The 72,089-nt window shown below is 35.8% G+C and overlaps 1 long non-coding RNA gene across 2 annotated transcripts; it reads right to left on the bottom strand.

The window, feature by feature from the left end:
- Positions 1-25,647: 25,647 nt before the first annotated feature.
- LOC119241778 (uncharacterized) lies at positions 25,648-60,249 on the bottom strand. 2 transcript variants are annotated; one of them, XR_008550470.1, is made up of 4 exons: positions 60,163-60,249; positions 58,250-58,408; positions 46,705-47,047; positions 25,648-25,675 (listed from the first exon to the last, which is right to left on the bottom strand). It is a non-coding gene; the product is annotated as an uncharacterized LOC119241778 (long non-coding RNA). The 2 variants fall into 2 exon arrangements; XR_005124371.2 differs by having other exon boundaries at positions 60,181-60,249.
- Positions 60,250-72,089: the final 11,840 nt, after the last annotated feature.

Genomic DNA, 72,089 nt, shown 5'->3' with positions numbered 1-72,089 from the left:
CATGTCCACAAAAGGACCCGCCAAATACCCATAGTGAACAAACGTAATTGTGGTGTATCTGTGGTGTATCATCCATATATTTATATGGGTGAATGCAAAATAATTATTCAAAATAAAAAAATCCATACAGAGAATTTTACATGTTTTCTTTCTGATTTCACTCATACGACATTCTATAATAGTCACACATGTTCCCTAAGCACATTTCATTTTCTCATATATGAACTACACTTTTTCTCTTCAACTGGAAGATTCTACTCATAATGCATTGTACTATCTCTACCAAATGATATAAATCATTTATTTCCCACAAAATTTTGGAGGAGCTTCAATTATAAGAGTTACTTTGATGAAAATTGTTTTCTTTCCTTTTTTTCATGTAAATTCTTCAAGGACTGGGACCTTTCTCCTTTGTAGCCCTCATGTTTGACAATGACAGATATATGGTAGAATCTCAGTACACACTGCATATTACATTTAGTTTTCTGTGTTCCAGATCCCTGTTTAGCCAGCATCTATAATGAAGAACAATTTAACTGTAATTAAGTTACTTCTATTTTAATTTAGTGATATTATCTAATTATGTAGAGTAAGCCAAAGAAGCAGAGAAGGTCTTGTTGTAAGGATGTATACTAGAGTTTTATTATAAATACATTTTATTTCTTCATATAAAATATTTTTTAATAGATTTTTCTCTTGGACATTTGATAACAGAAATCAAACATCTGTTCTTCCCTTTTCCTCTTCTCTCCATTCATTTTTTTCACATTTCTGGTTAGTATTTCCTTATAAATATTTTATAAGGATATAAAATGAGGTTACATTTAAATCAAGATAGGAAGTATATAGAAATCTACTTAGTTGACACTGAGAAAATTCCAAGACCTACTGTATGATGAGGTTGGTGATAATCATAATTGTACAGTCACATTGTCAATTATTTTTAAGCAAAATATGCTGAGAGGAAAAGCTCAGAAAAACATGGTGTTTTATTTCCATTTTCAAGCAAATTACAAAATCAGAAAGCTTCTTTAGAAAAGACAAGTTTTCATTCATTTTTTAGGTTTTATTGCTCCTGAGAAAATAAGTACAGTTTTCCGGTTGTGTTTGTTTTTATACACACACACACACATATACACATATATACACACACATTTATACACATAATTAAGAAAAGTGTGTCTACTTAAATTGGCTTTTATAGCTTAAAGATTCTTTCAAGGGCCCTCAGCTAGAAGGTAGACATAATATTAAACATAGAGTTAATGATAATATTTGAAATAACCAACAGCAACAAAGAGAAAATTAAAAATTTAGATCAAGCACACACATATATATAGACATAAACATTTATATGTATGTATATATATATATGTGTGCATATATATATATATATATATATATATGCACACACACTTTCAGGGGAATTCAGTTTTAAAGGGGAATTTAATGCTACATAGCTCACATTTAACAAAATAAAATGTTCATGATGAAAATAAGCAAGGAAATCTTAAAATATGTGCTCTCCCCAAAATTGGCTTTGATGAAACTAGTCTTCATGCAATTTAAATGTGGAACATCTTGGACTACAGTCTCATGGGAAGAGTGTGGGGTCATTAAATGGAAGAAAAGAAGATTGAATAACACAAATCTTAGAGTCCAAATCATCCAATAATCTCTTTTCCTTTTCCCATCTGCCCAGGAACATCATCTAAAAGAGCCCTCTCATAGGCTCTCTCTTCTTATATCCATGATATCTGGGAAATTTTCCTGACATTGCTTCTAGAATATCTCCTCTCCAGTCTGACAGTTCAACATTGCTGTCCCTTTGCCTGTGCTCTCCCTTCTCTCAAGTATCTACAGCTTCAATCTTTCCTTTCTTCCTGCTCCACATTCATTGAAGATGCCATTGAATTTTTGCTCTTTGTTCTGCCCTGAGTCAGTTACACCCATACCCTGTAACTTAGCTCAAATTTCGAGAATCTCAGTGTGACAACCCTGACAGGCAGGAAGACATCATTATTGTGATACTTTACTCAACAGCAAGAGGGAGACATTATGTTCTTCTGGGAATTAAGAAAGATCCATCATCTGCTTTTTTTACCCCACCTTCCTCAAAGAAGAATCATGAGAAGTATCAAGAATCAATACAGTGGTGTTCTACAGGAAGGCTGTGGAGGGTAAAATATATGCCAAATATAATTGATAGAAAAATCTAAAGGAAGTAGAATTCAGTAGCAGAGAAGTTCACAGATATCCTTGTGCTTCTGAGAACATTCTCTTTCTTCACCTGAACATGCTATAAAATAAAATATCTGTAGATGTGAAGAAATTTTAAAGAAACTTGGAGGAGCACTTGACATGTTTGGATTCTTGAAAGATTTGAACTGGAAAGGTTTATTTAGGGAATTTCAACTCCTGAGTGCTTTAGGTTTCCTGAGACCATTGGGCTAAAAAGAGGGTATGACTTTCTTTGATACTAAGTGCTAAGGATCATAGGAAACATGCCAGTAAAAGAGAAAATGGAGTTAACTGCTCAGGATTTACTCACTTAAAGGTGTTAGATATTTGAAGTCCTTTTTATATTATTCCTGCTTATTAGGAGATATAGCTTCAAGGCAAAATTAAGACAACCAGATTCTCAGGAGCATTTACCTCAGAAGCTGCATCTCTTGGGGCTCAACACTGTGGAAGGAAGATTGTAGCTGGCAGTAATAGTCTTTAATAGTCTCCATGCACATTTCTAACAGGAAGTTTGCAAAGGGAAAGTATCTCTATCCAGATAGTAAAAAGGCACAATCAGAATCCTTACAAGGCCCAGAGGAGACATAGAAAGATAAACTTACAGTTAATTAAGTCCCCCCAAAATGTCATGAAATTAGGGTTTATAGAAGTCTATACTATAAAACAAAGTCACCTCCATTATAAAACTGAATAAAACTAAAACTGGTTATCAACTTGGTAACTTTTGAACTCTCAGGAAACTGTTCCCAAATTTATAGCTCTTTCTAAAAAAAAAAAAACAATTGACATTAAATTCTTAAAAAGGAGGATGATGATGATAGTCTAAATTTTAAATGAGGTAATGGATGAAAAAATTGTTCTCCTAGATTTTAAATGAGATAATGTGACTGCCTCACATATAGGAATTGCTAAATAAATGGTTTTTGCTCTTAAGTTGATATTTATTCTCCATCATCCTGACTTCTCCTTTTTTTACAGGTTGCCTCAAGGTTTCCAAAATTCCTGTTCCCATCACAAACCAAAGCATAAAAGACCTGGATCATATGATATAATGGCTAAATCATTAGAGATAATGGCTTCTACACGGCCCTTAACATTCTGGATATGGGAAGTGGATCATCTGCAGTTACATTTTAATAGAAATGGAAATTTAGAATACAGATTTAATAGCAAGTCAAGGAATGTCTCCCAGAGCAGCTCACTAATTACATATACCAAACACTATAATAACATAGCATCTATCCATCCAGGAAATGTTCCTTTACTTGCTGTTTGAAAGCAATGATTTCCATAGTTGACTTGTATACAATTATTTCTTCAGTGACTGAATGTCTGATTAAAGTAGTTCAAGAGCTCAGAAAATTCCCTCTAATGTGAATATAAGGCAGGCATAGTACTTAGTATATTATAAAATTGCCTCTAGAATTCAAGTTAGCAAACATTTAACAAGTGTCCTACATAGTGTCAGGTGCTACAGGGTGTTAGGAAAATGAAGAAAAGGTAGGGTAGAGACCACCTTAAGGAGCTAAGATAAACAAACAAGCAGTTGACTTCAGTACCATATGAAAATAGGAGTTATGATTGAGAAGGGACACCAGATCCAATGATAGTGAAAGTGAGAGTTGAAGAGGGGACTGCTTGTAAGAGGTGCTGCATGAGGAAAGTCTTAGTCAGCAAATGACAGACGCCAAGCAAAATAGTTTGGAGAGTATAGTGTCTGAAGTGGGAAGGGGCAGAGGATGAAAATCAGTAGGAGTCATTAGAAGGAAACATGAGGGCATGGGGATTCTTGCTTACATGTTGTATGAAAGAGGTTGAAGGCAAAGGACAACTGAGAGCTGCTAAGAAGCTAAATCAGAGGGACATCATGGTTAAAAGTACCTTTTATTGAGATGACTATGGTGATTCATCTAAACAGATTTGGTGCTTCAGTTAGGAGTTTATTGCAGTGGCCAAACAAATGTTAATTAACAACAAATCTCAGATTATAGCCACAGGTTTGGAGGGAAGAAGAGAGGATGGAAACATTTATGATGCCAAAACTGTGTGTATTATTCATCACATATGGAAGATAAGGTAGAGGGTGAATTCCAGGTTCTTCACTTAAGCAAATAGTGATACCAGGAAGCACAAGAGGAATAGGAGATAGATTAATTCTCTTACCCCATAGTTGCCACATAATTCCAAGGAGAATATCAGCATATTAATGAAAAACAAGAGCTTTGAGCCAGAGTGGCTGAGTTAAATTCTACCTCCATTGTTTAGAACCAAGTTTAACTTGGGCAAGAACCTTGGTCTTTCTATGTCAAATTCCTCATCTGTAGAAAGGTTCTATGATAATGAGGTCACCTATTTCATAGTATTATTATTATGAGGACTAAATAAGTAAATACATCTAAATTTAACCGTAGCTTCTGACACACAGCAAGCAATAATCAACTATAAGTATTAGAAGCACTCTGGGTGAAAAGACAAGAGATAGAAAATCCAAACTTCAGGGAACACCAACACTCAAGGATAGGGAGAGAAAGCAGAACATGTGGTAGATCAAGGAAAGAATACTAGTATGACATCAGAAAGTCAAATGGAGTAGTAGCAGTTCAAGAAGGAATAATGAATATTAGATGCAGTTGAGAAATCAAACAAAAGAACAAAAAAGATGCTTATGATATAGGATGAAATGTAACCTCTTTCTTTTTCAGATGAGGCTCTAATGTAATTTGAAAACAAAAACTATGACTTTTCTCTTAAATGTTAACAGTTTCATTTGACAAAATCAATAAAAGGCTTAAGTATGAATGTTATTTGGGACAAATGACAAACTATTTAGAAAAAATATATCGGGAACCTGTATCACTCCTTATATCAAAATAAATCCTAGATTGGGTCAAAAGTAGTTATGGAAAATTTGAGACCAAAATATTCAAGGATAAATTCATGAACATTTAGTAATCTAGGGTTTAAAATGTGTTATCTTTAAACATGACATGATATTCAGACACTATAAAAAAAGATTCATGATTTCTCTATAGAAACATGAAGAAACTAAAAAAAAAAAAAATAAGCAAACAAGCACTCCCACATAAATATTTGCTAAGATTTATTGAGCAATTAGGACCAATATCCCTAATAAATGGAGACATTAAACAAATTTATAAGAAAAATCCAGTAGAAAAATAGACAAAACACATGCATAGGCAGCTTACAAACAAATAATAAATGTATGAATATTAACGTAAATATAAATTAGATCCATGAAGTAATTCTATTTATCCTCATCCAGGTAGGCAAAGGCCAACAAAAGATAAATATCTTCTATTGTCAGGTGATTAAAAATACATATTCATTAAGTATTAGACTACTATTAAAAGTATAGATTATTTGAACATTTGGGGGGTAAATTAGCAATACCTATTACATTTGATGTGCAAATATCAGTCAATCTATCTTCTTTAAAATAGTCAGCTAGAACTAGTTGGAACTGTCAAGTTCATGGTAAATAAGTGAAGAGTAAGAAATAGTCACAGATCAGAAGTAGGAAACATGATGACTAAATGCAATTTGGTATCCTGGATTAGATTCTTGAACAACAACAAAATGCATTAATAGAAATGTCTCACTGAAATCTGGAGTTTAGTGATAGAAATATACCAATATAAGTTTCTTCTTTTTGACAAGTAACATAGTTTATTCTATTACCATGATAATATAAGATATTAATTTTACAGGAAACTGGGTGAAGGGTATATTATCTTTACAATTTTTCTGCAAATTTAAAACAGCCCCAAAATTAAGTTAGAAATTTCAATTTACTAGCGATTCCATTTCTGAGAAATGTATGCCATAGAAATACCGCAAGTATGAAAAATATGTGTGTAAGGAATTTATTTCACAATAATTGTAACTAGGAAAAAAAAACAAATGTAGAAAAGAAGATGGAATAAGTGAGGCTTTAGCAATAAAACGGAATGTTGTGCAGCATACATCAGGAGATGTGCTAGATTTACAGATATTGACAACAAAGTCGTCTATAGCACATTGTTAAAAGAAAAAAAACAAGTTTTATGCATATAATGATAGAGATATTTAGAAGTAAATAATTATAGCTAAAACATACATGTATATAAGTAAAAACATATAGGAGAGAACTAGAAAAGCACATATAATTGAAAAAATGCATATTTTGATATAATTTTGACTTACAGTTTTTCCCTTGAACATTATTGCTTTGTCATAATTGTATAATAAATGCTTCTTTTAAAATATTATACACATAATGGAAAAATCATAAGCAATTAAGAATCAAAAAATTAGAAAGTTCCAGTCTTCCCCTTGACTTACTTAAGACTTACACGTGGTTTAATTTACCTGACCCCAGGAAGTGAAACTTGATCAGATCTTAATATCTTTCTCACACCTATGGTTCTATTTGCCTATTGTCTTTTTTTTTTTAATTTTTTTTTAATAGAGGCATGTTTTTATTTATTTTTATTTATTTATTTTTTTGTTTGTTTGTTTATACATGCACTGGGTACAGTCAGAAGCGCAGGAAGGTGAGAGAATTCACCAAAGCCAGAGTGGGGAGCAGAGCAGGCAGAAGGACCGAAGTACACTGCTGAGGGAGCAGCGGGCGGCAGGAGAGGTCTGCGCGCCATGTGGGACCCTCCTCCGGTGGCCGGGGAGGAGCCGGGGATCAAACCGGCGCCGCAGAGGCCGCGGGCAGCTTCGCAACCCAGCGCTCAACCGCTGCGCCACCGGGGAGGCCCTATTTGCCTATTGTCTTAAAGACTTGGTGATCTTCTCTAACATCTGTAAAAATTTGTATATTTGGTTTCACGGTATCTCTGGTAGGAGGTAGAAAGAATTACCTTTTACTGATGAAGGAGAAGACATGGAGTAATGATGGGATATATTAACTCATTTGCTCAAGGAAGTGTATGAAGGCAACTTGAGACTCATGTGAAGCTGATAATGAAAGCAGCTGGGTTTTTAGAAATACGTTAGGTTTCTTAGGATATTCATCTTTTAGATGGTGATTTTGGCCAAACGACTGGACGATATCAGTCTGAGAGACCACATGCACACACACTCTTAGAGGTTAACGGACATTTCAAAGGCATCATGATTCAAAACTTCTTTAAACTCTTACGTACTATAATGAGCTTCTTCTAGTCAACCCTGGGCACACACATTACTAAGGAGAATTCAAATGCATTCTTCCCCTTCCTAGCAATTATATATTTTTCTAAAATCTATTCCAGTTATTGTAGGCAATGTAAGTTTATCAATTACCTCTCCAAGCTGTCCATTATCTATTTTGAGAGTATAATTTGTTTCCCGCATAGAGTATGTGTTAACAGCATGATGAGTTTTACATTTGTAATTAATTTTGAACTGACAAAGGTAGGAACAATTCTCCCAGAAATAAAAGTAATGAATGCAAGCATATAAACAAAAGGTCCTACTAATTTCCAGTAACTTAAAAAAAGAAAAAAACTCAACCTGCTCTATCTTCTAAACTGAAAATACCAAGATGTCTTTTGTTCTTTCTTCATGACACTCCAGAGATTTTTGAAATTCTCATACTCAAAAGGATAATAAATGACAGGTAGGCATACAACATTGAAGCTGTGAATGACAAAAATTGTTTACCTCTCAATAAAATTAATACCAGTTTTACTGTACATGACTAATTGTCTAGTTCACACAACATTTTATCAGAAAATCATTTTTGTAGACATAAATGATGAAACTAAATATTTTGCTACTCATAGCACTTTTAAAATGATAGAGAGCTGGAAATTAAATTACACTAAATGCCTTTATATTTATTCGGCATTAAACCTTATTTTCCTTACTGTCATTCTGCCAGCGTGATATCATCCTAGTTGAAGAGGGATGCTAATGCTATTTATATTACACTGCACTGTCCTCTAATTGACCTTGTTTGTGCAATGGAATGGCTGCTTTTCTCAAGCTGCCAGCCCTTTATTGCAGCATTTTGACCATGCACTAGTGGCTCTTTGTGCTGCTGCTGAGTTCAAGAATCAATACTGCATTCCCCACAGCCAATAAAGGCAGCTGACAGCATGAATTAACTGAGTGTGGCCAGTTGCATGGAGGGCCATTGTCTTTAAGGAAAATCTGGACGTGATTACCAGCCTCCATCTCTGGGTGAAGGTTTTAATGCAAAGTGCGAGGTTGCTGTAATTTAATTTTGGCCTGCTGCTCTGACACACTCCCCTTTGCCATGGCTACATGTAATCCAAGCTATTAATGGCTGCAAACCAAAACACATATGGAGACAAAGGCAAATAGTCACAGTCATATGATAGCAGTTTCACCTGACTTAGCCCTTCTTTTCTGATAGTATTTTTATATGAGATCCTACTTCTTCAAGTCAGTCTTCTTGCCATAGTAATAAATCAAGCTAAAGCTTAAAATTAACTTGTTGTGACCTACACACCTAAGTATAATTTTCCTATATATGGCAGGTTTGAAAACCTGCATAAAGACCGCATTACCTTCAACTAGACTGCCAAATTATAAAAATTCTCTACTTCCTCATCTCACACCCATAACAAGATGATTCCCATTCCCTCTTGTCCATAGTACTTTTTTCCTTTGAAATAAAACCAAATCAGATTGTTTCAGTCCCTATCTTCTCAGCAGCATTTAATATTGAACACTTCATATATTTTCACCTCTTACATTCTGGTTCCCTTGAAACTGCTCCCTAGCAACACTGTGAAGCTGTCTGCAGCCTCTGCAGCGCCAATTCGATCCCCACTGGCCTCAGAGCAACCCACATGGCGAGCAGACCTCTCCTGTCGCAACCGCTGCTCCCCTCAGCAGTGTATTTTGTCAGTCTGCCTGTTCTGCACCCTGCTTTCTGTGAATCCTCTCACCCTCCCGCACATCTAGCCTGTACCCCGACTCTTGTATAAATAAATCTTAAAAAAAAAAAAACTCCACATGTCTTAAGCTGAATGCATCATCTCCTGTTGGCTTCTCCAGTTCAGTAAAACAACATCTGTTATATATGCAAGAAGGTGGACCTTACCTCTGAATCCTCTCAGACTTGAACCCTCTCCATCCAATCAGTTATCAAGTCTTCCTCTTCCTTAGTCATTCAATCCAGCCATCCTTTCATCCCTATCATTTCCACTGCATCTAGATTAGTCCACCTTCCTTTAAGGCTCTCCTAACCAGTCTCCCTGACTCCACTTTTGATACTGCCTCATCATTCAAATCTCTACAACTAATCTCATCTTTCTAAGAATCAAATCTTCCCACATTACTTCTCTGTTAAAATATTCTCAATGACTTCACACTCAGAAATTATTCACTTTAGTTTCGAGTTTTACAGTCTTTCATTTTTTGCACTACTTTCATGCCATGTATTTTGATTCCACAGCTACTAACTCAATGATTTTAAACACAAGGAGATGGACCATGGCAGAGACTTTGTTTGTAACAAGAACAAAGAAAAACACCTATTAGACACCTGACTGCAATCATTATGCTCCATGACTACAGTCATTGCCTAAGCGCCACCAGGATGTTAGACAAAGGGAAAATTCACAGAATAACAAAGTGGGATTTATGTAAGCCTTTAAAAGGGGAAATGGCATGTCATTTCTTGCTTTATCAAAAGGCCTCTATTTCTGAGAGAAGTTTGGTATTGAAAGCATCAGTTCTGTTTATAACAGGCAATATTCTCGGTTAAAATTAATTCAAGCAGAGTTATTCAAGGGATAGTGTATTATATACAAACCATTTAACTTGAGCTTTAAAATGATTTTTCATGTCTGAGAATTATCAAGAAGATACAAGTTTGGATGAACACTTTCCATAAGCTGGAATAAAACCTGTGGTTTTAAAGGCTTTTATTTTATTTTTTTTTTATTTTTTTTTTTAAATATTAAATTTTATTTTTATATTCCCCCATACAATTGCAAACGCCCCATTCTGACCCCAATCCTTCCCCTCCCACCCCCACCCCCCAAAAAGTGTCTCTGGTTCATAGTTTTTTGTTGATTTTGATTTTCACTTTCTTATATTCATTTTCCTGGTCCCTTATTTAAGTTTTCTAGATTCCTGCTATGAGTGAGACCATCCGGTATTTTTCTTTTTCTTTTTGGCTTATTTCGCTGAGCATGATCCCTTCCAGTGCCATCCATGTTGCTGCAAATTGCATGTGTTTATCTTTTTTGAATGCTGAGTAATATTCCATGGTATATATGTACCACATCTTCTTGATCCAGTCATCTATTTTTGGGCATTTGGGTTGTTTCCAAAGCTTAGCTATTGTAAACAGTGCTGCTATAAACATAGGAGTGCAGGTGCTCTTTGGAATTGATGTTTCTGTGTCCTTTGGGTAAATACCTAGGAGTGGAATTGCTGGATCATATGGAAGCTCTATGTTTAGTAGGTCCAGAAATCTCCACACAGCTCTCCATAGTGGTTGGACCAGTTTGCACTCCCACCAACAGTGCACAAGAGTTCCTTTTTCTCCACATCCTCGCCAACATTTGTTGTTGCTAGTTTTTTTAATATGTGCCATTCTCACTGGTGTGAGATGGTATCTCATGGTAGTTTTGATTTGCATTTCCCTGATTACAAGTGATGTTGAACATTTTTTCATATGTCTGTTGGCCATTTGCATTTCCTCTTCAGAGAAGTTTCTTTTTAGCTCTTCTGCCCATTTTTTGACTGGATTATTTTCTTTGTTGTTGCTGAGTCTCATCAGCTCTTTGCAGACTTTTATTTTAAATGCAAACATTCGCAAAACTATTAAAGGCATAGTATCTGATCTATTCTTACTCAAAAATTTTGTAGCTATAATTAACTTTTTTAGAAGTGTTTTATGTCCATTGTCCCCAAACATCCTACTCATTTAAAAAACTTAAAATATATGAGTTTTACATTCCAAATTGCAGAAAGACTGAATGTGGTAATGTCACAGCTACCTTAGTTGCCCCATTTTTCTAAGAATGTTAAGAAATAGGTAGATTCAACTTCAAATCAGTCTGGGATACTACTCCCAGTTATGTGTTGAAGAAGAGATGTGTTTTACTTCCTTGCCCTTCTTCCTACCATTTTTTTCCTTTGTCATAGTATATATTTCTCTTGCCAGAGAAACTTCAAGGGTTTATGGCTTGGTGACTAGATAGCATTTGTGTGTTTTGCTGAGAGTATAAGGGTAAGGTAAAAAAGAAAGAAACAAATGCAATGCTGTCCTTCTTTCTTAGCTCTCAAGTTTACAAAGCGGAGACTCAGGCACACCCACACCCCCCCCCGTCCCCCTCCCCTCCCCCCCACCATAGAGACTAGGATGCTGCTCTTTGTGATATGTGATCTAATGTTGGGCAGGGAGTGGGAGGGGCATTTTGCTGTGGCCCACACATTCATTTTGCCATTAGGAGAAGAGGAAACTTGGTCAAGTAGCCCAAGGAGGAATCAACAAGTTTCATTTCTAGCTCATCCTCTCTTATTCTGCTAGGAACTTCCTGGCATGGCATCATGACTACTGGTTTTCTGGAAATGACAGTGGACATGAAGAAGGAGAGAATGTCTCACAAACTCTGTACTTGAGAAGTTATATTTGTGAAGCTGCTCCCTAGATTTAAAAGTGACTCATCGAGTCCATTAAGTGTCTTTTTTTAAGTTATTTTACCCAAAATAATTCTTCTGAGTAGCAAGATGATTTTTACCAAGTTGCCTAAATCAAAGGCAACATTCTCTGGACTCTATCAGCCCCGAAGCATATTCCATATTTAGCATCTTTGCATCTTCCTGAAATAGCCCTACAATTTATCTTTTGTTTATTTATTGATTTTAATGAGGTAGCATTGTTTTACATCTTTATTACTACTTTGACACTATAAGATTTTTCCTTTCAGGTGAGGTCACCATAGATCTCCCACCACCAAAGCACTCATAATGTTCCACCATAATCCATTGTGCTCTCCTTTCCCCTGCAACCACCGTCTTCCCCTCCCCCTCCCCCTGGATGCCTCAGATCTATTTGAAACAACCCTATATTTTTAACAACAATTGCAGTTGCCCAGCTTCTTGGCCAGATAAAAGAATAATAGCAGTTCAGTTCCTTGACACGGTGCTAGTCTGGTTGGGGACTGGGAGAGTGGAGAGCCATTCATCAAAGTCTGCAATAGGATATGCCCACAAGAATTATTGTTTGCCTAACTCTGAAAATATGTAGGCTTTTTCTCTCTTTTTGGTAATGTACAAAAATTTTGTTTGCCAATCTGTTCTCCCCTACCCCTATGCAAAAAATATATTTCCATTTAATAAGAAAATTTGGCTTCTTTTTGTTTTTCAATCTAAGCCTCTGAGTGAATTATCTGGCCAAAGCAAAAGGCCAAGGGGCTTTCTGGATGCTTTTGATGATATACGAGAAGGGTGTATGGCATCAGCTGGGAAAACCGCAGCCAACATTGGAATAATCAAAAGTGACCTGCGTGCAATAATAGCCTGGGTGACAGTGAAGAGGGGACACTGGGAAGCAGGTGGTCTATATGACAGAGGATCAATACTCCTGTAGAGGGAATAAAATAGATTCCAAATGGAAAATAAACTTGTGGAGAATAGGAATAGGAAGATGAGAGAAGGGGAGGGGAAATAAGCTAAACCTTCAGGAAACAACGCAACAAAGAGAATGTAAGGATGTGTGCAGCACCCACAGCGGCCGGGACGTGATGATGAAAACTGTCTGCACCAGGGTCAGGCAGGAGAGAATCGATACGAATTTGCTTTCACAGCAAAGAAAGGGGACGATGCACACATTCAGAATCTCAAGCTACCCAAATTAACCAGGATCTTCCATATTCTAATTTAAACTTCTTTTTTAATTTCATCATTTATAAGAAGCATTGACAGACTCAAAAACTTGATTTTGTTTAGTGAGGCCTATTTTTTAGTAACAGAACAAGGACGAGCCACATTTTATTTCTTTTGAAAACATATTTCAATGAAAAGGAAAGATGGATAGAGGTAAACCTAATTTGCATTGTTTAGTTCAAAAGAAATGTGGCTTTGATGCCACTGTGCATACTTGCGTGCTGCGTGGCTCTCTTGGGAGATGGTGTTTATTAACATTTCATTCCTCTTTTTCATTATTGCCATCACATATATTAAAGCACAAGTGTGAGTGCATTCACGTACACACACACATACACAGCATTAGCTGATAAAGCCAGAACAACCACCTCAAAATGGGAACTTTCTAAAATTCAATGACAAACATAAATAAAGCTAAATACTCAGACCAATGTTAATAAACTTTTGTTACATTAAAAATCAATGTTGAAATTTCAGTGAGTTGTGTGAATCTGCTTTCAGGGTTCCACATTGACCCGGAGAACAGTCCCAATGTCATTCGGTCAGTGGAACAATGCCTTATATATGGCATCATCTTGATTTCTTCCTTTTATTTTTTAAAACAGAATCTCACAATTCTTTGTTCCTACTATACCAGGCATGTAGTGTGGCATCTCACTTCCCAACTCCTTGCTGAAACAAAGGGAGGATTTTGCTGCCCATCCCTAAAAGCCTAGGTGGAAATCAGAAGTCAAGGACTGTGGTCTTCCTAAGAAACAGTTTTAAAAACCTCCAGCTATTCTTGCAATGCAGCAGATGCGCATTGCTGCTGAGCTCGGGCTGCCTTTCAAAAATGCTGACGTGAAGGCTGAGACTCTGCAAGGAACCAAAGTAGTGTTTACACAGAGCTGTTAGGGTTGTTGGGATGCCCTCTGTGACATGCCCTTCAAGCTCACCTTTTGGTTTCTGCACCCCTACATTTCTTCAAACAGTTTTACTTTTTGTCTCTCTGCTCACTCACTTGGCCTTGACTGTGAGCTCCATGAAGGCAGGTCTGTGTGTTTTCTTTTAGCAAGCACAGAGTCTGGCACACAGTAGGGGTTTTACGATTACTGGCTAGAGAATAAATGGAATGAATCACTTTGAAGAAGTGTCCTAAAAGTCAAATCACTTTGACTGAATCTGTCAGGGCACTTGATGTCCCTAAAGAGAGAGAGAGATAAGCCAGCACAGCCTGCTTCTTTTCTGTCTTGAAAGGAAAAAAACCCAAATGTGCCCTTGAGATGGATAATATGCTGCTTTTTTTTTCGCTTCTCTATGAATCACTTGAAGTACTCAGCTTGTGTTCCTCAACCCAGCCCTCAATTATATGTTGCCCTGTGCTGGTCTTTGTTTCTTGACTAAAATTCATTTATCCTAAGACTGAATCTCAGGAGTGCATTCACGTGTCCAACACAGTGAGTGTGATCCGGTTTCCCAAGTCAAAATCACAGTCCAGCTTTTTCCTCCGGACCCTGTATTGTAATGTGATGTGAGCAGTAAAAAAGTTAGATGATGCCTGGATTATTACAGTTCCCCCTCAACTCCAGCTCCAGCTCCAAATTTATGGCAGAACTACCCTCCACACCAGACTCAAAAGACAGGGAGAGATGTGGGTCCCTCCCTCTACTGACTCCTTCCTGATTGCCCAGCCCTGCCAGCCAAGTCGCTCTGCCGAAATGTGACAGTGCTGGATTCATGACCGTCTGCATTCAGCAAGCAGCGCTGCTAGAGTGCACATCTGCTGCATCCTAAGAAGAGCCTCTGTTTTATCAAGTCTCTCCCTTAGAAAGATCACAAACCTCTTTATGCACAATCATCTCTTCCTCCAGCCAGTCACTTGGGGAGTGAAGACTACAGGAAGCCTCAGACAAAGAGGCTACAATAACTTGAACTAAAATTTGGTTGGTATGTTGAGGGTTACTCTGTCCTTTTAACTAAATATGCCATATGTTTTTCTGCAAGCACAAGTGACTGATTCCTTGCGTGTATTCTTTATCTGATAGTTAAAATGAGTTGTCATACACTGTTGGTTTTGTACTATATTTAAGACTTTCTTGGGAAATGCTCTTTGGGTTATAAGGGCATATATATATATATATATATAATAGCTAAAAGGCCTTTATATATATTAGCTAAAAGGTCTTTATATATAGGTATTTATATATATAAAAGGTCTTTATATATATAAAAGGTCTTTATATATATATAAAGACTTTTATATAAAGACATATATATAAAGACTTTATATACATACATATATATATATATATATATATATATATATAAAGACTTTTTAACTATTCTGCCTATCTACTAATTTTTGAATTTAACTGTCAGAGTTAATCAAGGAAGATCAACTAACACAGAAGCTATGACTTCTGTATTATTAAACAATTCATTTATTTTCCCGCACATTTAGATAAATATTTTGGTGTGGGGCAGGTGACAGGGGCAGCCCCCACTCCCACAAACATAAACACGTATGTACATACAGACATGCATGCACACAAACACACTTTTAACTTTCTGAGAGGGATTGCTCCAAACTCTTTTATGCCACAGTTACAGAATATGTGAAAGTGAGAATTAAAGGCCTTTGTGGTTTAATAATGAGTTAAATGAAAAGAATCCATTTCCCTTTTACTTAAACCCCAGTCTCTATTTGTTCACCTTATATAGGTTTAAATGACCCCTCTATGGGTTCTAAAGACTTAATTATGTAATCTCATTCTCTGTGAACCAACTGTGAGGTCCTCAGTGTGAGGACTCAAGACTTTGTGGGAAGTGTCAAATGTATTTTATAAGGAAAACTAGCTTTTACTGTTTTGAAGTTATCAAAGATAGAAAAGGGGGGCTTTGGGTTATTTTCATGTCTGAAGCTAGGGATGATTCACTTAGTTAAATAAGGAGTTTTGGACTAGATTTCCATGCATATTTGATGTTCACTTGATCCATCCATTCACTGTTATATCCAACCAGGTATACCTTGAAAAATGTTTCCTGTTCTTTAATTCCTCAAGCCCCAAGCTGATTTATAAAAAATTAATACTTTAAGGAAAAAAATTGGAAAATGTCTGCTTAACTCTCCTCTTTGAGTCCAGCACAACAAAATCCTTAGCATGAGCAGGGACTTATGCAATACAATGTAGCTTTAGAACATGTCATTCATGATCTGATTAACAAAACTCATCCCAGGTGAAATCTATTCTCTAGAGAAGTGGAAGTTTCCATTTATTCCTGACATCAAATTGTATGAAGATAATGAGGCACTTTGTCTAACCATTTGAATATGCTTTTGGAGTATGTAAAATGTATTATTCTTCATTTCTAAAGCATTATTTATTTTCATTTACATCTTTAAAGAGAAAAGAAACAAATAACAAAAATAAATATTTCTAGAAAGGGAACATAACAAATCAGTCCTTAAACAGGAATGATTATACAAAGCAGCATTCCCATCGAACTTTACTTTTCTGAGTGAAAAACAAGTTGAAGATATTTTTACCTTGAAAGCTGCAAACTCATTTGTCTTCTCAGAATGATCAAAATGATTTCTCAGAAATATCAAACAATCCACGGGAAATGCTAGAACTCTTAAACTATTAGAGGTTGTATCTGAAAAAACAAAGTGGAGACAACTGAGGAAAGAATTTGTCTAAGAATGTCAGAGTAGAAAAGTAGGAGATCAAAATGACCTGTCAATCTGAGAGCAAGATTTTTGAAATAACAGTCTAGCAAGCCTGATCTCTAGAGTTTTGCCTTTTTATGTTAAATATATTGTATCTATTTTCACTTAACCTTCCTTTTTCATAAGGTTTGAGATAAATTCTCGATACTGAACTAATGAATAAGACAAATGACATTTGTCTGAGTAATGGCTCTAATAGCAAGGACTTTATAACCTCTGCATGGTGTCATTTGGGCTACATTTTAACTGGGACTGGGATCAAGGTGAATTAGATGAAGGCTTGACTTCACTGTGCCTTCCTTATTTGCAGACAGTTAGTGAGAAATAATTGCTCATATATTTAGAATGCCACCATAAAAGAGGAAAGAAGGAGCAGTGATAACTCAGAACATATTTTATTTCAAAATTTGAAGGAATAAATTTGAAATAATTTCCCCAAATTGTAAATATCATCCACTCACCTATTTGGCATCTATTTATTGGCATTGACCATATTTTTATTTTACTATTATTACTATGTGATCCATAAGTCATTTTAGGTTGTTGTCGTGAAACACTGAGTTGATACCTTAAATGAGCACAAGTATTATTTTCTTAATGTAATATATTCAGTCACGTTAATTCAAATGTTTACAGTAATATTGTAGTTATAATCTCTCATTTACCTGTTAGGAATATATTTAGCTCAAGTGACAAAGTACCAAACTACAATATGTAGTGACAAAATAGGTGTTTTGTTGTTATTTTTCCTACTAAATGAGAAGAAGACAAAGTCAGGCTGTTTCTGATGTGGATTCAACAGCTCACGGTGCCCAGTGGGACATTTCTGTCCTTTCTTTTATAGACACAAGATGGCTGTACAGTTCCAGACACCACATCTGAATTCAAAACAGGAAAAAAAGGTGAAAAGCAGTAATGCCAATCAGATCTGTTCTTTCTTTACAAGGAAGGGAAATGCCCTTCCAGAAACAATTTTAATATAGACATCTGCTTAACCAATAGATTCCATTGGTAGAACTGAGTTCGTGGCCACCCTTTAATGTCATGGAGATTGAGAAAGCAAAGAAAATGATTGTAATGATTGACTTTGGCCGATTACAATCTGTATCCAATCCAGGGTGGCAAAGTCCATTGCTGTTCTGAACAAATGAGAGCTTCTTTTAGAAAGGAGAATGGATGACAATCAGGCAGTAACATTGTTCTACATGCATAAAGATAAATCAATGGTTCTCTCATTTATTGCCAAAATATGCAACCTATGGTATGTGGGCTTCATCTTCCAACTGAAGGTATTTGGCACACAGACAATAGTCAAGCACATCATCATAATGTGGAAAGAAACGTGCTTCTTACTGATTTCTACAGTGTCCTTAATTACCAGAATGATGCTGCATGACAGCAGAACTTAACTGAAACATCAATAAAAGTTTTATTTTCCCATCACCATTTGTAAATGGCCTCATGTGGGCCTATCGATGTCTTTAGGCTCAACCTTCTCAACATCCAAAACAAAAGGAACAGGTATCTTGACTTGTATGGTGCCCCAGTCACCATCACTGCTTACTGAGTTGACAGAGCTTAGTGGAAAGTTCACAGAGTTCATAAGGCAGAGAGTGGCTTGCATCCAAGTTTATTCTCTTACATGCTGCCTGATCTTTGGCTAATTACTTACCCTCTATTTACTTCATTTTCCTCATTTATACGTACCCATGACTGTCCCTAACTCACAAGCAGCTGTGAAGAGGACATGGGTTATTTAGATGACCACAGGACACACATTGAGATGTGTACCTCTCTCTCTCTCTGCCTTAACTGAAGCCTTGGGAACCAACCAGGTGCTAAGGAGAACCACTTAACTTCACTTAGGATTGCAGTATTGGCTTCAAGTCTCATTCTTAACTGTACTGAGAAAGACTTTGTTTTCCTATACTACAAAATATTTTTTTTAATTTTTTTAAGATTGATTGATTGATTGATTGATTGATTGATTGATTTATACAAGCACTGGTTACAATCAGAAGCACTGGAGGCTGAGAGAATTCACCAGAGCCAGAGTGTGGAACAGAACAGGCAGACTGAGGAAACACACTGCTGAGGGGAGCAATGGGAGGCAGAAGTGATCTGCATGCCATATGGGATCCTCACCTGGCGGCCAGGGATCGAACTGGCACTGCAGAGCCTGCAGGCAGCTTTGCAACCCAGCGCTCAACCACTGCACCACCGGGGATGCCCTACAAAATATTTTTTATATACTGAAGTAAATAATTAATTCAAATCCTTCCAAAGTCAAATTTATAGTCCTAGAAGGTAGAAAGCTGACTTGACAATTGTGGAAGTTGGAGCTTGGAGGCTCATGATAAAAGAAATCCAAGTTGCCAAGGATGAAGAAGGATAACTGAGGTGGGGTGTAGGGTGAACAAGTTCTGAAATTGTAGTCTTTCAAGGCTTATTTAAGAATCTCCTTTTCTGACCTCATCAGTCTTCATTGAAGTAGTTGCTCATTCTCTTCTCTAAGTTCTTTCTTTCTCTGAGTTTAATTTAGATCCAATCTAACGTCTCAGTTTTGCAATTATTTCATGCACATTATCTGTTTCTTCAACTGTCAAATTGGGATGACAATATACTTTTTAGTGAAATTCTATGAGAATTAAATGAAATAACGCAGGTGAAAATGCCTAGCACAACACTTGACTTATTTTTAGTTGTTCAAATACATGCAAATGTGTGTGTGTGTGTGTATGTGTGCATGTGTGTTTTCCTACTACTTACTCATTGGAATTTTCTAAAGTAATTTTCATCATTCTTTGAATAGTTTTGGGGTTTCTATAAATTTCAACTTTCTCCATTTTATTCATTATAGTCTCTTGGAAATCGTCCCAAGGGATATAAGGTACTAACAGATGCTCTGCCTACATTGAATAAACATTTCCCAACCATTACATTTATATTTAAAATCTTTCTTTTATCTATCTTCAAGATTTTGTCTACAGAAAAGACAGCTAATGTTAAATCAAGGAGGAATGGACTTCCCGAAGAATGACTTTCTTCAGTAAATAGTCCCTAACAGTGGCATAGTCACTTCTCTATTGGAAAGTTTTGATGAAGAGACTTATAGGCAGAATTAGTTCTTGTATTAAAAAAAGTTACACCCTGCATGCATCAGTAAATTTTTTCCAAACATACATTTTATGATGGGTAGACGTAGCTGTAATGGCAAGTTAAAACTGTATTTGAGGGATTGTTTTTGAAAATTGGAAGCACATAGGCATGAATCTCATTTATGTAGAACTGGAAGGAGCAGCTATGCTACTTTCAAAGCATTAGAGCAAAATTCTTATCATAAATAAAATAAAAAGTCAGATGCAGAGTTTTCTTGCTAAATTGATTATGGCGAATTTGGTATTCTTCCTTCCTGTTTCCAAAAATATTTAAGTAATAAAGTTTTAATTGCTATCTGTACCAATTAAGAGTCCTTGGCAAAATGTTTTCAAGCCAATAATAAATGATTCAAGCCTATAAATAAAATGAAAATATGCTAAAATAGCAATGATAGACTCTCCATACAAATGAGCATGCGGGAGGTTTCCCTGCAGGAGAAAGGAAAAAACCCCTCCTTTTAGCATTGCCATTTTTTATGTAGCAAGGGAGAAGGCAGCGCTAGCAAACAAAAATTGCTTTTCACTTTGCCAACAAGATAAATAGAATGAAATTTCAATGAAAATGACTGGAAAATGTACATGATTGATGCTAAATTTGCAAAAATTCCAAAGATATGGGTAGAGTTTGTCATAAAAATGATGTAGAAATCTTTTTGTTTTGTCAGAAAAATTATGCAAAGAAAAAATTGCCAATTTTCTTCCTCCAGCTCTTGTCCTGGCCTATTCCAGAATCTGTTTGCTTTTTGAAGAAAAGAGACAGGAATATTTTTACTCTTAAATCTCTTATTTTGCTAATCACTAAGAGTATGTGGCAGACATGTTTCTGTTGGCGCTTTCATGAAGATAATGGGCCTGCCTGTCCCTCACAGCCTCACAGGAGGACCAAAGGGGGAGCAGCACATGAAAGCCCTTTGTGAACTTCAAAATGCCCTGAAAATGTTCATTTTCCTTATTAGCTCAATGCTGCCGTAGATACATTTAAATACTGTTTGTGGAAAAGAAAATGTGATTCTAAATTCTGAATCAAAGGTAAATTAGTTGTCCTTAAAAGTGGGGATGGAAGATAAGAAAAAACAAAACCTGCTTTTACTAAGATTTATAGTTCAGGCCCATACTCAGTCCTTATCTTTTATAACAACAACAACTAACTTTTTTTTTTTTCACAGATCAAACGAGCACAGACTGTTGTCTGTCTGAGGATTGTCTGACACTCTAGCCTTTCAAATGTAGGAGGGTTGTAGTGGAGGTCTAGAAATACAAATTCAATGAGTGAGTGAATGTTCACTAATGAACCAGGTATTGGCCTGGGTATCATTTTCTAACATGTAATAGCTTATTTAATCCTTATATTAAATATATGGAATAGGCTTGATCCTTAATGTTTGACAAGAAAAGGCAAACTTGGGAAGATACTTAATATGTTACAGGTATTATTACAAGCATTTCATATAATTGTATCATTTAACCTTTGCTGTCATCCTCAGGGGTGAACTCTATTAGCCCCGATTTAAAGATAAGAAAACTGACAGAGGAGAAGTAAAATTACCTGCCCAACAAAGGAGACCCACTAAGCAGGATTCTAATACTGGCAGTTTGACCCCAGAGACATCACTCCTAGTGTTAATATTATTCCGCCTCCCCTGATAAAGCACACAGTTAAAATGTAGCACAGACAACATTTTATATCCAACTCTGCTTAACTCCAAGCATGATCTCTTTTCATTCCATCTCTGGAAAAGTGTTTTAAAATTTCCAAAGCAGAAGCTACGTGCAAAAAAGAGCTGGGGGATTGGGGAAGTGGGGGAAGGCAAAATTGAAATTACTAGAGGGTCAGATTTGCCAAAAAAAAAAAAAAGAACCACTAACAAGCCAAAGAACACTACAATGATGTGAAGAAAGCTTACCAGACTCGGAAGAGAGTCTGAATTCCATTACTTATTTATGAACTAATGACATTGAACTCTTTAATGCAATTGATCTAAAACTCAATTCCTTAAACAAGAGGACCAAGTAAAAGAATGAAACAAATGCTTTGTATATTGAGTTTTATACCAATGTAAACTAGACATATGAAATTTTAAAAAATACTGCTGTTAGAGACTGTATACTTTATTTTATAGTAAATATTGGCTGTATTTGGAAAATAGATCATGCCTGACTTGGTAAGAAGAGACTTGTAGTGGTCAATCCTGTTTCATTTGAAGGTGCTTTTGAATATCAACCACAATCTTTAATTGGACCATGGCATAATCTCATATTTTTAAAAATAAATACAGACTGCTGTAAAGATCATTGAAAATTCAATCATTTTGCTTTCAAATCAGATACAAGTTCCTTTTTAAAGGGTGAAAGAATCATAACAATGAAAGAGACTTCAGAAACATATTTAATCCAAGCCTGTGTCTTTAAGTCCTATTTCCTCTAAATATCTTTGAATTGATTCAACCATGAACCCATTCAATCAACCAGAGTCTACAGAACACTCATTGTGTAACAATAACATTTATTGAACAATGCTATGTCTTGTACAGTGCTAAACTTAAACTATCTCATTTACTCCACACAATAACCTTTAGAAAGGGTGCTCTTATCATTGCCATTTTGTGGATAAAGTAACTGATGTATAGAGATTAAGGCAGTATCCAAAGAATAGAGGTCATAAGTAGTCAGACCAAGATTGGAACCAGGTGTGTCTAACTCCAGCGCCCACAAGTTAAGTCTCAAGTCACAGAGGGAAACTGTGCTTGTGCTATGTTAATTTGTAAGACTTTTTGTTAATTGTAAACAATACTAAATTTACAAAAAAGTTGAAAGAATAAGAATATCAAGAATATGAATAGCACTGAGAATACCATTATACCCTTTACATGATTTGCCTATTAAAATTTTAACCAACTGTTTTTCTTTAGTATGATAGATAGGTGATAGATGGTAGACGATAGATAGACAGATAGAATAAATAGATAGAAATGGAAAAACAATATTAGTGTACACATTAAAGTTAAAGTCTTTCTTAAGTATGCATTACAGAGAAAACTGATTAAATTTAACTCAATATTACTACATTTACTTGAACCCCCTAGTAACACCTGTTATCATCATTAAAGCATTATTTGAAAATGCTAATTTGTATATTTGAAGTGGATATTAGGTTGCCTTTAAGCTCTTTTATCTTTTGTCCTTTCCTCCTCTGTACCCTCTGAACATCCTTCTATTATAGCTCTTAGTAAATTGCTCCACAACCAGTTATTCACTTATCAAACAGTCCCATTTGACAGAAAGGTCCTAAAGGACAAAAATCTGTTGTTCTCAATGGTCTCAATTTCTGCTATAGTACCTGGTATTTAACAGGCATTCAAAAAATATTGTTGAAGTATTGAATTGCCTGAGAGATATCAACTCCATTTGACATTTTATCTTAGTTTGAAGTAGTTCTTCCTTCAATACTATGCCCATTCAATGAATTATTTTTAAATTAATTTTACACTGGAGCCATAACAATTACTCTCCTTTATCCCTAGAGACCAGATACCCAGTTGAAAAATAAAGCAAAGCATAAGCAACCAATATTGAGAGTACATTTAACCACCTGGAGCAATAAAGTTTAAGTGATGGGCGTGGCCTCTACCGCCAGCTAGCACGAGGCTAAATTGAATCCAATGCACAGAGCAATGTTTTCATTGCTTTATAGTGCTTTCACACTCTTCCAGGTGGTGGAGCGTCAATAAGACAGACAAGATCCCTTCTCTCACGGGCTAATATTTGAGTGGATGAAGACAAATGAAAATAAAGTGAGGAAATAAATAAAAACAAAAATTCTACAGAACCCTAAGCTCGTTGAAGACAATAAAACAACATAATAAGATCGAGTGAGGCAAAGACTTTGACGATGAAAAGAAATCAACCCTATGAAAATCGGGTGGCTGAGGATCTAAAAGGAGGGACCAGCATGTGCAAAGGCCTTGAAGCAGAAAGCAGCATGGAGAACTAAGCGTGAATGGCGGTGACAGTGAAGCGCACACATCACATAACATTCTATCGCTGCGGCATGAGACTATTCTTAGCAGCATCTTGAGAGGGTGGAGTGGGATGAGGGAGTAAATGAAAAAGAAAGGTCTGAGAGCTGTGAACAGCAATAAAAAAGGGAGGCGAGGCTTTAAAGCTTGATAATAATGTACAGAATCTAAGTGAGCAGCGTGAGAGGAAAGCTCCCTTGTTTCCTTGCTCAGACCTGAAATCTCCTCCCTTCCTGCCCTTTGACTTTTTTCTTTGTTTCTTTGTCTTTTATTGTCAATGTCTTACCTTCCATGTTTGTCTTCCCCAGCCCATCAGCTGATCAGATCTCTCTTTTCTATTTTTGTGCTCTCTCTACTCCCTTTACTTTTTGCTTGTTCCTCTGTGTGTCCCAGCGTCCCCCTCAGCTTGCCTTTCTCATCATGTTAATTTATCAGACAAACTTTCACCAAATCACTTCTATAGGCAGTTGCTCTTTTGAAAAGAGTGAAATAACTTTAGTGTTCTCTACCCTCAAGGAACTAGTGGGCTTGATGGCAAGCAGGTGAACACATTATCGCAATGTGGTGGGTGCAATATAATGGTATATAGTTGTAGATGGCCCTTCCCTGCTGTGCCACTTCCTCTCTGTCTTAAGCAATCATAATATAGCAAGAGTCTCCAGACAGTCCTGCTTTTAAATCTGTCTTAAAATCTATTTCATGTGCTGTCTTAAAATTAATCTCCCTGAAATCCTGCTCTTGTGAATTTTGGAGTAAGACAAAAATGTGCTCAGAATATGCCTCCAAAAACAGCAAATAGTGTAATGTGGGATCCTATTTGACATCCTGGGACAGAAAAAAAATTGTGAAAAACTGATGAAAATCTAAGAGATACACGTTAGTTAGTAATACTGTACCAATGTTAATTTTATGATTGATAATTGTACTACGGTAATGTAAGATGTCAACATTAGAAGCAGCAAACTGAAAGGTGTGAGGGAATTCTACTCTTCTCCAACTTTTCTGCAAGTCAATCTTTGTTAAAGATATTAATTATTGACAAATATTAGTATTAGATAACTAATACTAGAAAATATTGGTAATTTTAAAAGACAGATATATCATTGGAAATGCTGCTGAGCAGAAAAAGGAATACAGTATTTCTATCAGTGTTAGTGAGGAAACAAGACCCCCAAATTTGTAACTCTAAGTGGGTTCTGCCATCTGCTATATAAAGGCAAAACATATTCTTAGTGTGTAAGACATTTAATATAAAAGACTGTTAAAGGGATAGCGTGCATAGAAATAGAAGAGAAGAAAGGATAAGCGTTTCCAATAAAACACCCCAAGTTACCCATCCCTTCGGGGGTAAATGCCCAGCAAAACAGGCTTGACCCAAAGTGGGGCGGCTGAGTTCTGAAAACTTGCCACAAGTCTAAGTCACCTTCTGCTGGCAACCACTGGAAAGGGGCAGAAGGTGCCAGGCAAGTCTAGGATGAAAGGGGAAAAATCAAAGTAAAATATCGGTCTCTCACCCACACCTCTTCAGGTGTCCTCTATGTCTCAACTTCACGTCTCCTCCTCCAAGTCGTCTTTCCGTACTCCCCTCCTCCAAGTCTTCTTCAGCTTCTCCTCCTCCCTCTGCTCCACCCTTCGTTAGGGCAGGCAGGGAACATGGAACATCTCCTTTTCATGGAGAATACACTCTGTAAGAGTAGCATTGTTCTTAATAGCAGAAATTATAAATCAACCTAAATGTCAATCAAAAATGTCAATGGAATAATATCATACCGTAGAATTCAGCATGGCAGTAAAAATGAGTATACTACAACTGTACCTATCTGCATGAAACGTCTCTACATGTTTATTGTGGAAAACCACAATAGAACACTCATGAGATGAGCTCATTTGGCTAAAGTCTGAGAGCAGGCAAAGTTAAGCCAAAAACCATTTAGAGACATGTACAAGGGTGGCATGTATTTAAAGAAAAATAAAAGGATAATGGTCACAAAGTCAGGGTGAGCCATCTCTAGCAAAGAAAAGTGGAAACACAAAGGGGCTGTAAAGCCATTCACCAGGGGATCTACACATGCATGTGAGTTTCATTATAATTCTTAATTTGCATATATACATTTTATTATCCTTCTGGTAAGTATTTTATCTACGTGTCACATAAATACATCAGATATGTATTATTCAAAAATAAATATACGCTACCACACTAGCAAGCTGTGTGACTCCAGGCAAGTTACTTTTCTTGTTCCTTAGTTACTCAATTGTTTGTACTGAGGATTAGCTGAAAGGATGCATAAAACATTTAATATAAGCTTGGCCAATAATTAATACTCCATAAATGCTTATTTATAAACACATAGCTATAGATTTGTATTTCACATGTAGCAAGATTGTGACACATATAATAATAAAAATAAGAGCTAAGAAGTGGTCTTCTCAAGCCAGAGGTAAACTACATTAGTAGTAGTGGTATTCTAACTATTATTGCTATTATGGAGTTAAAGTAATAATAGTTGACAGGTATTGAGCTGATGTTGTTTGATGAGCTGTAATTCTAAGGGGACTCAGTTAGCTGGGTGTTTACTTCTTTAGGTGATTCTGCACAGTAGATCAGTGGGTTACATGTGGAGAGAGTGCTAGCAATACACTCCCAAAAACATAGGATACAAGAATTTTAAATGCAGACTTTATTACTATTTGGATATTACAAGACCAAAAGGTGATGATGTAACTGCCACTGAAGAGTTTGTTATATTCATAGATCCTAAGAGAACGAGTTCTGCTTTTCCAGGGAAGACCTCCCAGAGAGGCACAGTCTCAGTGGTGAAGGATGGGAAAAGAGAAGGAAATGTGCAGGAGCTTTATTATGGTTACCCTGGAAAAGAATGGGTAAGGCAGGATAAGCAGGATTAGAATTGACTAATTTAAATAATTTCCACAGGTTCTGGGGCACAGAGTCTGTCTTTCCTTGTCTGATGCTGATAAGTGGTCCCAGGACGATTAGGGTAGGATGATTACTCCAAATAGTGGACAGTGGCCTGGAGTGAAAGAGCTTAATAAAGGAGGTAGTTGGGCATATGCGTTCCTGATTGGTTGGTTTGCATTTGAAAGTTACAATCTTTTGCAAGTCCTTTACTATCTCCAGAAATAGGCTAGCCCTGGGAGAAGACTGTCCCTTCAGGGTTAGCAAGATATCAAAATATTAAATACAGAAACTAGAAAAATGTGGTTATTAAAGCACAGTTGTAATTTATCATTTCCTAATAGTCACTTTTAAAGAATAAAAAAGTTAATTGTAATGAAATATCTTCAATCATATCATTTCAAGGTGTAATTGATATAAAAATGAATGAGACATTTTGTTTTTTTAGACTTTTTAATGCCAAATCTTTGAAATCTAGTAGGTATTGTGTGCTTTGAACAGAACATGTTAATATCAGCTCATCACATTTAAGCACTCAATGTTACATGTAGCCAGTGGCTACTCTGATGGACACTATAGCACTGTACAGCCACAGAAAAATTCATCCAGGTAGATGGAATTCATCCAGGTAGACGAAATCTCTAGAAGACTTGTGGCTTGTTAAAGTAATTGCTGTCCTTCCCCCTCACACCACCCCACTCCACCCAGCCTCAGTAAATTCTCAACCCCACTCTCACTTTTTGCTAGCCCACTTTCCCTCCCCTCCGCTCATTACCATGCCCCCCTTCATTGCTGTCACCCTCTCTTTCCTTGTCTTTCCATCTTAGTGTTCTCTCCTGGGCTAGACAAAGGAAACCTACAACTATTGCTTTTGGGTTACTATCACAGAGATTGCTGCTCCTGGGAAAGGGGCTAGGAGTCCCTGTGGTAGAGAGAGAAAGAGCTGTAGGGTGCTAAAGAAAATTAAAATTAAAAAATAATAATTATGGACATTGCATGAACTGCTATCAGCACGAACAATACTTACAAAACTTATCCAATCACAAAAGGTTCTCTTGGTGATTTGGTATAAAGCATGGAAATATATTTTTGTTGCTTTTAGTCTGGCAAGCTATATGTCAGCAAAGGATTGCAATCGGAAAATGAAAAAAAATACAAAATTGTAAACACTTGAAAGAAAAAATTAACTTGCTTTAACAACTTCAAATAATGTCTGCTTTTATTTTGATGAGATGCTTTCACTTCTGAAGATTTGCTTCTGATACAATTCCAGCAGTTTTAATGCCCAAATCAGTAAGGTCTAAGTAACGTTGCCCAACCTAGACACAATGTACAGAAGAAGGTGTAGTTCCCTAGACAGCTTTTCCTTTGGTTCCAAGTTCACTCATCCTCTTCTCTGTTTTTAAGATGTAAATCTGGCACACAGGAAAGTGAGAAATAAGTGGCTTTGTCTTGAGCCAGGCATCCTATGAATAAATCTCAGGTAAACTAATCCACAGAGCTCAGCACACATCCTATGGCCTGAGGGATACTCCTGTCTTCACTATAAATAGTGGTTGACTTCTGAACTTTACAGAAAATGTCAGCTCCAGGGATATTTTCTAAATCTAAGAATTTAGGTCCACCTCAATATCTTTTTAAAGTGTTATAAAAGATTAATAAAAACATGGCTATATATCAGAAAGGACAGTATGACTTTGGGAAGTGCATTGAAAAACTTTTTTTGGTTTGCATTGTTATTTTTAATCAAGTTACTCCTCATGAACAACTCTGGTAAAATTCCCTGAATGAGTAAAATGAACTTCAACTTTAAAGAGTCCTGAAAAAAACTGCATTGTTTTGTTCTGTAAAGTATTATTTAAAACACGCATTGGTCCTATGACAATGAGAAGCAAAATGTGTAATTCAACTCTCATTCTTAGTGACTCAAGTGACAAAGAAGGACAGGATGCTTCAAAAGATTTCTCTGCAATGCTCCACATCCATGATTTCAAGAGAAATAATAAGTTTGCCTTCAAAACACTAGTTTGCACTGGTAGAATATCTGTCTGATAAAAGACCACAACCCAGTAAAAGGTAATCATTAGGGAGACATTATTATTATTTTGCTAATTAGTCAAAAATCATTGGATTTCCCGTGGCTTCTTCCTGCTGAGCAATCATTTGATCTTGCTTATGTTGACAAACACACACGTCACCAATTCTGCCTCATTTATCATTTGACAGGGACAGTATTTGCTTCCTTGTGTGTGAAGAAAGGAAAAGTAAATGTAAGCAAGCAGGCAACAGGAACCCGATAATAACATCAACTCATTTCCTTGCTTACAAATAAATAAATAAATGAATAAATAAATAGATGATAGAAGATAGACAAGATAGATAAAAAGTCTTGTTTTTTTGGTTTTGACAACTGGCTTTTATGTGCTTTGAAAAGTGCTAACATAGATTTCCTGTCCTTTAAGGATAAACCAAATCAGAAAGTGAGGAAAATTGGTGTTTGTAATATTGAGAGAGAGAGCAATTGATAACATAACAAAAGGCAAAACAAAACAAAAAAAAAATCTCATTAAGTTGACAAAGATTCAGTATGTTTAGTTTGGATTAAAAATATCATGCCATTTAAATTTGGCTAAGAAAAGACAGAAAAGGACCTCGCCTTGCCTTTACTTAGTTAAATTATAAGAAAAATGTTACATTCTGTGTAAAGCAGACTTTAAATTCAGTGACAATCATTTGAAATTCCAATCAGGCCGCTTAGATGCTATTGCTAAGAAAAGAGAAAAAACAAACAAACAAAAAATAACAGTAACTAAAATAACTAATAACTTTGCGTAAAAATGTAGTTGTTTCTTTAGAAGAATATGCATTAGATAAAGCTTAACAAAATTTTGTGGTTTGGGCAGTCCTAACCAGTTAATAAAATCAAGTGTTTGGTGACTCATTATGCAGAAATCAATATAAGAAAAAAGAAATTTCAAGTAAGAGGGTATCTGGATACGGGTTCAGATCAAGACAAGAGAAGAGAGATCTGTGTACACTTCAGTTTAGATTAAACTAGGGAGATTAGCCAACTGTTTTAAGTGAGTAACTAGACTGGGAGCCCAATATTCCAAAAACAATGGCTAGGTTCTGTGTTGTCTATAAATTCAGTTTGAGTTAAAAATTACTTTTCTTCCTTTACAAAATGAAATAGTGTTATCATTCCATCCAGATATTGATTAGCTTTAGGCAGACCCCAGAATTCTTAAAAACACCAGAGCAGTGAATTCTATATGACAATTTAGGGAAAAAACCTTGGATGACAGATTAAGTAGCTGCTGAGATGTGAGGAACACAAGTCCAGGAATATTCATTGCATATTTTTATTTTTTTTAAGTATATGTTCAATGATATAAATGCAATAAGTCTGTTCACTTCTGGTATTTTTTGTCTATTAAAATTCCCCTTATATAAATTTCCTTTAATTTTTCCAAATTTTGTTCATGAATTTTATTTGTGAATGTATTTGGCTTAGGAGAATAGTATCAAATTGAATTTTAAAACATCTTTCCTTCTGTTTAAAATAAATATTTTTATAGTTCATTTATGTATGAATTTAGAGGCATTCAGAATTCTATAGCTTAACCTTTTTCTTGACTGCCATCCCAACAAATAATAGATTTTCATCAAACAAAAAAAAAAAAAAATAATAATAGTTCACAGATAATTATCTTGGCAACTTGTAGTAGGTTGCTGCTATCTTTTATATAGAAATTTTAAAAGGTGAGACCATGCTTTAAGTCATATAATATTGATATTTTGTAGAACCAAACAAACAAGAATGTCATGTTTTATGGATGGCACTGGAAGGGATCATGCTCAGCGAAATAAGCCAAAAAGAAAAAGAAAAATACCGAATGGTCTCACTCATAGCAGGAATCTAGAAAACTTAAATAAGGGACCAGGAAAATGAATATAAGAAAGTGAAAATCAAAATCAACAAAAAACTATGAACCAGAGACACTTTTTGGGGGGTGGGGGGCGGGAGGGGAAGGATTGGGGTCAGAATGGGGCGTTTGCAATTGTATGGGGGAATATAAAAATAAAATTTAATATTTAAAAAAAAAAAAAAAAAGAATGTCATGTTTTAAGTTAGAGAACAAATACTAGCTAAGAAAAAAAAAGTTATGGTGCTATGCAAACTTTACTTAAAGTGCTTTAAAAGACATTTTAATAAATAAAACAAAATTTACCATAATGAACAATTAAGCAAAAATAAAAAATCTTTCATTTACACAATAATTTCTCCAGAAGACACTAGTTATAAGTTGTTTAGATACTATTTAAGTGTTATCTCAAAAGTTTTCATTTTTTTTGTTAAATGATGGAGGTTGTCTTAGCACAATTTATATATATATATTCATTTCTACCCCAAAATGTTAGAAAAGCAAAATGACAGGCCCTAATCACCCTAGCTGACTCTAGATAGAGTTTTTTGTTTGTTTCTGCTTTATTTTACTACCTCTGCTTTTAGAGATAAAATTAAGTCCTGAAGAATAAAATTCTTCCTTTAGAATGTCAGATAAGTTTACAGAGAGAAAAATCAGTATTTTATTCACTATTTGTGAACAAAATATTATAGTAAAATATGTGTTCTCATTTTAAATGGATGCATGATATTAGCAAACAGAATATTCAAGGCTTAACTCAAATGATTAAAAACTGTAGCTGTCTCATTAATATAGGATTTTAAGGTAATGGCACAACGGCTCATTGGTTCTTTGTGTGAATAATGTGATCAAATGAATGGGGGAGGGGAGGGAGGCTAAAAGACTATGGAATTATAAGAGCTTATTTCCATTGCCCAAGAGGAAAATATATAGAAGAGTACCCCTACCCCTTTTATCCCCCTGACAATGATTTTGAAATATTGAAATGTACCTTTTTAGGTTAGTGTTTGTCATCAACACTGATGGCTAAAATGTACTTGTAAGGGGAAATCAGCATGTTTATTAACTTAGATACTAACAATTGGCTGCCTAAATTTCTTTTCCACTTGAAATTATAGGTGAATTTATTATATTTTGATTTCAATAATAACTCTTGTATGAGTCTCTATGTATGATGGGAAAAAAAAAAACAACACGTACACTTCTGACCTACTGCCTTGAGTTAGTTATCTGTCATGAACATATCATCTCGTTTGCCCATTGAATAACACCTTTGTTCCAGACCCTTGAATTTCTTTCACTAACTATACCTATTTAGTTCTATTACAATCATTTGTATATTAGGAATTATCCCATTTTCCAGATCCAAAAGAGAAATCATAAAGAAAAACGTATTTGCCAAACAACCACTAAATGATTTTAAAAATCTCAGCTTTCTCATTCTTTTTTATTCAAGTTTTTTAACCATCCTCAAGAATGCGAAAAATCTACACACATGCAAGACAGCCTTTAAAATAAGTTGTACGAACACTGAATCCACTGTGAAAATAAATAGAAATGTCATACCACATTCACTTACAGTAATAATTTCATGCTTTGTCAGCATGTCATCTAGTATCAAAATTGTGGACAAATATTCAGATTAATTTGTTCAACAACAAGATATTACTGCACTACAATACAAGGGTTTTCTTTTCTTTCTTTGTATACCAGATCCCATAAAATTGAGCAAAAATAAACAAAAGAAATCAGATGATGGGTATACACATTGTGTGCAATCTATGTATATAATGAGACAGACTTTGTCACATAAAGATAACCAGTGTTTTCTTAAAAAAGAAAAAAAATCAATTCAAAATCCAAATCAATTTTCAGTAGACAATGGAACAATTAAAAGGCATCATTACTGAATGTCTCTCACACTGCAGCCTGGAATGTAGTTTTAGGGCTAAGTGGGCAGCCGTGGAACCTCCTGTAATCTCTGTGTTCTGATAGTTTATTCCAGGGTCTGAACTGGCTCTTCCGTAGGCTTGGTCTCTGCCTCTGCTTCACCCTGCCTATGTCCAGCGTCAAAATCACACCCGGGCACTAGGGAAAAAGCCCTCCGCTTCAGCAGTCATTGTGAGTGATGGCAACACACCAGGACGATGGCAAAAGTGTCGGAGAAAGAGTGCTACCTCCAATCACTGACAATTATGAGAGAGGCCCCTGAATTCGCCCTGAGTCCCAGCCCTGGGAGGAAGCTGCCGCAGGGAACAGAGGCATTCTCAGGAAACCATTTCATCTTAAGATTTCTATACTAAGCATTTTTAGACTCTTTTTCATGAGGACTAGAAAAAATACTACCTCACATTTATTCCCAGTGAATGTCACAAATGTGTTCTCAGACTAAAAAATATCTTTTACAAGAGAGGATGCTAAAATCCCAAAGCTGACAGTTAATATTTTTGTTCCATTTTAATTAAATGCCTAAAACCCTAAAGGCATCCACAGTATTCATTCTAAAGTTATTTATCTAGATAAACTGTGTATTAGTGTAGGTGAGAGATTATCATTTTATCACATTTTATAAATTACATGTGGCTACATGCCTGCATATCATAGTCTCCGCTCCCAGCAGATACTGTATTTGTTTAAAAAAGAGACAGCATTTTGTTTTTTATACAAATGTTTACAAAAATATGCACCATCACCTTTTATTTACAATATAGTTTATGTACATAATTCTGCTGCATAGAGGGGCAGCTAGATAACATTGCTCTATCTAACCCACCTAGGCAGGCTTAAGATTGTAAAAAGAATGACTTATGCTTAAACTTCTTAATAAGGAACTAAATATATTTCACAGCTTGCACACATTCCTAAGCGCAGACATGTCTGTGGTCTCCTTGGGAAGAAATGCAGCAGGTGTTTACATATCTGCATAAGATGCTGCAGAGTGGCGAAGGGCTTGAATTCTTTCCAGAAGGAGAGAGCATTCATGATTGGTCCAATTGATCACTGCAGTCACTAGATATTACATAAAAGACTGGTGTTGAAGCATATGGATTGGATAATAATCAGCGTTGTTCTGACATGGTCTATTTAATAATTCAAAAAGGAAAATTTGAAAATGATTCTGCATAAAGCTGCAGCAACCGGTCGACACTTTATTTATATCAAATGCTCTTTGTGTAGTTTGTGAGCTGTGCAGATTGCCTGTTCAATGGAGTCTTTTCTCTAAAGCATCAATATTCCAAATCACCATCAGCAAACAATCAGACACAGCACTTGTCACTATGGAAGGGCTGAAATGTTCAGCTTCTCTATATACTGATATAGCAGAAACCAACTCGGAGGAAAAGCACCATTTATGAAGGGAGCTCTGTGGACTTGATTAGCCAACCTGGGAAAAGATGCTTATTGGTAACATTCAAGTGTCATCAGAGTGTTTCTATTTAACAAATTCCTTATTTAGATTTGCTTGAAAAAATACAGGGGGGAAAATGCAGCCTGATTCTTGATGCAAGCGTCCTCTCAGGTGAACATGGAGTAGAACTGCTTCAATAGCTTAGAAATAAGAACCAGATGTTGTGGTTCCACAGGCTAAGCCCAAACCTTTAAAAAGGTTTGAGCAGAATGAGTGAGGGCAGGCACTCTCAAGCAATAGATCCCCTCACTATGCTGCAACCCCAATGGTGGGTACCCTTATGGGTCACCCAATAGTCTCCATTGCACAACTGCTCTCTCACCATCTGTGGATGTCATGTCCCACATTGTGACATGGAAATAGCCCTGTGATATTTCACAGATTTCCAGTCTGACTATTCTAACCAGAGAGGACCCAGATGGTCCAATGCTAGATGGCAGCAATGATTTGAGTTACCAAAAACAAAGCTTAATCATTACTGAAATGCAGGAAATGTATTTGTACACTTACATTTTCATCTTCAAAAATTAATCGCAATATATAACTCCTTCGCATGCATGCTAGTTTATAATGCTAAAGAACAATCCTGGCAAATAAGGCTTTGACACCACAGATAAGCTCAGGCCACATGTCACTATAATTCCATGCCATTTCAAATGCTAACACTGCCTCCTAACATTCTCTCTCATTAAAAAATTATTTGAAAGATTTTAATCATGGAAAAAAAGTTACAATCTTTAATATATCTCTTAATTTTTTGGATTTTTATCCTACTAGCAATTGATGCATGAAATACAGACATATATCCAGCCTCAGAATAGACTAAACAGACATGGCTATGCTTCTTAATAGCAACATCAAAATATACTTATCAGATACCTGGATGTCAAAGGTAATGTTTTTCAATATACAAAATATTTTTAAGAACATTTTCTCTGTTCTATAAATGAATCTAAGCAGGACAGATGACAATCAACATTCAAGGGACTTCTAAACTGAAAATAAAACAAATGTATTGATGAAAAAGAAGCAGTTAAATAAGACGGTATACAGTCAAAAATCTCCATATTTCCTGACCTAAATATCCATGATTCCAACTCCCAAACTACCCCTAACTTATCACTATTTTCATCTGCTACAATCAATATTTGAGATGAGACAGTATGAGGTTGGATGCCATTTAACATTTCCCAAAGTTTTCCTCATTGAAAATGATGAATAAATATAAGTGCTTTGCATATATCATGAGTAGTTGTGAAACCTCAAGAGTTCCCAGGAAGAAACGGTTAAAACTGTTCTAGGAATAAAAACATCCACTTTTTTCTTGTGTTTCCTACTATGATGAAGAAATTGCATTATGTTCCATTGCTTGTGCATAATTGCACTCATGGACTTTGATTTTTCTGAAGAATACTCTGAATGAATTTAATGAACAAAATGGTTAAGGACACATGTCATTAAGATAAATTAAGAAGGCCTGGGACCTGAAATCATATTCTTTCATTTTTGATCAAAACTTTTTTTTTTCAGATTTTTTTTTAAGATTTATTTATTTATTTATACAAGCACTGGGTACAGTCAGAAGCATGAGAGGGTGAGAGAATTCACCAGAGACCAAGAGCAGGGAGTAGAACAGACAGACTGACAAAATTCACTGTTGGAGGGAGCAGCAGGTGCGGCAGGAGAGGTCTGCATGCCATGTGGGACCCTCACCCGGTGGCGGGGGATTGAACCAGCGTTGCAGAGGCTGCGGGCAGCTTCGCAACCCAGCGTTCAACCGCTGTGCCACCAGGGAGGCCCTCTGATCAAAACTTTTAACTCCTGCAAAAGAAAATATAATCAAGAAGCAACATGAGAATTCACAGATGAGGAAAAGACCAGGAAATTAGTATGCAGATGACCTTGATCACAGCATCTGGGTCCAAATACCTATATGCTAACAGGAGAAGCTGATAGCAATTTTTCTTAGTCTACTCCAATCCATACTGTGCCCTGACCACTGATAACACCCTTAATTTTATCTGTACATCTCCCAAATTATTAAAACAAAGAAGCAAAAAATCTCTGCATTCATTTCATATCTGCAACATAATCTGATCCCCAAAAGTACTTTAGACATTAAATATCATTATTGATGATAAACCTGAAGCCAAGAAAGATTAAATAGCTCACCGGGAGTCAGATCTCTGATAAACTGGTGAAGCTGGATTTTGAACCTGGAGCTTTAGGATTCAAGTTCAGTTACTTGTCCTGTAACTAAATTATAGATAATAAACAACAACAAGTGCGGAATTCACAGGTCATAAACTTGGCTATCAGCATCCCTTACAAAGAGGACAATCCATTCAATTATCTGTTATCTAACAACTGATTCAAATAATGATTAATAAGTAAAATATTTGTCAATTGTGATTCATAGAGCTGAGGCCATGCCATAAAATATTAATCACAGGAACATGATAGAAGACACAAGAGATTAGTCAAAGGTTTTTGAAATTACTCTCCTTCCAAACAAAGTCAACAACATGGAGATAACTTAAAGACACCATAGTATTTTTTCATAGGAGTTGTTTCAAAGGCAAAATTAGTGTCACTTTTCCTCAAAATGCAGGCTATATTTTAGCTGGCTTCTAATGGAAGGAATTTAGAGATTCCTCCCCATGCTTCCTCTCCCCCAACATCATCCCCTGATCCCACCTTTTGTTTCTCCCAAACCAATGAGAGGTATATAGGGCAGCTCATCTCAAACCCCTTTAAATCCTCTGCTGATAAACAGTGTCTCTAAGCAGTAAACTTCAGTGTACTCACATATACCCCTGGAAATCTGAGTAAAGTTTGGCTTTAAAAAACATGAACATTCTTCTATATTTATTGGTATAGATGTCTATTTAAAGAAAAATCACTGGAGAATATTTTCTCAGCTTCAAATACTGTATCACACACAGTTAGTGGAAAGTGTAACAGAGTTTAGAGGACAATGATCTACATTCATATTTTACCATTGACAAATTTAAAAAATATATAAAAGGAATGAGGAAACAAAATTTTTAAAAAAATTACCACCACTGGCTAGTCTTTAGCAACTCACTGAATTACTTTACATTGTTTTGAATTATAAAACAATTTGCACTGGGGCCTCCCTGCTATCTTAGGGTTGAAGCCAGAGTGTTCTCACCTCTCTCACAGCTAAGGCGTGAGTTTAATCTCTGGCCTGGGAGCTAACCCACGTATCACAACAGACCTCTCCTGTATCATCCACTGCTCCCCTTAGCAGTGTATTTCAGTAATCTGCCTCTTCTACTCCAAATTCTGTCTCTGGTGAATCCTCTCATGCCCTGCATCTCTGGCCTACACCCAGTTCTTCACATAAAAATAAATAAAATATTAAAAAAACAATTTGCATTAAAACAGAATAGAAACTATACATTGAGCAAGCCAAGATATTATCAGTATTTCCTAATATAACATTTCTAAATGCAGATACTTTTAGTTGTTTTCTCATATAGAAGATCCAACTTTTGTTTGGAAATGAACTCAAGTGCACTCATGATCTGAAAAAACTAGGAGGTCCTGCCTGGTGCTGCACTCAACCTCAATCTAAACTAGAAACCCCGTTATGTCCTTTTAAATTCTCTGAAATATATCTTCACAATGCTTCATGAAAACTCTTTTTTTCAAAAAACAAAACATAATTATGGACTATGAGTTTGTGCCACCAAAATCCTTGGCGGTAGGCTCTCGGATGTCCCTTTGATATTTTCTGCGGATCCCAGAAAGTCAGTGGACTCTGTAGAATCCAAAGCATCCCCCCCTCCATACCTTGTTTATCCCAGAACATTTGATAAACCACAGTCATCTGCTCGTCTGTGCCACTTCCATTGAATCTCTGAGCACAAAATGGCATCTTTTTTAAGTTTTTCTACAGATGATCCATTCTATCAAGTTGATCACAGTTTGATGGGTCACAGAATATATCATAGCTCTCGGTCTCTTTTTTGGTTCTCTCTGTACTAAATCTCTTCCTCCTCCTTCTACATAGAACAAGCGGCAGATTCCTCCCTGGTGTCCAACAACTTCAGAATTTTCATGCCCAGATACTTTAGAATTTTCATCTCTTTCCCCCAGTTCCTTTCAGTATATTTCCAAATGATTATGATTACTTTCACAGAATAATTTCTTTCATCTGTTATCATAAACGTTTCCCTCTTTATTATATTGATATTTACTTGTATAACTATTTGTTGACTGTCTCCCCATCTAGACTATGTGTTCCAGGAGAGGTCATATCTGTTTCCTCATCACTGAATTCCTACGCCTTTAAATAAGTCTTCAGCAAATATTTGTTGATTGAAATTAATAAGTAAGAGTGAATAGAAGCGAAAGGGAAAGTAGAAAAGCAGAATTCAATGCAGCTTATTGTAGATTTACATTGCTTTCTCAGTTCTGTTTAGAGATCCACACCTCTGCAGTGATTTCCTCCACATTTTCCACCCTTTCAGTAGAAGGAAGGAGAGGAAAAGAAAGAGGAAAGTAAGAGGTAGGAGAAGTGAGCAAGTTAATTTAATGATCAATATTTAGATTGCATTTAATGAAGTGCCTTATTTCAGGGAATTATTAAATGACATTTCTATTTAGGATATTGACTATAGGTATATAATTAATGAATGGGTTTTATGATGAGATACATAGGTAAGAAAACACTGATCAAAAGTAAAATAATTTTTAAAATGCCAGCATTTCTGAAAACAAATTTAGCTACTTTTATCAATTTGAGTTAAGCTTTAACAAACTGGAGTGCTATTTATGGGCCTGAATGTGGTAATCAGTAAATCCCTTTTGATCTCCGTTACAGTTTAAAGAATTTCTCAATTCCTCGTTAGAATTAAATTAAAATCCAAAGCGGGTGGTGTATGCCCCTTTTCTATATACGATAAAGAAATGCACCAAGTGGCACAATAGACTTTAATATTATGGGGAAACGCATCTGCCATTTGGTCTACTTTCATTCTGATGAAATGGTTTGGGGTCAGCGCACAGTTGCAGCTCCTAAATGCAAATCACTGCATGATCCTAGCACATGGAATTACATCAGTGCTTTTGATGAGAGGACAGAATCAATACAGAGGTCAAAAGTGCACAACTGGGAGGAGAGCTGCAATCAGGCACAGGGATTCCCTGAGATTACAATTCCCCTGACAAGACAGCGCAGTTGCAAGTGCATCCTTAATATAGGGGGGCTACCTACCGACCATGCAAAGGACTCGCTCATGACGGTTTATCTCTCCCCACACTCATTTCTGCACCGACTTGATTGGATTATGTTGCAAAGTTTGCCAACAAAATGCTGACATGTGAGACCAAACTTTCGGAAAATCAATACCAAATAATTGCCCAGGCCATGCTGGAAGATAAACTTATCCTGCACATTATGTACCTTCAGTTCTAGAGTGTGGAAAGCCAAGGAGTCAAGGGAGCTAAGCTGTTCTTATTGTGCATAATATACCTTTATATATCAGCAGGCAGCAGAAATCATTTCCTTCCCTGCTGCTCAATACCCAGTGATTCCATCTCTTCTATATTCATTTTTTGTACAAGACTGATGCCCTTAAATGCTATGCTGCTGTCAGTTCTTGGATATCCCTTACCTGGCAGCCAAAGGGAGTGCTTAGGAATGAATACCTTGTTCCCACACTAAATGTCTCCAGTGGTGGTATAGTTTGCTATGTTTAAGAAACAGACCACAATATCTACCATACTGTATTTCCCATAAAACGCAGTCCTTCAGAATACACTTCTCAATTTATTTTAATTCTGAACGGATCAGTGATGAGGTGAAACATGTATCAAAGGCCCTTTGCTATAGCCACATTCAGTAAAATGATTCCTGCATCAAATAATATTAAAAGTCAAGATATCAAACTAATTATAAATGTGGCATGAATGTGTGTCTATACCTCAGTGGACAGTGCTGTTCTGTTACATAAATTAGATAAAGAACCATATAATTTTTCACATTCCAAAACTTAATTTTACCCACCCCCAGCAAAAAAAAAAAAAAAAAAAAAAAAAAAAAAAAACCTTTTGGATTATAGCTACGTTTCTTCTATACCGTAGACTCCAAAATGTGATTTCAAGGTTAGACAATGAAGCAATGACCTAGGAAAAAGCAGTTCAGTTGCCAATTGCATGAACTTATAATTCCAGTGCCATGCACTGTCTTTATTATTATTGTGCTAAGAAAAATTGATAGCTGAAACTATTTCAATAAAAATATCAGGCATGCCTATTTGAAACTCTTGGATGTTAAATTCCTGCCAACCTTGTTCATCTCAAAGATATCATTTTCCCATTTACAGAAAAATTCACCACATAACATAATTTGGAGACTCAGGCATAGAATAGGAAGGAAATCCAGGAATAAAAAGAAACTATGTCAAGGTATTTTAGCATGAAATTGGTTTAAAAAGGAGAAAAAAGGAGGAAGGAGTTTATAATAACTGATGCTGGGAACCATATTCACCTCCTTAGAAATATATTAATTTTACATGATTGTTCCTTTGCACTTTATGACAGAAAGAAAGGCCCTGTTAAATTTAGTCCAACTTCATCTTTAATCACATTAATTCAGTAACATGTTGTAATTGGAAGATGAAAGACTAGTTCTTTATTTACATAAATATAAACCATAAATGAGCAATTCCTGAATTGAACCAAATCAATACACACTGCATTGTCACGTTGAATTCACTAGCACAGAGGTCAATAAATGTGTGAATCCCAGAATAATTTCCCATCAAAACCAGAAGCAAATCTCCAAGTCTCCAGGGATGTTTCCATCACTTCTTTATCCACTTGTCTGAGTCTAGCTGATGAATAGGTGACAATGTTAGATAGATAAAATGCAATATTTTGAAAGCAAAAAGAAAGAATATCCTTGGTGATCCACTTGGCTGATAACTAGGATGCATTGTTAGCTGCAGCTGGTAAGGGTTAGTCACCATGCTCTTACTCATCAAACAAGTGAGCCACAACTGGGAGTGTTCACCCTGACATTTTAGCATAACATCTTGACTTGAAGACCAATAATATAATTTATTAACAACTGGAAGCCTGACACAAAGATTCCATATCCACAACAATTAACTAAAGCTTCCTGTTTTTCTACTAAGTTGTACCTTCCTGCAAGGATATTGAAAATTTGTCAAGAATATGTGTCTTGTCCTTCTTAGCAACTTATAATGTCATGAAGTACTTAACATTAACTAGAACAGCCTTAAGAAATTGGACCAGCCTAAGGCTGTAAAGAAAAAAATAAACAACAATAATTCTAGCAACTTACTGAGAAAAAAGGCAAGATTACGCTTAACACCTAAAACAAAATTACTTCTACATAGCAACTCATAAATTACTATTAATTCCATGGTATCTACAATAGCCAAAATCAAAATAAAATAAAATTAACAAATAAACTTATTGACTATCTATGAATTCAAGATAAGTCATTAAAACAGAATTTCAGGATCATTTACTCTTGGAAGGTAATTTATCATTTGATGGCAGATTAACAAAATGAGAAGACAGAGGGTTAAAAAGATTCATGGGAAAAACATCTAAAAAATGAAATAATGCATAAGAAAGACTTGCATTTTTATACTTGAGGCAAACTTAAAAGGAGTTTACTTTTGTGTTTTAAAAATTATTGATGTCATGAAAAAATAAGTAACCTCCATTTTTGACCACCTGGAACCAAAGAATCAAAGACAAGTTTCAAAAAATAATTGAGGCTACTAGTAATTGGGATGGGATATAAACAGGGAAGGGGGTCCAATGGTCTCTGGTGAAGGATTATGGAATGCTTTAGTGATGGATGTGCTGTAGTGACATACATCTTGAGAGTTGTGAATCTATTCCCCCAAATCGTATAAAAACCAATCTACAATGCTAAAAATCATACACACAAAAAATGTTTGACTGTGAAAGAGTGTTCAGTAACAGAGATTTTGCATCAAGACACACTGTAAAAAAATTTTTAAAAATGGATGTTTCATATTCATTTTAGTAATGATAATGGAATTATGATTGTTATATTTTCTAGAGCATTCATTAAAATTATGTGAAAAAGTAATGTCTAGAATTTGCTTTAAAGCAACCTATACCAAGACAGAAGTGAGAGGTTCTGTTTAAGAAACAAGATTAACAAAAGGTTGATAACTGTTAAAGGTGGTTGATGGACCAATGAGGGAGATTCGTCACACTCTTCTCAATATGCTTGAAATTCTGTGTACTATCTGTAGATGTATTACAAATGTTCCTGCACAAATGTCTTAAAGGTGTACACTATAATTATATGCTCATGCATAAATATAACTGTGTGTGTGTATATATATATATATAATTGCATGCATAAATACACATTCACTTTAGTAAGATGGTTAAGTAAGTTTATCTCTATTTAATGATGAATACTAGTTCTCCAGCTATTTTGAATAAAAAGTCATTCTGCTGAAGTGTTCACAAGTAACTATATCCACTCTATATCAGACGCTGTATAATTGTTAAAGATGCAATAATCACTGATAAGATCTCCAGCTTCATGGATCTTACATTCTAGAGAAGGAGATAGGCATTATCAAGGACACAAAGGAATAAGCAAGAGAACTATAATTTGTGATCAATGCTGTAAGAGACAGAAGTAGAAAGATGAAATAGAGACTGTAGAAAGTCATATAAAGTAGAGTGAAAGTGATTTTGGAGTCAAGTTCTATAGTAAGAGAAAATGGTTATAATGTAGATCTTGGAAAATGCTTAAGGCAGAGAAATTAACTAAAGCAAAGATTCTAAGATGTCATGTTTAAGGAACCAAGGAAGATCAGTTTGAGTGGAGGATAGGACTGACAATACTTGGTGATGGATTTCATATAGGACATAAAGGACATAATGGCCCTGTTTTTGTTTTATATGAATATAATTATATGATGATATACAAAGTATATATTATATGCTATAAAGTATATTACATGTAAAATGATATATATTGTTTATATAGTTTTAGATATATATCTCAATGCAAATATGTATATCTTTTACATCTTAAGTACAAAATATATATAACTTGTAATATAAAAAACATTTTATTGGACCTCCCTGGTGGCACAAGGGGTTAAGACACAATCTATGAAGCTATCTGCAGCCTCTGCAGCACAGGTTCAATCCCTGGCTGGCCAGGGAGCAACTCACATGGCACAGCAGACCTCTTCTGACTTGCCCACTGCTCCCCTCAGCAGAGTACTTCAGTCAATCTGCCTGTTCTGTTCCCCAATCTGTCTCTGGTGAATCCTCTCATCCCCCTCACATCTGGTCTGTACCCCAGCTCTTGTATTCATAAATAAATCTTTTAAAAAACATTTTATTAATATGCAGGTGATGTAAGTTCACTGAGGAAAAATTAGAAAATAATCAAAAAAGGAAAAATACAAATAATTTCCCTACCCAGAGAGAGCTAAAATTCCCATATTATTCCTTCAATCCTTTCCTTCCATATTTATGGAGAAAATAATGCAAAATAACATGTATGCAAATTTTAATCTGATTTATTTCACTAAACAATATAGTGCAAATAGCTTTCCATCTCAACTATTCATTATACACTGAATTGAGTGGATAATTTATTTAACCCATTCTGCAACATTTGTTATGTAGATTATTTCTATTTTTCCACTGGTATAAATAACACTAAGATGAACATTTTTAAAGAAAACTTTGCATAAATCCCTAATGATTTCCTCATGATACAATTCTAAATGTGAACAGCAGAGCCAAAATTCACACACACTGTTAAAGGCAAAGTGCTGACTCTTGTTGGAAGAAAAATGCATTAGAAGAAATGAAGCTATCTTCACATTCCTCAAAACTCCTCACTGTTCTATTCTTCCAACTCCTACTGTCTATTGAATTAAATCTTTACATAGAAAGAATCTCACAGAATTGCATTTAGGTACAAACTCACATAGACAAACCTTGATATTTCTTTTAATAAGATATATTGAATTCATCCTTCAAATAAAAAAAATCATGTGAATTTGTCTCTTTCAGCGGGGACCATATTTAACCTATGTATAAACTCAAAATTAACATAGACTCTAATAATTATAATTGAAGGGAAACTTAGAGTTTCCTTATTCTTTCCCTTCTCTATTCAGTGGAATTTGTCAGTCTCTCAGTTAAAAGATGGTTCTCAGAAATGAACATAAGTTTATTTCCCATAAGGGCTTCCATGGTGGTGCAAAGGGTTAAGTCTCAGCACTATCAAGCTATCGCCAGCCACTGAAGCACAAGTTCGATTCCCAGCCAGGGTGCTGACCCACTTGCAGCAGACCTCTCCTGTCTCGCCTGCTACTCCCTTCAGCAGTGTATTTCAGTCAATCTGCCTGTTCTGCTCCCCACTTCGTCTTAGGTGAATCGTCTCAGCCCCCACACCTTTGGCCTATACCCCAGCTCTTGTATGCATGAATAAATAAAATAAATTTTTAAAAAAATTATTTCCCCATTATCTGAACAATATATTTCAATTAATGCTGCCTACAACTGGAAACTTCATTTTGCCCTTGAAAATAAAAATATGTTTTTTTCTTAACTTATTTGCCTTCAGTTTTCTCCTCATAGTTTCATCTTCTCAAGATTTCTATCCCAGGGTCTATAGTGCATACCTCTAACCTTATTACCTCTTAAATATTTTGAATAGAAATGGAATTCTACATTGAAGCCTCCATTTCTCTCTCCTTTTCTCTCTTTATTTCTTCATCTTTGCTCCAGCAATTCTCCTGTTTTACTTGAGTTAAACAGATATATCTGGGCCATGATCTTCTAGGACAACAGAGTTGATATCAAGTTGAGCAAGAAGATAGTAAGCCACCCATTCCTTAGGTTTGCTCAAGCCTCTTCTCCAGGACTTGACTAGAAAAACTTGCACCTGCTCACCATGGTGAAGTAATTCTATGCACTTAAAAATAGGGTAACATTGACTTGTTAAACAAAATGCAATGTTTTGTTAGGACCAAACAATCTTAATGTTTGTCATTTGAAACAAAGCTAATTGAACTCATCAGGCATGGTTAAATAATTCAATTATGCATTCATAGCACTCTCAATAGACTGAGTTCCTCAAATCAGGGGGATATTTTATTGATTCGTCTTTCTCCAGCACTCTGAAAAATGCCTGGCAAAGGGTTACTAGAGATATTTATTGAATGGATGATTAATAAGTAAACAGATGAGTAGATTCTGTGGCACAAATCATTTATAGTATGTATAATATATGAAGATTGATTTTCAAATATGTTATTTCAGATTAAGTGAATATATGTAAAAACTGACAATAATTCTATCACAATGATCCTTTTCCTCATTGAGCAGATAGAGGCCCCCCCAATTACGATTATTTTAAACAGGTTAAATACACAAGCCCATGCTTATTTTTTTGTGATTACCTAAATGTTCCTCTATAAAAATCCTGATCATTGTTACATAAAATTAACATGTTCACAATTGCCATCTTAAAACTTCAACCATTTACTTTGAAAATAAAAAAAATTCCTCAAAAATCATTTGCTACAAACCACATGACCTGTGAGGCATGAAATAATTCTGCTTTCTTATTTTCAGCTTTTTTTAAATAAATTTGATAAAAAGCATAATTTATTATTTTTTCTCAAAATTTCAGGTCATATTCAAAATGGTAATGAAAACAAATAATCCAGATTACTTTTGGAATTATTTGCATATACCTCTCAGAATTTTCTAATAATTCCATATTTTCTTAGGTAAAATTTCCATATTGTCCAAAGGAATGCCCTCTGAACTTGAGAAATATTTTCCTTTGCTTTGTTTAGGTAGATGCTACTGCTTATTATGATTTTTCTTTCAAATGCAGAAAATTGATTTACTACAAAATTATAGCAATCTCTTAATGGCTTCTACCTTCCACCTTTCTTAGTTTGGAAGACATATCCCCCAAATAAATTTTTTGCTTAGAGTGGTATGTTTTTGCCTTATGCTTGGAATCTTTCTTCTTAACCCAGATATCTATTTCCCAACTGTGAAAACTAGCTTGGTTTGGCGTTTCAAAGTCAGTACATTTCTCTCATCCGCCTTTTAAATATAATCAGTGCAATATGTATCATCTCATTTTTAATACATATTTTCACAATTTCATAGGCCAAAGTTGAAGGAATAAAACAGCATTTGATATATCTCTTTGTAGTTAAAGGTGCAACTTCATTAGTTGCATTTATAATATGGTTAAAGCAAGTAGTTTGGCCTTCTAAATTCTCCACATTTAGCACAAAGTTATTGGTTGGCAGTTCAAGTATAACCACTCTTATCAGGTTTAGAATGTTCACAATTCTAAACACACCTGTAAGACCTTAGTGAAATCATATGTAAACTCTTCTGGTGGCTTACCACGAAGGCTTCTTTGACTCCTAAAGAAAATGTCAGTCACTGATTTCTTGTGCCATTGAGGTGAGGAGAATAGGTCAGTTTGGCCATCTTGGTATCACCATTTCTTCCTCATAATGACAGAATCCTGGGAGACCATCTCCTCCTCCTGCTTCCAGGGCCATGTGTGTCTGCATGAACCCATCACATTCCTTCAGCAGCTCATGACACAGCTCAGATTAATGGGCATGATCCATTCCCATGGCCTCTGGGACTGGTTTGAATAAAACTAGTATTTGAATCAGTAGACTCAGTAAAGCAGTTTTTACTCCCCAAAGTAGTTGTGCTCATTCAGTCCATAGAGGGCCTGGATTGAAAATAAGAAAGAAAGAAAAGGAGTCATCTCTTCCTATCTGATTGCTTGAGTTGGGACATGAATTTTTTCCTTCCTTAATGCTATTGGTTCTCAAAGTCATTAAACTTGGACTAAATTCCAAATTCCTCCACTGGATTTCCTGGGGTTCTGGTTTTCAGACACAGATCATGGAACTTTTCTACCCCTATAACAATATGAGTCAATCCCTTATAATAAATATAATTTATATATATATCTATCATATATTATATATATATATATATAAAAAACACAAATGTGTGTGTGTTTGTATAAAAGTTTCTCTGGAGAACCCTAATGCAGATTTATTTTTATAAATAATGTTATTTTAGGTGCAGAAAAATTAAATTCATTACATACAATGGATACCTGAGGTCATTCACTTATATCCTCACTTATATATCCTTATATCCTCACTTATATCCCCCCCCCCCGGTAAAGGTCTTAAATTTTTGCTGTGGTCCCTAAAACTTTTATATTTTCATACATAAAAAATTTTCATTTCCCCCTGCAGTACCCAGATCTTCTTTCTACACTCCAGATCCTCGTAGATATATCCATGTCTATGAAATTGGCCTTTCAACTACATATGACACGTGGATATTAAGTTATCATGCTTTCCCGCTTTCTGGATTCCCCGTTAGTCAATATCATTAGAAAAGAGTGAGTCATTCCAGACTACTTCCTTATCTTTTATACCTTTATTCCTAGAGAGTCTAACTCCATTAGTGGTTCTTAAATCTATACTCCCAATGGCAATCTCTATTGCCACTGCTTGGGTTGAATTCATTTCATACCTAGACTATTTCAAAACCTTCTAAATATTACAACTTTTGCTTACAGTCTCTATATCATCACACCCATACTTTAAAGCCCTGCCAAGATGGTCTTTCTAAAATATAGCTCTTAACATGCATTCTTTGTCTCTACTCTGTCAAAGTCAGAGTTAAGATTCAAATCAGGTTTACCTATTCCAAACCTATCTTTCTCTATATATCTTGCTACACTTTCTGAATTCATCCAGAACAAGAGATTTCAAACATATTTTTTGTTGTTGTTGTAGAGGCTTTAGTTAAAAAAAAATCATGCATAAGTTAAAAACGGAAAATACAAATTGGAGTTATTCTGGTTAAAGCCACAAGAAAAGCACCCAGGAACAATTTCATATGTAATGATACTGATGTTGTAATGATCCTGACTGATTAAGATGTTCTGTGTATTGCTATTGTAATGACTCTGACTGATGGAAAGGTGGGGGCAATTGCAATGGAGTGATTTAAAATGCTATCAATAAAAAGCAGCCACTTGCTTCCAAAGACACATACAAACAGACTTGAAAAAGGTAAGGACAGATTAAAACCTGACTATGTGGATAAGCTCTGCCTAAATCGAAAGTAACAGGGGGTCCTGATAAGATGCTCCTGAGAAATGTTGTAAATATAGGCACCAAATTTGAAGCAATCTAAGATGTTTATGGACTTTGTATTTGTAGTTCTGGAACCTTCTCCCAGGTATGAATAGAGTTGGAACTCTCTCCTTGAGAAGTGACACTCCCTCACCCTTGCAAAGGGATGGAATCCAGAAACTCTCCAGGCAGGGTCCCACCTACTGTGCATTGCCAGTCTCCTGAGTTTGCCAAGAAATCTTTCCTTCTCTTTTGCTGCCCATAATTGCATAATTATATTATTATAATGTGGATTTCCACCAAACCATTCATAGTGTGGTCATATGCATTTGTCTTATGTCATGAGTTTAATCTGCCCACTTCGAGGAAGTTAGTACTCAGGAGAACCCAAAGCTGACAGAATAATCTGCCATTCTCCACAGAACACAGCTTGCAAAACAGTGACCCATTCTACAGATGAGGAAACTGAGGCTTTTCAAGATTCAGTTTCTTGCTTTATTGCCATCTCTACTGCCTTAGGGTCCAGCTCTCTTCCCACTCTATCAATTTGTCTTCCTGAAAATTGATACATGAACTGCTATTTGAAGAACTCAATATCATGTGTTCTTGAATAGGGGTACTAACTTTTTAAAATAGAAGCTACTGAAGACCCTTTTAAAAAACAGAGAAATCTTTGGTAATGCCAACTAGTTATCATTTCGATTCATCTGTTTTGTTGGCCCCTCTTATTTTCCCATGGTCAAGATTTCATTATTATTTGATCTTCCAAGAGTTTGCGGTTATATCATACCCCTCTATGACAATCTGCTTATTTATGTTGAGCTTATTAGTCCTCTGTCTATATTATTTCTTATGGATAAATGATCTTGAAATCTGTTGCTGGCCTTTGCCTATAAATTTTCTTTGAATAATTGTGATTATTTCATGGCTTGCTAGACCTTTATCTGAACTCAACTTATTCTACAGAGCAGATTGTATTTTTTAAACAAATCTTTAAAAAGACCAAAAATCTGAATTAAATATAGTTGTCCATAAGACTTGAAATGGATTATGCGTGTGTAGCAAGATAAATACATTTTCCATCTTGTCTCTTTCACTTCCCAAATTCATTTTACATGCAGAGTTTTTCTGTGTTTAAAATGATCTCTGTGTAGTAGAGGATGATAATGTAGTTTGAGATGTGTAACATAAATGCTAGACAGTCACGATGCATGTGGAAGACTGAGAAATGATAGACAAGCTCCCAGAAACACAGGATACAAGGACAAGAAAAAGTAAATGAGGTGTGTTGGCCAGGAAAATTAGGAACAGATGGTTTAAGAGGCAGGAATATGTCCATGAACCTCATGAACAAGGTGAGAGAGTAAAATGAGAAAGAATCTAGAGCATGGGACTGGATTAGATTAAGATGTGAGAGAAAGACCTTGGCAATAAGGATATGATTGAGACCTGTCTCTACCATGTAATACTCTATGGGTCACTGGCATAGATTTTGGTCTGTGTGGATGATGAAGCATTTGTTTCCTCATATTCTTTAATCATACGGTTCCTTCCTACTGATGCATGGTCCCAGTTAGATAGGACTACTTTACTCAGACTTGGCTATAAGAACTAAGTCACAACATCTAGAAGTGACTCTAAAGAAGCTTTTCATTGATATGTTTCCCTCCAATCTTCAGTCCTAAAGAAATTGAGTAAAGTTATTTTTCTTATAGAAAGAACAATCTGGCAAATATTTTTGTTTATACCTTTAAAAGTTCATATTACAGTATTATTTGTTTTCCAAAATAACCTATAGTGGTGAAAGATGTTTATCTTCTTTTTTACATATGAGGCAGAAGACAATTGTAACACATTTTCTCCTATTACCAACATTAACCATAATGTGCTGGGATATATGAGGTGCTGTGATAAACAATACAAACACTTTCCTTAGTTCCAATTTTTGGTGTCTATATCTACCAAGTCACAACTCCTGAAAAATAGCCTGTCACTGCACCTATTCCAAGACTCAAAGAGGTTGGAGGCATTGGTTTAGGCCAGGGATTCATGACAGCTCTTTATAATATGTGTCTCATACTTCCCATGCAAACCTCTCATACTCAGAGTTAAACCAAAACCTGTTGAAGGAAAAACAACTCTTCACACTGTTTGCACAGCGCAGGAAATCAATAATACTTCTTGAATCAAATTTTTAATTAATTCGTCTTTTTTAAGAAAGACCTAACAAAATCAAATGAGAGAGAAACCCAAGCTATAATTTAATCTAAGAGGAAATCTTCAACTTTTTTAAACCAACAAAAAGAGCATTTCAGAAAGAAGCTTGTTACTAATTATATTTTGCTGACATATGCCAATTATATTCAGCAATATTGTTCTCCCAGCCTGTTGGGTCACGTAACAGCCTGAGAGAACAATGATGCTGAATTAACAATTGCAGAGAAAGCTTTCAAGAATCTCTTACTCAATTAGATGCTGACAAATTTACCTGTAAGTCATAAAAATTTTATGAAATTTAAATAGTTTCATAAAGTGCATGTACTTCACACAGTTAACACAATAGCTCTGAGATATGGAGTCCATTTTTATACATTTATAATGTTCCTTTCCTATATTTAAGTGACTTAGTAATTATGTATTTTTTAGCCATTTCATCACATAATGTATGTATTAAGTTTTCTCTGTAAGTCATTTTAAACTGATGTAAAAAATGTAATTCAACCATTCAATGGCCTTCCAGGGATGTCCAGTTGTTTTATGGTTATGGACAAATCATTTAACCTTCAGAGGTCCAGTGGTTACAGAAGCCAAAGAAAAGATTAACCACAAATGCCAAAATTAAGCCAAAGATAAATGTTTTTAACCATTCGTGACTCATGGAAACATTAATAGTCTTACTGAGACACCAGAAATAGACACTACTGTATACATCACAGTCTTACTAGGAATGAAGTTTTCTTAAATTGCTAATACAATTACTTTTAACTAATGATTTCTTTAAAAATAGGATGATATTGTACAGACAGAAAAGTAAAGGTAAAGAGCTAGAATTGATTCACAGAAATTTTACATAAAGAGTCCTAGACTGAAATAGCCTCTAAGAGTTTCTCTGGACTCTATAGTGATCACTTCAGTGTGGACATTCAAAGATTATTCAAATGTGAGAACACAGAAAGACAAAAATCTTAAAGAAGAAAAATCAGGGTCTTATATCACTATATCTTTTCCCTCTGATTAATTGATTGACTATGTGATCTAACCATCTTTGCTTAGGTTATATATAGTAATATATATATATTACTAAATATATATATATATAAATTTAGTAATATATACTAAATATATATATAAATATGTGTGTATATATATATATTAAGCAAGCTAGCTAAGTACAGTTCTTCATAGATGTAGAACTGTACTTAGCTTGCTTTAAATTACAGATACCAAAATTGTATCATTTCTCACTGAAGTGAGTTTTAATAATTCCCTGAAAATGATTATGGAAGATTTCTTGTACTTACCCTACAAACTGACTTACCATTAAAACCACATTAAGCAAGGCAAATCCTAGCCTTTAAAATGTGATCTTTTAAGTACTTTTTTTTTTAATGTTATCAAAATTAGTCACTTTGGGCCCCCCTGGTGGCACAAGGGTTGAGATGCAACCTATGGGGCTGTCTGCAGCAACTGCAGCACGAGTTCGATACTCACAACTCTGGCCTGTGCCCCAGTTCTTGTAGGCATAAATGGATGGATCTTAAAAAAAAAGTCACTTCAAATATTTTCCCATTACAAAATATCTGTTTCAACAAGAATTATTAGAAAAATGTTTTCTGGGTGGTGGAATATCGGTAAATTGGTAGTGGATACACTATGGTGGTTATACCTGATGGAGGTATACCAATATTACCTCACTTAAAAATAAACTAATGGGGCCTCCCCGGTGGGACAGCGGGTTGAGCATGGTGCTATGGGGCTGTCTGCAACCTCTTTGGCACGGGTTCGATTCCCGACTGGCCAGGGAGATACCCACATGTCGTGGCAGACCTCCCCTGTCTCGCCTGCTGCTCCCCTCAGCAGTGTTTTTGGTCTGTCTGCCTGTTCTGCTCCCCGCTCTGTCTCTGGTGAATTCTCTCACCCTCCCATGTCTCTGGCCTGTATCCCAACTCTTGCATAAGTAAATAAATACTTAAAAATAAATAAACAAACTAATGAACTAAAAAATAAACAAGAAAAAGAATTTTTTAAAACAATTCTATGTATAAATTCTTCACAATGGCATGAAATTCCTTTCTTTTTTTTAATTTTATTTTTATATTCACCATACAATTGCAACCCCCTGATTTTGACGCCAATCTCTCCTTTCCCCACCCCCCACCCCCCATAGAGTGTCTCTAGTTCATAACTGTTTGTTTATTTTGATTTTTTCTTTCTTATAGTTATTCTTTTTCCTGGTCCCTTATTTAAGTTTTCTAGATTCCTGCTATGAGTGAGACCATCCGGTATTTTTATTTTTCTTTCTGGCTTATTTCGCTGAGCATGATCCCTTCCAGCGCCATCCATGTTGCTGCAAATTGCATGTGTTTATCTTTTTTGAATGCTGAGTAATATTCCATGGTGTATATGTATCACATCTTCTGGATCCAGTCATCTATTTTTGGGCACGGTATTGGAACCAGAACAGACATACAGACCAATGGAACCAAATAGAAAACCCAGAAATAAATCCACAGATTTATGGTCAACTAATCTTTGACAAAGGAGCAAAGAATATGCACTGGAGCAAAGAAAGTTTGTTCAATAAATGGTGCTGGGAAAACTGGCTTGCTACCTGTAAAATAATGAAGCTTGACTACTACCTCATACCATGCATAAAAACCAACTCAAAATGAATTAAAGAACTAGACATAAGACCTGAAACCATAAAATATATAGAAGGAAATATAGATGAAACACTACATGACATGAAATTCCTTTCTAAAGCGCATTTGTCTGCACCTGGAAGAACAAGAAGTTTGGTGTATTGAATACAGTGATAGTGTTTCCCTTTAAAAGAATCACTCCATAGTTTCCCCACATAACTTTTTATAAGCCTTTGTGGGCTTGCCTTCATATTCTCTGTTTCAAAAAAATGTTTAGTCATGACCAGCTGTAATTTCCTTTCTATAACCATTTTCAAAGCACAGATTTTGGCTACTGGTCAGGAATCAATTAGGACATTTATGGAAGCTGTAGGTACCCCCTACACTTAGTCTCATTTACATGATGTCTTTGCACTCCAGTAACAAGGAATAGCTTATGGAGCCTTTACTTGGTTTTGCTTCTTGACCTTGACCATTGAGGTTTTAGACAAACATTCTTTTTGGTCAGTGTTGCCATTGTTCCAGAAGTCCTTTCTTTTAGCATGAGAAGATTTAAGGTCATGAGATATGGCATCTTTTCGGAACCAATATCTTTGTTTGGCTTTTTCCTAGAAATTATCTTGTGTGGGCTACCATATTTGCACTACCATTCATTCTTTTTCACTTTTTTGCTCTCATCCCTCTTTCTACCCTTTGCTTGCACACACACACACACACACACACACATGCATATGCACACAGAGGAAAATCTATATGTGTCAGACATTCAGCAAGGGAAAGACAAAGGCACTGAGTTAATTACCCATCATTTACTGCTGCTGAGAAGAGCAGATGGCAGCAGACGATATGTAAATGGCAAGGGGCAGTGAATTATTCGATTTTTTTAGATTAATCGTCAATGACAAAGGAAGTGATTACAGGCTGTGACATTTATACAAATGTATAAAGTACATTACACTAAAAAATAGAGCTTAATATTATTATGAGTATGTCAGTCATATGAACACTATTGTCACAATACAAAGCAACAAATTTTACAATAACCTAAGAATACACTCTCCCTTTCCCTTAAAACTTTAGGGAGTCCCAGACTCTGCAAAAAAAGATGAACTCAGGTCTTAACATCATGAAATAGTACCCCCCTCAAACTTAACCAAGTTAAATAAGCACAAAATAGAAGAACTGCATCATGCAGTAGAACGTGTTTGTTGGAACCTGAAACAAAACCGTATTGTTTGCTCACAACAGATCTGGTGCCATACCAGTGAGTAGACTGTAAAATAGAAAAGGTGCTAATAAAATACAGGCTAGAAATAGAAATTAAAATTAAAGGTGATGTTTGGCTGTAAGGCCCATTTAAGTGGAGAAAGAACAAATTAAAATGGAAAAGAAGAATTGTGTTCCTTTTACATCGAAATCCAACCTTCACAGACACACACATACTGAAAATCTCCCAGTAGTTTTCAAAGTCAAAATGAAGAAATTTCTGGCCAAGTTTCCTTCTATGTAACATACACAAATGTACAAACATGAGCCAAAGAGAGCAGAGACAACAGGGGCGCACACACAGAAAGAGAGAGAGAGACACAGAGAGAGAGAGAGTGCCACCTCTTTGCAGGAGGCAAGCACCGTAGCCTGTATTTTCTGTTGCTTTAATAATTAATTGGTACACCACAAATCAGATGCTTTCCTTTGAGATCAGAGAAACTGACCCATCATCGAAATGTTTTCAGTCACCCCGTTATTAAATCTATATGGTGCTAATACTGGTGAAAAGAGAGGAAGCCGCATATTCGCTGAAAGCGGTCTGGCCACCGTGGTTATGAGGCTACCCCTCTGCGTGAGAGCTTAGTTCCAAATATCAGAATTGAGAAAGGGGATAGTTTAGGGCATATCTGTTTATATGCTACAGAAATACTTTCAAAACATGCAAGGCAAAAGCATCACCAAAATTACTGCTGAGTGCTTCACCATTATGCATTCTTTGTTGACAATAGGGCCACCAGTGTCTGTGAGTGAGTCAGTGAGTGTGTGTGTGTGTGCGCGCGCGCGCGCACGTGTGTGTGTGTGTGTGTGTGTGTGTGTGTGAGAGAGAGAGAGAGAGAGAGAGAGAGAGAGAGAGAGAGAGACTGCACAGTGAAATAGGGTGGGAGTGGGATGGGGGAGGGGCATTATTAGTCAGCAGCAGCAGTACTGGATAGAGCATTTAAGTCTGCCAATCCATTTTGAATGAACGTGGGTTTAAGAATAAAGTGCAGACAGAACCAATCTGCCCTGAAGAAAAGCATAAAATATTACACAAAGAAAGGAGAATATCCAGGGTGGCTTTAATAACAACCCAAACTGGCAGGTGCATGAAGCAAACCATTAGCTTTGTGTACGGATTTTAGAAAATATTATTGTTTTTGTTTGTTTGCTTGTTTGTCTCATTTAACCATACAAAGCAATACTCACAGATGCAACTGATGCCGATCTATGCCTTGCCATAAACATGATGGGCTACACCATTTCACAACTCCCTTTTAAAATTTTATCTGTTTATGGATGTTGTTGGTTATATAAAAGTATGCTTACATATAAGTGACCATCTTTAGTCAAAATTAAGCCCCAAATGTAACCACATTAGCTCCACTCCGATTTTCATGCTTTTCCCTCATACCATCTTTAAATCAAAATATTAAAATATTAGGGAAGGTTGATCACCACCTGGAAACGCTTTGTAAATATCTGGATGCCGTGACAGAAAACAAGAGACAATAATTCTAGCAAAGGATGTTATATAGGTGTGCTCTACCAGCGCTCTGTCCTCTGTACTTTCAGAACACTGGTGCCTGTGCTTTTAAGTCATCACTGACAAGTAAAATTCAACCAAAAAATAATTCTCCCTATAGGCAAAGAGGGAGCTATTCTGGAAGAATTTACATGTCAGAAAGAATTCTGTAAACACATGTAAAATCCTGCAATATTAAAATAGCAGCCCTATGAAGTCAAAGTTGCTTGCTGCTAAGGAATCTTTATTAGGAAATTAATTAAAGTCATCATTTAGCTCCATATAGTTTCATTTTACACAAAACAAAACAAAAATTAGAGGACATATTCGTGCTTAGCAAAAACTATATCAAAAATATACTTTATTTTAAAAAACACTAGAAGGCCTACAAATATTCTGGTTTGAATTATCTTTTGATTTTATTGCAAGTCTCTCTTCCCCAATTAATAGAAAAAGGAAGCGAGAGACAAATGGAAATAAAACTAGTAATCAGACTCTCTGTGAGCACCTAGGCTGCAATTGAGTTTAAAGTGTTCTGTTTGATCAAAATGTTAATAAATAAAGAACATTGAACATATTTTTATAGGTAAACCAAATTTTATTTGCTTGCTAAAAGCTTATAATATGAACATATTTTATGAAGATACTATACAAAATAATAAAGAATTTTGTTTATTAATCTTTCAGATCAAAGTATCATTTGTGGCAAAATCTTAGCAAATCAAAGTCACTGTATTAAAAATAGCTATATGTCTTTTCAAAAAGATATTTTTTAAAAATACAAAATATATAGCATACATAAAAATATGTACATAAGGTAAATTCATTATATAGAGCTTATAAAATAGTGGTTTATGCAGACTATTAACTCTTAAGTGCATTTGTATTCAAAGAATATCTAGAAGGAAATACCTTGGTAGTGAATATAGACGTTAAATAAGATGCCAATAGCTCTAAGTGACATTTAGAGAATATTTTAAAATGATAATTTTGGAATTTTAGGCAAATATATTTTAGGAAATATATCCAAACTTCAAAATTATATAAATCTAATATTATGGATGCTATTAAAGCATTTGTCTACATCAAATGAAATAAATATTTTCAACTAGATATAAAATGGATTAAAATTTTTTCAGTCTATCTGCTCATAGACTATAATGAACCCATGCATTTCAAAGAACACTGAAAGAGAACAGCTAAAATAAAACATTCCCTGAATTCAGAAGACAAAGCCCTAAAATCCAAAAGTCACTTATTGTTTCAGGTTACTCTTTCCTTTGCCTTAATGCATATATTGAAAGCCTCACCGATCTGAGGATAAAATTAAAAGGCTAGGCCTAGCGTGAACAAGTAAACTGCGATATACAGAGGTAAAGTAATATATTTCTCTAGAGCTTATTCTTCTGCCTTTATACTTTAACGTTCAAACTATTATCACTTGTAAAACATTTTCTGTAAGATTTTGCATTTTATGTTCGGATAAACATATATTTTGTGTATTAAATATTTACAACATATGTTATGTACATAATGACTCTCCTTATACCAACACTAAATTATTTGCCAAACACAAAGATAAATTGTTTCCACAAAGACAATGAAAGCAGCCGCTCATTTTTTCTTCTAAAATGTAAGTGAATGAGGTAATATTAATAGTACTTCAAAGTAAGGAATATCTCTAATTTGCCTACTTTTTTTATTTAGAGATGACAAAATGTATTTGCCTTTTGAAAAGAACATCAATTCAAAGAATTATAAAATTCTGTCTTGTAAGAGTAGACATTGCATTTAATCTTTGGATGATTCTTCCAGTTCAACTCAACTGACTCCATTTTTATCAGTTCTATTTTTAAGGATAATACAGAATTTACTATAGCAACCTAAACCCCAGGTAGTTTTCTCTCACTTTCTTTCCTAATCTAACTCAAACCCATGGAGCCCTCTGTTGGAAGGATTTCAAATTGCATTGCCTTGCTTTCATTTGCAGCACAGAAAATGTTTGGAAGGCTAACCCTTTTTATTTTGTTCTAACAATTTTTATTTTAGAGGACATGGTGCACCAGGTTACATGTTGATTCCCAACACAACAGAAAACATTTTATGCCAAAATAATAAAATACATAAGCACATGATACCTTTGTTCCAGAAACTCCAATCTGTGCTGCATTAGTTCGGAGAATGATGTTAAACTAGCAGATTCTACTGCACTCTTCAGTCAGTAAAACACTTGGATGCTTTTTTTTCACAGAAAAGAATTAATACAGCCATCCTATGGTTTAGCCTTTAAGCGTGATCTAAAGACAAGAGATACACTCATCGGACAAGTAATCATTTAAAATAGGTTCTAGGAGCTTTTAAAGTATAAAAATAGGTATACATTCATTTGCAATGACAATATTTTCTATATTAAAAAAAATGAAATCCAAAGAGAAGATTCCTGAACTTTTAAGTGTTATTTATAAAAATATGAGGTTTTCGTTTAGCACATTTTTAATATCAAATTGAGGAGGAAGACTGTTGGCATAGTGGGGTGCCACCTTTCTTGGACAGCTCATGGCCCCCATATGCTGCAAACACCCCTCTGGGTTTCCTGTAGATTTCCTCAACTTATCCAGACTCTTATTTGGTTTCAACAGTGGCAGGTTTCTTATCACTTCCCACCATCCTTATGGCTGCTTCAGCCTCTTCTCCTCAGAGAACTATCCTCACTGATTCAAACATCACTGCTTCCTTTAAAAGGAACATGACACATTTAACTTCATCTTTTATAAAAATCAGTTCTTCTCTACGTGCTAATGGCAATGGCTTTTATGGATAATGTGGATGACTTCTTGGCTGGGTCAAGAAGCATCTTCGTTGGCATTGAATAACTAATTTTTTAATGCATTGTCCTCATGAAAGTTCTCTCTCAGTGCCTGTGGCAGACTGCCAAATTTGAAAAACCCTAAAAGGTTACTCAACAATTTATAGAATTCTCATTCATATGAAAATGCATATTTCAATCATATTTTTAGTTTGTCCATCCATCCAAAAAAAAAAAATAGAGGAATGTACATGTCAGCCTGTCTTCTCCCAAGGACCCTTAACTTATATGATATAGATTTTAAAAACTCTAATTCACCTCAAGAAGTGTTTTTTGCTAGCCTCTGGCAAAGGGCATTAAGTCTACTTTTTAAAAGACTCAATTATTGCGCATTATTTAAGAAGATATAAAGTAGGTTATTGAAACCTCCTCTACATGAAAGAAAATGCTGATCTTCTTACTCCAAAGTCAAACTAAAGCTTATCTTTAGTACTTATCCAAGCATACCTAGTCTCCAACAGACCTAGTTTAAAGCGCATATATATATATATTTTTTCACACATACATATATAACATAGCACCAGATTTATATATTTTTGAGAGAATGAAATAAGAAACATAAACCAGAGGAATAAAACTTAGTCATAAAAATAAACAATGACACTTAAGTCAAAGATTGAGAAGTGAATTTGGGAATAAGCTCAAAAAAAAATCAAGACCACTCTTTTAGCTTTATCCTTTCTCTTATTAAACCTTTCATGGGATTCACTACTGGAGTAATGCTCATGTTCCTTTGCTACAGGAACTGATGTATTTTTATCTTGTTCTGAACAGGGATGGTGTTATAGTGGGGATAATGGCCAGGGAATATTTAACATTGGCAAATATGAGCAAAGTCAACCCAAGGTGTATGAGAAAATAAAATTGGAGTGAAAAAGATCAAAAGAGTGAATGGCATTTTAAAAATTATTTCAAAACTGATCTATGAGGCAAGAAATGGGATTTGTATAAGGTAAGGCTGGTTTCCCTAAACTTGAGTTCATTTGCATAATCCTCAAGAATTGTCTTCAGTAGTTGTAAGTTTAAGATTCCAACTACACAGAGAATGATACTATTCCAACTATATGAAGGAGCAAAATCTTCAACAAAAATTACACTCCAGGTGTTATATATCCATCAGCTAATTCTGGCCACTTGGTCTCAAATTCCGGGCTCAGATAACAGAAACTGGGAAAGCTGTGTTACCCTGCCGAGCTGATTCACCTTTGCTGTCTCATGGATGATGAGTCACGTCCCTGGCCAGCATTGAGCATAGGTAGATCACTGCAGCAATTAGATAATTAGATTTGCATTAGTGTTTTGATAGACTTTGTGATGCCATCTGTGTTCTAGATTTTGAATTCTGAACTAGAAAACCTTCTAGATTAGAACTCCTGAATAAGTCTGTATTTATTTGTTTTTACTCATCAGGTTAACTGTGTTGACATAGTCCAAGAATCAACTGGAGGTGCCCTTCTATCATTTGCATCTTTGCCACTGAAAGTTCTCATTTCAAAAAATAGCTTCACCTTTGGAAGATGAATAAAGTGGTTAAAGAGTATGTCTCTTTCGGGACACACATTAGGTATTTGCATGTGAGGAAGCATCATATGCTAAAAATAATTTGCTTCCCACGACCTTAAACTCCTAATACTGGGGAACAAAGATTGCTCATCAGTGACTAAAATAAGTCACCAGTGCTTGTAAAGAAAATGGTTGTCAGGTACATATAACTAGTGCCCTCATTAAAACATTTTGACAGAAATATCTCATTAACCAAAGTATCAAAGCATATTATTGATAATATTACCTACCTGTCCTTGCACCAGGTGACAAAGGCGAGCATTTACAGTGCCTATGTTATTAAGATTCTGCAAGTACATATTTTGTCTTTTTATTTCATTGATAAAAAAATAAAAATATTTTCATATGCTCCCATATCTTCTAAAATTAATTTCAAAATTGGAAGAGTTGCCTGGGGTTTCTCCTTTTTGGGGAAAATATTTAGGAAAATTACTTGAGGAAATAATTGAAACCATCAACAAGATGTATAGTACTATTAGTTTTTAACAGATTAAATTTCACTAAATTTAACAAAATTGATAAAATTAGATATAAGGAGAGAAGTCTAATTTGAAAATTGTATTAAGATCATAGCCTTTGAAATTCCTTTATCATTAAAAGGAAAAACTATTTTCTTCTTCTGAGAGAGTAAAGAAGCATTCGATATAGAAATTTAATATTAAATGGCAACCAGACAAATCTCTAAAAATGAATAAAAAGCATTCCCTAGGGTTTTATAAGTTTGTCTAAAGAAATATCCAAGGTTCCCAGGCAGGGAGCTACCCACATGGTGTGCAGACCTCTCCTGTCTCGCCCGCTACTCCACTCAGCAGTGTATTTCAGTAGATCTGCCTGTTCTGCTCCCCACTCTGTCTCTGGTGAATCCTCTCACACCTCCGCCCCAGCATCTCTGTCCTCTGCCCCAGCTCTGGTATGCATAAATAAATAAATATTTAAAAAATACACAAAATTCTATAAAGAACAGGGAGTGGTCGCTCTCCAATGGTAGAATATGACAGACCCCCTAATGTCAGCTCTTTACAAGTTGTATTTATATTTTTAGGAACCTGGGTTAATGGCATTTAGAAACACCTTCATGTTAAACACTAAGCTTTCATCCAGCATATTCTCATTCATTTTTTTTTCAATTTGTGGAAAAAAACATATCTTCGGTTCATAAACATTCAGGAAAATTCTATTTACATTTAAGAGAGCAAGGGTTTAAACAGGGGGAGAATACACAAGGACCAATCATCCTACCTCTAAACTCTCTCCCAGCTATTCTAGAATTTTGTCAAGTTGATCTCTGTTAAAATGCTTTATTCATCCATTCACTACTGTTTTTAAAGCCTTCAGTGATAAGACGTCAAGGGCAGAATGCTTGCCTCGGCATTTCAGGTGAGGCTGCTAGATAAAATATGGGATATCTAGATAAATTTGAATATCAGACAACATTTTTTTTTAGTATGAGTTTGCAGTATTTGGGGAATGAGAGAACTGAAAAATTATTTGTTGTTTATCTAAATTCACATTTAACTGAGCCTCCTAAAATTTTAAAAGATACCCTGGTCCAACGCCTTTTATTAGTTAATTGTCCTTCCCATGCAGAACAAACCCTCTTCTCCAACCAAAAGTCTCTCCCACACACCTGCATTGCTGTTTCATGCACTTGCTCAGTGATGCGTCTGTCCATCATGGCTTTATTTCTCCACTCTGCCCATTCAAACTCTATACATCTTGAAGACCCACTTCAAATCATATCATTTTCACAAAATCTTTCTTGATTATTCCAGAATGAATTGATATGAAATCACCCTTCACATCACTTACTCAATTGCCCATTGTCTTGTGGTTTATTTCGCATTGTTAGCTTTCAAATTTTATTTCAAGCCAGGATTCAGTTTTAACATTTCCCACTCATAGGCTCACACCCTCAAAAGGTTTTTGAAACCCGGAGGCTCTTTAGCTTGTACATTTGCATACAGAGCCCAGAACATTGCCTGGAGCAGAATATACTTTCACAAAGGGAAGTTAAGGTAAAAGCTGAGGCTAAGAGGGGCACTCAATGTACTTGAAGATTTAAAATGTGATTTTGTTTCATCGTAACAGCTTGGTTATTTTCTCTGTATAATGGCAGAAACTGAAACAAGAGGGTTAAGCAATCTGCCTAAGATAGTAGTAACTGGGGCAGAATTCGAACCCAGGTCTGATTCAGCCATGCCATCACTTAAATGCTTTTGTTACTTGCTGCTGCTGCTGCTACTACTACTACTGCTAAGTTTTGTGATTTGGAAAGCTCTGGAGATGAAAAATCTAGACAGGGCAGCTGAGGTCAAGTAGTCAACTAAGGAACTTTGTCAGAAGCCCAGATTGCAGCTGGGGCGGACTCTGCCATCCTGGGAAAAGCAAGAACAGCTGGGGCAGCAGAAGAGAAAAACCCAGTGCATGGGGTGAAGAAAATTAAGTGGAACAAGTGCAGAGCTGACTCCACATTTCCTGGTAACTGAATGTTTGCAAGCAAACAGCGGTGTGGTTTGGCCAGCCCCACGCTTTTCCTGTAGACTGAAGCTGTTGGGTTGCTGCAGAAGATGGTTGCTTAGAGAAAGGAGGGATGGAGAGATGCAGCATGCAAAGTTGAATTCCCAACAGAAATGAGGCATTTATGTGCAGTAATTACCTGTAGGTCAGCTTCTTAAACAGTAGGAAAGCTCCCAAAAGGTCAGTGAACATTTTTAAAAATTTCAGTGCACATTTGTGCACCACTGCATGTTTTGCTGTTTTTCAGCCCCAAGATTAGCATAAAGAAATGTGGTGATTCTAGAGCCCCAAAGCCTCACCCTGCCCTGTAAAAAACACCATCTACTAGAGAAAGATGCTTTCATTCACCCACCTAGTCTTTTCGAAAGCTTATCTAGTGATAAATTTCATTTATGCCTCCCTACTGTTCGGAGACCTCTGCAGTCAGTCTGAGTGAGATAAGAATAGAGGAGCTGGATTTTTTTTTTCCCTCTGGCTTTTGTGGGCTTCTGACATGGAGGCCTATCATTTAAATATATTTGGTATAGTTAAATGTGAAACATTTGGAAGAAGAACATTCCAGAGCGCATTCACCTGCCCATTTAATAGCCTCAGTAGCTAAGACTAAATGTAAACTGTGGTTGTCAGGATAAGCAATGATCCCCCCACAATGCTAAGACATTATTATAAACTCAGGATCAATAGACATTACAAAGCAGTGGTGCTTTTATTTTCTGCTTTAACCTTTGAGAAAATCAAGGCTTCAGAATATTGAATCGAATCGGATCAGCACATCAGAGATTGCAGACACAGATACAATTAGAGCATCTGTGTGCAGTTGAACAATTATAAATCTTCTTTGTAAGGTGCCTTAGTTTCCTAATCTGTGTGGTTATCCACACAAATAAAGCTTCTCATTGTAAGAGCTTCTTTTGTCTTGATATATAGCAATGTGTATATCCAGTTTAGAGTTATGCTCCATTTTACATATAAGAAAACTAAAGTCAGATAGTATATAAACCCTAGTTGTTGACTAATCTGTTTTCTAGCCAAAATGAGTGACCAAAAACCTTAGTTAAATGCATGAGGCATTATTCATGCCAAAAGAGGAGAATCTGTAATGTCTCAACCAGCTAAACAATCGTATGCTACTGATGACAGCTTGGCTAGTTAAATACTCCTGTTCATTGATAACACTGTAATATCTCTACTAAGGACTGCTCAATTTCTGAAAGACCTGACATCTGTACTTTGTGATCTGGAATCCTTTTCTTCTAAGATTATTTTTCTGTCCATTTGTCACTATTTTTCCATGACCCAAAAGTTCAGACTTGGGTATAGACACGAATGTTTTAGAAGTATGACAAAAGTGAACAGTGGTTATAGAGAGCTGAACTCCTTGGATAAAGCTCTAGTTTATTATCTATCTTAGAAGCAAGACAAATCCTTCAGCATTTCAAGGGCAAACAGATACACTGAAATATGGAATCTTGTCAATAAATGACAGTAACTGGCGAACCATGCTGGCTGGAAAGCAGCTACCAGAGGAGAAGTGATTTTCTTTGAGCTAAACTATGAGTCAGGTGTGCGTGCCCCACCCACATGGACACAGAAAAACACACATCAAATCTTAAGGTAAGCATACACTGAGGTCAAGTCTAATGACACAGCCTAAGATCCAGAAAAAAATTATTTATTTCACCTCTCCTAAATAATGAAGTGCTTGTGAATTATAAATATCATTAAAAATGATGACCACAGAACCAGGGGGAAGAGGGCCTAGAGGTGACCATTCTTACTCAAATGTACTATCTTTATCTATAAGAAGAGGATAAAAGCTGGGCCTTAAGTGAATACAAAAGGCAGTAGCATTGTTTACCATAAACAAGAGCCAACCAATTAAGAGATGATCTGGTGACTAGTCTCAGGTACACAGAGGGCATTTTTATGAAGGTGATGGTGATTGATTGCTGGCCATATTGTCAGAGATCCTGACAGGGATAAATGGGCCAAAAGATAGAGTTTAGTTAAACATAAAGAAATGTGTATCAAGTTTCATGTTGATCAAACACAGAAATGCCTGTCAGGAGAGTGGAAAGTTCATTTCTGGGGCTTTTGTGAACAAAATAAGCAACTAGCATCCAGGTGTCTAAAATGCTACCTGAAAAAACCTGCCTGGTGGCCACATGTTACTTTTTCCCAATTAACAGTTAGGAAACGAGACTGGAATGTGGAAACTAAACACTTTGGGGAATCATTGTACGCATCTACAATAGTTACAATGTGCCTGGTACATAAATCCAGAACAAATTCTGAGTGTTACCATGATCTCCTTTTATCACTTGTCCTATCATCTGCCTTTGACAAACTTTTCACTTCCTCCTTCTTGGAATCTGTCCTTCATTGGATAGTAGGAAGCCATTTTTATGTCTCCATCCATGTCTCCGTCCTACCACAAAAATCTCCTTTTCAGAAAATGTATCTTGTGTCTCCTCCTTACCACCTAGCTACCAAATATGGAAGTACTCAAGCTCAGTTCCTCAATTTCTCTGGCTAGTAACCATAGAAAATCCCCTCTGGCCTTGCCGTCTAAAATACTATTTGCATTTTGAGGACACTTGAAATTATATCTCCAACCTCGACTCCAAACTTATATATTCAACTGCCTATTGCGTACCTCCCTTGGGATCTTTAATAAGTAGAGATTAATAAAATCAAACTCCCAATTTCCCTTCTCCTGTGTCACAAATTTACCTCTCAAACCAATCTCACCTTTTCTCTCATGACAATTCCAATCTTTCAGTTCTTTGGGCCCAAGATCTGAGAATCATTCTTATATCCTATCTTTCTTTTTAACCCTATCCAAGCCATACTCTCAGAATATACACATAATTTTTGCCTACTAAAGATGACAAAAGTGGAAGCAAAAAGATGAATTCAGAAAATGTTACAATAGTCAAGACAGGAGATGACCATGGCTTGACACAGAAGTAACTCCCACTTCTACCACCTCACTTCCAGCCAAGTCATCTCATGCCTTGATTATTGCAATTCTGTACTATTTCATATCTCTGATCTGACCTGGCCATCCTGTGCAGTACAGCGTGATCCTTTAAAAATGTGTTAGTTCATGTCACTCTTTTGCTCAAATTTTCCAGGGACTCCCAATTCATTCAGAATATAATCAAGGTCCTCATTCACTGTGTTCCATAAGGACACAGGTAAGTAGAACTTGATGACCTCATATCCTATTTTTCTTCACCTCATTCTTTCATTTCCAGCAAGGCCAACCTCCTTACTGATCCTTCATCATGCCAACATGCTCTCCTCTCAGGGATTTGCAATTTATTTAATTGCTTGGAAATTTTTCTCAGATACATACAGGCCTGATTTCCTCTCTTCAGATCCCTGTTCAAAGGATACATTAATAGTGGGACTTTCCTTGACTATATCTGGGGTGACCATGTAATTTACCAGCCAAAGAATTACTATCAATGACTACTAAGGTCATAAACCAAGACTTCCAGACAAGCCAGGATATATGGCCCATAGTTTCCATTACCACCAATATGGTTTTAACTCATTCACTTGTTTGTTTGGAACATAATCTCCCAGAAGTCAGAAGCTTTTTGTTCACATTATATTGTCTGTGCTTAAAAGGTAAACTGGCCAATGTAGATGCTAAATAATTTATTGATTGAACACATGGTTGGGTGAGTAAATATTTCTTTTACTGAAGTGAAGCTATTAAAAACTATAGCTATACCTATAATAATAAAAATATTTGCTAAGATCTTGAAATATTACTAAGTTTGTGCAAGGTACCATGATGACTACTTTCTCATTCAGCACTCACAGCTTTCTGAGCCATATTTTATAGACTGAAGGATGACACTCAGCCAGGTTAATGATCTGCCCAGGCTCACATAGCCAGGAAGTGCTAGAGCTAGAGTACAAACTCAAATGTCTCAAACTCTAAAATGTTTTCAAAGCTCATCCAATAACCCATTGACCAGCCTGTCTGTCTCAAATACATCTTTCACTTAGTCTTCAGAGCTGTCTCCCTAACATATGCACTTAACCTTCCATGCCTCTCCATTCATTCCATACAAAGCCCAAATTCAAATCTCTCTGTACCTGGCATTTGAAACTGCCTGAGATAGAATTTATCCAACCTGCCTTTCACACTTACTGGGTGCTCCACCTCCTCCCCACCCTACCTGAGATACTCCCAAGTCTCCACAGCAGCTGCAATCCCAGTTGTCCTCACTCTTCCTTGTACAGGTCTAGTTCTTCAAAATCCTTCCTATGATAAAGCTCCTCTTCTGAATATTTCTGTCCCCCTCTTTCCTGTGTCTGTCAAAGGCTGAGCCTACACTATCCTATTTGCCAAATCATATTACTTCCCAGTCCCCCTGGTAAAAGTTAACTTCTTTCTCTTCCAAATCCAACACTTACTTGAACTCATTTATTGTTTATTATAATATGTCTTATTAAAGTTATCTACATGTGATTATTAGAGATTCACAAAAGATAAGGGGCTTGCTTAATTTCACATTGTTTCCTAGCAGGGCTTAACAGAGTGCTTGGCTAGTAGGAGGATCTAAAATGGTATTGATTTTGCTGGATGTGCCTGGATTGTTTAAGAAGCATTCGGTGATGCAGAGCTGAAGCTCAAGATAGAAATTGTAAAACATTCACATGTAAATGAAAAATGCATGTGTAAATGAAAAAGAATTCTAAGAAAACAAGTGATGAGTGAGAAATCTAAGAAATGCCACATTTAAGGTAGAAGTAAAAGAAATGTGAGTAATTTTTAAGAATGATTTTGTATTCATAATCCTATATAGTATGTAAATATATCCCATTACAAAGCACTGAATGAATAAATTGCATAATGGTAGAAATCCCATCCCTTTTCCTGGTAGACTTTACCTGGGACTGATTTCTTGGCCTTGATCATTTGTTCTCTCCATGGAGTTAGATTTCAGAGCAGACCCCATGCAGCATCAGAATCCATAGATGAGAAAATGCATGCTATTATCTGTAGCTCTGTAACAGCAGCTTAAGGGGGGAAACTATATACTTGCAAAATGAAATCATTCCTTTAAGCTACTATACAAATTTGCTTGATCGACAGACCTATTGCAGGAGTGCGGAGAGAGAGAAGCTGGGTCTCAAAAAAATAAAAATAAAGGAAAAATGTTAAAATGCCACCCCATATAAAACATAGTGACCTCTTTGTTATATTAGTGGCCATTGACACAACTCTTAGCATTATCTATAGCCTTGTGATAAATTGTAAATTTTTGCTAGAGAATAATTTTTTGCAACTTATTTGCAGATCAAACTTGAGGATGATTTTCCAGTTTGTGTAAAAGGACCACACAAATCTCCATATGCCAGAATATTAGACTAAGTTTCCAAGGACTATAAACCACTTTTAGCCTGACTTGTCCCAATTTCTAAGCTGTAAATTATTTCACAGGCAATCATATAACTAAGTTACTCTGTCCTCCCTCAAGGTAACTATTAAACTATTGTCCCACTAATCAAGGAAAGGTTTAGAGTGGGAAATGTGTGCATTAGACCAGGTTGTTAAAAGGTATGTTCAGGTATGAGTGGTCTTCTCAGCATTATCATCACAAGCGCAGCCGGTGCTGTTCTGGTGTTTCTGTGAAGACCCCACTGCCTGCCTTTTGTTCTATGCATCGCTTTCATTAGGAAGAGTATGGCAGATTTTCCCAGGTGTGTTGCCTGTACAAAGGGCATTCATTCTACCGGTGCCCAGGCATTAAAGATAAAGGACCCAAATTACAGTAGGGGCTGTGTTCATGTAAAAATGAGGCAGGGAAACGATTTTGCTGTGCTTCGTGTGTAATCCTATCATTAATTCCTGAGATGCTTGTATAGAAGTTTTAGCCAAGAGAGAAATAGATCGTTGTGTTTCTTTGCCTTTTCAGACAATGAACAGCCCCATGAAAAAGCTGCCTCTTTCTGTGTATTGGAAAGCCCTTTAAAATGCTAATTTCCCAAGCCACTGTAGCAGTAATGCTATTTAGAAATATAGCTACATGGTGAATGTTATGGGGCAGAATGATCTACATTTTCCCACCTGGAACACTCACAGTATTTACTTTTCCACTGGTCTTAAGAATGAGTTAATTAATAACAAAAGTCAGCCTGTAGTGAAGGCACCCTATGGTCCATGCACTGTTGTGAGCACTTTGCATTTATTGACTCGTTTATCCCTCGTCCAACTACCATTACTTCCCATTTTACAGAAGGAAACTGAGACAGAGTGCAATTTTGTTAATGACTCAGGATTACAGGGTGAATGGTAATGCTGTGACTAAAATGCAGGTAGTCTAAATCTAGAATTTAACTACTTATCTGTCATACTTTGAAGGTATCTCACCCTACTTAATAAAGTTCCAATTAATGTCCAATATGTCAATCTATAATAATAGTAATTGTTTTTTCCTTAAATAAACCATTTTACTCCTCCTCCTTGATAGATCACTTGAATTCTCACATAAATCTAAATGAGACTGTGCAATAATTTTATTTTTTTAAAGATTTATTTATTTAGTTATACAAGCACTGGTAGAGTCAGAAGCATGGGAGGGTGAGAGAATTCCCCAGAGCTAGAGCAGGGAACAGAACAGGCAGACTGATGAAATACACTGCTGAGAGGAGCAGCGGGTGCAGCAGGAGAGGTCTGTGCGCCATGTGGGAACTGCAGCCGGGGATTGAACTGGCGTTGCAGAGGCTGTGGGCAGCATCGAAGCCCAGCACTCAACCGCTGCATCACCAGGGGAGGCACTGTGCAATAATTTTAAAATCTCCTTTACTTTTGAAAATTACTGGAGGACACAAAAGTTGTCAGCAGCCTTCCAGACCACAGGACAATGGGTAGAAAAAAATAAAGGAAAAGAAGGAGGATAAATAAGGTGCCAATATTTACTGAATGACTTTACAAATTTAAGTTAATATTTAAGACTATATTAATTACCTAAAACTATGATAACAGAGTACCAAAAGTAAGTGATTTAAACAACATAAGTGTATTGTCTCAAAGTTCTGGAGAATAAAAGTGCAAATTCAAAGTATCAGCAGCATTGGCTCCATATGAGGGCTGTAAGGGAAAGATATGTTCCAGCCTCTAACCTTGGCTTAAAGATGGCTGTCTTTTCCCACTGTGTCTTCACATCATCTTCCCTTTGTGTGTGTTTTTGTGTTCAGTTGTCCACTATGTGCCAGGACACTAGTCATATTGGATAAGACTCACTCTAATGACATCATTTTAGTGTTACTATTTCTATAATGACCCTCTCTCACATGTTTCTCAAGTTTAAACTGTACTACAGTGCTATAATAATCAAATAGCATGATAGTAGTATAAAAACAGTCACACAGATTAAAGGAACAGAACTGAGAGCCAGAAATAAACCCATATTTACACAAACTAATTTGTGACAAGAGTCAAAGCACACACAATAGAGAAAGAAATGGCTCTTTAATAATGGTGTTGAGAAAACTTGACAGCAACATGCAAAAGAGTGAAGTTAGACCATTATCTTTTACCATACACACAAATTAACTCAACATGGACTAAAGTCTTGAATCTAAGATCTGAATGGTAGAATACATAGAAGAAAACATAAATTCTCCATCAGCTTTAGTACTATCTGTATGGATTGGTCTCCAAAGACAAGGGAAACAAACAAATATAATAACACAAATAGGACTACATCAACCTGAATAGTTTCTATGCAGTGAAAGTAACCATCAGCAAGGAAAAGACAACCTATTAAGAGGAAAAGATATTCAGAAATCACAGAGCCAACAAGGGATGTGTTATATGTGTTTGTGTATGCATCATACAACTCCACCACAACAAACCTGATTTAATAATGGGCAGAAAATCTAACTAGACATTTCTCCAAAGAAGACGTATTGATAGCTAACAGGCAAATTGAAAGATGTTCATTATCATTATTATTAGGGAAATACAAGTCTAAACCACAACGAGATATCACCTCACATTTTTGAGAACAGTTATGCTCAAAAAGCCAAGTGTGGAGAAAAAGGAATCCTTTCCTCAGACACAGTTGATGGGAATATAAATTTGATGCAGCCACTATGTAAAAAATTATGGACAGTCCTCCAAAAATTGAGAATAGAAATACCATGTGATCTAGTTATCCCACTTCTGGATATTTGTCTGAAAACACTTATTCAAAAAGATATATGCAACCCTTTGTTCTTTGCATTATCTTTAATAGTCAAGATTTGGGAACAATATAAGTGCCCACTAACAACAAAAGAGTGGATAAAGAAGATGTGGCATGTATAAACAGTTGAATACCACTCAGATGGAAAATAAAAAGATTAAATCTTGCTATTTTCATCGGCATGAATAGGAACTCAGTCATAATTTGGAAAGATACAATCCTGAACACCATTTTCCAAATATTGAAATTCTGAAAAATGAAAGTTCCTAAAGTCTCTGATTCCCCAAAATCACCATCCTGAATGATTAAAATGCCAGAAATACAGTTCTTTGAAAAAGAAAATTTAAAAATTTTAGAAGATATTCATTCACACATGACTTGTGTGAGAAACATGGAAATATATCACATATGCTTTATACAATAAAGCATAAATCAGAAGAAATTTTATCTTTCACAAAGGCACATACAAGAAAAGGACATCTCTTCATGTATGAAGTTTCAACTTTTTTACATACATGCACAATGTCTATATATAAAGTCAATATTGATGGGCCTCCCCTGGTGGCGCAGTGGTTGAGCACTGGGTTGCGATGCTGCCCACAGCCTCTGCAGCGCCGATTTGATGCCTGGCCGCCGACAAGGGTCCCACAAGGCGCGCAGACCTCTCCTGCCGCCCACTGCTCCCATCAGCAGGGTATTTTGTCAGTCTGTTCCCCCGCTCTGGCTCTTGTGATTCCTCTCACCTCCCACGCTTCTGACTGTACCCAGTGCTTGTATAAATAAATAAATAAATCTTTAAAAAAAAATTTAAAAAAA

Source organism: Talpa occidentalis, unplaced genomic scaffold (assembly GCF_014898055.3).
Source record: "Talpa occidentalis isolate TD23 unplaced genomic scaffold, MPIMG_talOcc4v2.1, whole genome shotgun sequence".
Classification (NCBI taxonomy): Eukaryota; Metazoa; Chordata; class Mammalia; order Eulipotyphla; family Talpidae; genus Talpa; species Talpa occidentalis.
This window is presented reverse-complemented; position numbering and strand designations above follow the sequence as displayed.